The following is a 64,927-nucleotide window of genomic DNA, read 5'->3' on the forward strand; positions in this document are numbered from 1 at the left end:
AGAACTTAGGATGATGTTAGCACCAATCCAAATAGCTATAAAACTCCATATAGCTTTAGCAACAGGACAAAGAAAGAAAAGATGCCTGCATCTCTCATGTAGAGTACATAAATAACAAGTCTCATCACCCTTCCAATTCCTCTCGAGCATATTATCTTTTGTGAGAATAGAATTCTGCTCAAGCAGCCACATAAAAATCTTGATTTTTTCAAGAACTTTTTATTTCTATATATGATTGAAGAAAAGGTTGGGCAAATCTCTCAATAACCAGTTGTACATAGACTTGACAGTATATCTGCCTTTAGATGTCAAACTCAAGACAACCTCATCTTCTGTATCATTCATAAGGATTTGGGACAACCATAACCAAACATTCTTCCATTGGATCGAGAGGTCCCCAGACAACCACCTTCTAAAGGAGAAATTCCACTGGTTTTTACAAGCCTCAAAAAGTGAGATATTCTTATCAATGCAAATATTGTATAACATAGGGAAAAGGGTAGCTAAAGGTTTTTTTAATCCAAGAATCCTCCCAAAAGATGGTTTTCTTTTCATTCCCAACTAAGAACATTCTCCCTTGGAGATAAAGGTGTTTTACTTTTAACAAATCAGCTTAACAAGAGGAATAATCAAGTTTATATTTCACTAAGGAAACTAATGTATTAATAAGATATTTTCTCTTGACAATGGATTGCCATATACCCTCACTGGTTTTAAGTTTCCACCACCACTTACATAACAGATCTTTAATCCCAAGACCCCCTTCAATTTGGGTCTACAAATCTTATCCTAAGAAATAAGATGATATTTTTTTCTTAGATCCTCACCTTGTCAAAAGAATACTCTTCTAGCAAGGTCCATATGATCATGAACTGTCTTAGGTAATAAATATATTAACATATGATAAATGGACACATTAGATAAACTGGTATTGACCAAAATAGTTTTGCCTTCAATAGACATAAGCCCTCCTTTCTGGACATCAAGATTTTTCAGGAGTTTTTTCTCAATTGGAATTCAGTCAGCAACATAAAATCTGTTAGGACTCACAGGGATGTCCACATACCTAATGGTAAAATAACCAACTTGACAGTGAAAAAGATCAGTATGTTCAACTACTAATAATTTATCCCTAAACAGATGATTTCATTTTTCTGAAAATTGAACTTTAACCCAGAAACAACTTAAAATTGTTAGCCTTCACAATATCATACTGAATATGAGATATAGGGGCATAGGGCTCGTGCCGCAGCCAAAGTGCAACGCTGGCCAGTAACACTAGCACCCAGCCGGCACCCACCCAACCAAGGCTTCGCGGGAGCCCAGGATCGGCCGGGTTCGAGGGGCAGCGCCGAGTCGCGGAGCGAATCCACGCGCGTGGTCGCAAGACGCAACGAACGGCAGGAGCAGACGGGCAGGAATGCTCGGAAACGAACTCCCCCCGCTCGCGCGGATCCTGACGCGAGACCAGGAGCAGGAGGGTGGCCCGCGAGCTAACTGCCCCTGCCCAGTAACCACACACAGCCACAGCCACCACGCGATCCCCGTGCCCCACACGTAAAAACCACAGCAGAAGTGGCCAAAACGCTGGGCCGCAGGTGGCACCACTCGCGGAGCGCAGCGCTGACGTCCCACCGGCTCTTGGCTCAGTAGGGTGCACCCACCGAGTCCGAAACCGATGGAAGCCGCGGCCGTGGCGTGCCGCGGCGGGCTGCTTGCGCGGGCCCGGCCAGGCAGCAGGGCGCGCGTGAGGCCGTGGGAGCACGGCGTAGGCGTCGGCTCCACGCCGTCCGCCGCTCGAGGAAGGCTGCTCGTCGCGTCCGTCGGAGTCGGGGAGCCACTCCCGGCGGACTCGCTGGCTGAGAGGGCCGTGGCGCTGGAGGTAATTCGCTGTCCTTCCGCCCTCGTTCACTGGCCTATTGCCACAAGCTTCGTCGGGTGGTTGTGTTCATGTGTTGCGCCCCGTGATGCCCAGCCCTGATATGATCACACAACCACGAATTTCGTTGATTTTGGCGCAGGTGGATGAGGCTGAGGACGTTGCTTCTGCCGAAACCCTGCCACCCCCTGACGGTATGAGCTCCACTCCCACTCCGTATAAGAACAGAGTTGTAGCAGTGATGTGGTTATACCGAAACTTAAACAGACCTAACAAATGGTGATACGTTTTTGTGCACCATTTTCTTGTGAATCTGCTCTTGCCAGTTCCTGCCAAGACAGTGCGAGTCAAGTTCGTGCTGCAGAAGCAGTGCGCGTTTGGCCAGCAGTTCCTAGTCGTCGGCGACGACCCGTCGCTTGGCCTCTGGGACCCGACCAAGGCAACTGCCCTGGATTGGTCGGAAGGCCACGTCTGGACGGTGAAGACGGTGAGCTTCTGTCCTGTGTGTCCATTCATAGTCTTGTCGTGTGTGATTTGATCGTTTTTGGCATGACCAGGATTTACCAGCAAACAAGTTGTTCGAGTTCAAGTTCTTGCTGCGAAATGCCTCCGGACACGTCCGTTGGCAGCACGGCGCTAACAGAACCCTGCAAACAATTGAAACCCCGAATACGTTGGTTGTCCACGAAGATTGGGATCACGCCAAGAATCAGAAAGTATCAGAACAGGCAGAGTTGTCGAGTGGGCCGGAAGATGTGATCTTTTCAGATGATCTTGCAGGAAGCAACGGCGCAGTGCTGGCAGATACGGTCCAAACGGACGAGACTCTGAAGACCAATGAGTCAGCTGTAGTAGCAGATGCTTCGCTGCACCGGATGATGATGGGGGCGAATGAAGCGAACCAGCAGCAGGTAATAGGTAATCCGTCATAGCAAATCTTTATACAGACCGCAGCAGACGGCGATAATAAAACTGCCTTTTCTTTTGTTCTCAATCAGTTGATCTTGGGAAAAGACCAGAAGATTCTGGACGAGCTCCGCGGGGAAGCAAACATGGTACCACAAAATGGCAACCCGTCTGCTGGTGATAATGCTGGAAGGAACGACGACGATACTGCCTTGTGTCAGGAAGGTGATCTACAAGCGAATAAGGCGAACAGTATATTTGAGAATGACTTGGCCTGGGCCGGGAAAGCCCTGCAGCAGCTGCTCCGGATCCTTGGTTTCCAGATCGGCACAACAAGAACATGAAATTAGCATCAGGTATCGGTGTGCATGTGTTGCAGACTTGCAGCTCTGGAGGATCAGCTGTGGCCTGTCTTCACCAACTCCCATTTTTCTTGCTGCAAGGAGCGAGAGCATCGAGGATTGTAGTAGGGGGAAAAAAAATGCAATTGCAGCAGCAAGAGCAGCTCTTTTCGCTGTACTTCTCCGAGAAAAGTTGTTAGAACTGTTCGCGTAAAAAATGTTAGTACTGCAAGTATGTTCAGTTTAGAAACAGTTACTGATGAGATACCATCAGTTTCTTTTCTGCTTTTTTAGAGGCAGACTCCACCATGATAAAGTAGAATCTGTGCAGGCAACTCTAAGAGTCAAACTGAACGAGGAACAGAGGTTAGTTTATAGATTTGATACTCTTATTTTTCTTTAACAGATGGCTTAAGCTAATCCTATTCATTAAAGAAAGAAATAGAGCTTACAAATTACAACCGTCCGATTGAACTCATCGAGAGGAATAACACAAATAGCAGCACCTAAACACCATTACACCACCACCTTGTATTGAAGTGATGCTCAACAGAGATCTATCTCATCACTTGAATGTCTTCATGGTCAACACAAGTAAACTTAGAAAAAGGTTTAGCTCCACTTATAATCATATAAACAAGAACGATCAGTACAGGCATTCCATTTTTAATGATAACAGTCTACAGGTCATCGCATCCATTAAATGAGCAATTTAGACCCATGGCATCATCCTACGTTCCTACTTGTATACAGCCTACTATGACACAATCAGAACAAAGTCGAGCTTGTATGGGAACAAATGGTACACGAGAAGATTCTTTGATGAAGGTGGTCAAAAGAATACAGAAAGCAGCATGTTTCGCTCTCTACAATGTACCACCTTCAAAGCTGTCTTTCCAGTGTGACGCGCGCCTTGTTTGGCACACATCATGGGTTTGCGGTGAGAAGTCAGCCATACTCACAGAAACGGAGATGCGCTTTTCGCAAATCAATAGCATCCAACCATTTTGAAGATGGAATGATGACATGAAAAGCTGTCCTTACACTAACTTTCTTGAACTCATTTGGTTGAGGGACTGGAGGAAGAAAATCAGTCATTGCATCTGAAACAGACATGAAAAAAAGGATTCTGTAAGAGTGAAACCGTTAACGAACAATAATTATTCCATCCCCAAACTTATCCAATGATCAGGACTTCAGGAATGGGTACCACAGACTCACACAAATTTCGAAAAAACTAAAAAAAACTACCTGTTCTCTATGAATAACAAAATTAGGCATGAACAGTGAACACAATCACATTCAAAATACATAAAAAATGTAGCCATCAAATTCTTACCTTACAGGTCTCAAATACTTCTTAATTTGTGGGTCAGTAGTTGATTTTAAGGTCCTCAACGCCTCTTCCGCAGCCTGAAACCAGAAGCGGGGCGTATTTTATCTTGAATGAACCCACTATTCACGATGAAAAAATGACAGCTAACTACACTTGGAATAGTACAATTTTGAAGCACAATAATGAAAACTGAAAAGTAATGATTGACACACGTATGTTTCGAGCCATAGCTATTGTGTTAGTTAAAGAGTCCTAGTTATCTATTCGTAACAGATTTAGTTAGCAACTACTAGAGACATCAGAGTTGGAGAGTAGTATTAGAGTGTAGTCAGTTTGGTATTGCCATCTGTAAGCCTGGTTCTGTAAAGGCTACCCATCAGGTCCTGTCGAGGAGGAGCCAAGCAAGAATACAGAAAGGGCTTTGCCCAAATCAGTTAGATCAGAGCCTCTAGTCTACGAGAGAAGCCTGACAACTTGAGGGCGACCTGCCCTTGGTATCGATCAAAGCCTCTTGTTGCATGGGAGAAGCCTGGCGACTCGAGGGCAATCTGCCCTATCCTACCTCCACTGTTTCCCTTCTCTGTTCGCTATAATACGTAAGTCTTCGACAGAAATTAACTCTCGCAAGAAGCATCATCCACCGTATAACCGTGCTAATGACTATTAGTGTATTTGGGGTAGTCTCTCATTCCAATTAAATATGTCACAAGCCTAGTTAGATAGTTGTAGTAGATACATTAACAGACACTAAACCCATATAGCATGCACAATCTTCTCAAGCCTGCAGATGACCCATGAGGTCACACTTTCCATTATTGGCCAAGTACACATTTTTGACCGGTTACTGGCACAAATCGGGAATAAACCGCCCAAGTCAGGTGCCCGATTTTGATAAAACTCAGTTCAAATGGTTATTGTTCAAACACATGTCCAGCCGCCCGAGGAATATCAATTGCACTCCAAAGATACAAGCACCAATGAAAGTTATCTCCATTGCAGTTCCATCCGTTTTCTTTCTGTTCCAGAGAATGTGCAAATCTCTACAGGTATCATTAGTTTTCTTAGTAAGTTATATGCATAATTTGTTGCCACCACCCAATTGTTTTACACATCCAAAGTTTTGTTTGGGCACCAAAACAAAAAATTAAGGTCAGCATTTCAGGAGTGCCTGTTGTTTTAACATGTAAAGACGGGTAATCAATTTCCTTCAAAAGCGCATATGGAAACATGAAAGCAAATGTGGATTTTGCAATTACTCTGGATAAAAATGGGATCTCAATTCCTATAAATTGTAGCATGCTCTTCTCTTCACAAAAAGAAAAACTGTAGCATGTTCTTCTCCTTAAGAAGGTATTGTTGCATGCTCTTAGTTCGCTCTCTCATTTTTGTTTTTCTGTTTGGGCAATGAATTTTTTACATGGAAAGATAGTAATCAAAACCCTGCAGAAGTGCATATACAAATATGAAATAATTTGAAAATTTGTCCTCTAGATCAAAATGAGATCTCAATTCTCTTCTATGAAAAGGTATGTAGCATGTTCTTAGGTTGATCTCTTTATTTTTGTTCCTTTGTTTTGGCAATGCTTTATATATATGCCAAAAGAAGAATATTTTCAATTAAAGCTAAAATTTAATGTTTTTTAAAAGCACGGGTTGTTATTGGTTGGTTACCAACGGAATTCTGAACCCTAATCCCAACTGCATAAAAATTAGTGCATTTCCTGATGCAAAAATATTTTAATACGGCAATAGCATGCTGATACACTAGCTATGAACAAAAAGGGAAGAACACTAGAAAATATAGTACCAGAAGCTTTGCAACATCTCTGTCCAAACCAACGCCCCTCCCAAGAATCTGTCCTGCTAGTTCAACCTTCAAAAGAGTAACAAGAACTGTGACGTTGACTACATTAACAAGCAGGCATAAGGTGCATTTCAGGTTCAATTATAAAATATTTATTGGACTTGCCACCAACTAGCGATCATACAACTCAGATCAGTTTCGAATAAACTATCAAGCAAGTTCAAATTTGAATGCAAAACTTCAGACACCCTAAACCAGTCAAGAAACAGGCGGTAACCAGCCAGTTCCCAGTGCTGACCAGGTATAGTTTTCTTTTCGAGAGAAAAAAAACTACTCAATTCAAACATGGCAGTTCTTTTACTGGTTCTTACCACTTACAACCAGTAAAGAGACAAAGACAGCTAGCTGCTACAAGGGCGACTAGGCTTGTGTTATCAAAGAGTACAACTACAACACTCCAATGCATTGCAATATAAGATGGGCACAAGGCCCAGATGCAGCACTACAATGCATTGCAATATAAGATGGCCACAAGACCCAGAACTATCCTAGTAGAATTTATGGAAAAGTGACCATAAAAGTTAAGTAACCTGAAAGTGATATTCTTCAATTCTGGCTGAGCAAGAATTCCGAACTTGATCACGAAATACTACATTCTGGTCCTCCAAGCACTATAATAATATATGCAAATTAGTATTCAATGAAGGAAAGGAAATTTGAAAAATACTACATACCTAAAAAGTATATGAAAAAAGAAATGTCATGGGCAGCATCATCTCTCACATGTTCCCTGATGAGACTCATAACAGAAGACAACTTATCCAAATTATTTGAATGGTCCTGTTTCAATGTACTTCCAGAAGGTTCTTGCATAGATATATCAACCTCTGAACAAGTAACATCCTCCAGAAAGCCATTTCCGCTTGCAGGGGACTTCCTTGCGCCTTTATTAGGAACTCCGGCAGTAGGAGCAACGAATGCCAAGTAACTGCCTGCAAGTCAATCCATTAAAAAGTATTAAGGCACAGAAAATTCTAGCCACCGAGTTTTTTTTAACAAGAATAATTAGGAAAGAAGTGACCAAAAGTAAGTATACTTGTTACTGCGAATTTTTATACAAATCTAATGCAAAGCTGAAAACACCTCAATCAGTGCATACAACATACTGTTAAAGAATGCTTAATTGTCTCTAAGAGAAATCTAGCCACAAGCTTTGTGAAAAGATTAAATGATAAAAAAATCTCCAGAAGTAATTGACTGGAGCAGTATTTCCAAATCACTCAGCGAGAACATCTATGTAAATGATATTGAAATAGTGAAACCAGAATGGTCACTAGAATGATATTGATAGCTCAATAGTGAAGGATTACTTTAAAATATATTGCGCTATTTAGGTCTTCGTAGGTCAGCTGCTATCTTTTCTTCCGATAGTTTTGTGTCACGTAAAGAAAATGAACCTAAATACTAGTTGGGCATGAGTTAATAAGATCTTGTTATGTTCTTACAGATAGTCTGATGAACATTATCAGTTGACACATTACAACAATTAGATGGATAAGCCAAGATCCAAAAGCTGTTCAAGTGTTCATTGCATCAAACAGCATACGAAGCTATGATAGTACAACATTTACAAATCATACTCCAGCATGCATACCGGGGTAAATAATCTAACAACCCTTAAATGATGCTTTCCATAAAACCACATGAAAGCATTTTTGGGCTTCCAGGGTATTTACTTGCTCAGGTCTACTCTATTGCAATAATAAAAGTAGAACTTGTTTTAGAACATAGCAAGAGTAGAGTAAAATGAAGCAAAAGTTAGCAGAAATTACAATGATTCTTGCATTGTTATGGATGATGATACCTTGAATGAACGCAAACAAAATAAATGCAACCGACTGCTTTTGGCTCAAAAAATAAATTCAAGCCTGGAAAGAATATATACTCACTCTCCAAATTTTGGAGTGCCTTTTCAGCAGCTTGTACTTGGGCTTCATCTCTTGTTTTTCCAATGCCGATTCCAATTTTTTCATTACTAAACAGAACCTAGAACACCACATATAACTAAGGTGATGATGAAATAAATAAGCAGGAATGTTGCAGTATTGCTATATAAACCTAAATATGCATAACTAAGAAAGCAGATAAAGCTAATCCAGAGCAACTTTAAGTGAGGTGAAATCTAGAGTATCCATAGACAGTTAAGTTCTTTGATTATTGTCCAGCAAGAAAGATTTTATCAGTCACCACAAAACAAAACCAATGGAAGTGTTGCAGTTGACATGCATTCAGTAGGTTAAGGTAATAGAGCTCCTTCAATTCTAAATGGATGTTTGAGGTAATCTGAAGTTCATCCCAGGTTGTTAACAAGAGAATATGGTATAAACAATGTGATGAGTCATCAAAATACCAACCTCCACAGAAAATTGCATACTTTTCCCATTGCTTACAGTAGTTCTGAATTCCACCTGAATGAAAAGAGTTGGGGATTAGTGGATGACTTTAAGGTCGAACAGGAAAGCATTGATAATATGAAACAATAAGGTGTCAGAATACCTTGGAGTCACATAGTCGTGCAATTTCTTGTAACACCGTGACAAATACTGAGGGGGTTATTGCCAGTGAGCCCCCATTGGGCTGGATATTCCTACCTCCTCCAGTTCTTCGGATTGCCATTCCTTCATCATCTAGACCAAAGGTTCAAATTGGTTACTTGAAGAACCAGATGTTGGTTCTTATACAACATATGCAACAAGCCAGTCCAGCCGTCCAGACAATGTTATCAGGATAAGAATCCTAGGCAGGAATACATTCAGGTTGGCATTATCAAGAACATACGATATCCCTATCTCCTGCAGTGCCTCAGATTGTCATTTCCTCGTTATCTAGACCAAAGTTTGTTGCTGATTACTTAAAACATCAACTGTCAATACTTACCGAATATATGCAATGAATTAAGGCAAGTTTGTCAGAATCAGAATCGTAGGCAGGAACATATTCTAAGCATTGTTAGGGTCTGAACGACTAACTTATACGATACAACCTGATTAAGGTCTGACAGTCAGGACTAGAGGTCTGATAGCATAGTAGAATCATGAGATCCTAAAACACGGACCGAGATCTGGGCAACCTTGAATTTAGGTACTAATACTGCTTGGAAAGTGCATAACAAATCAGGGGTATCAATGAAAGAGCAGCACCGTTCCTTCATATATGCTTGAAACATGATGAAGTGAGAAGAGAGGTCACACCATTAATATTAGAGTAAATTTCACAACAATTATTTGTACCATTGTAACACAGAATTACAACTTTTGAAATCTATTTCACAAAACTACAACTACTTCGACCCTTGATAACAAGAAACTACAACTTTTTGGCACATGTGTGGTTGACGGGTGGGACCAAGCCATGTGGCACATGTGTGGCTGACAGGATGAACCAGGCCAAAAAGTTGTAGTTTCTTGTTACCAAAGGTCGAAGTAGTTGTAGTTTTGTGAAATATACTTCAAAAGTTGTAGTTATGTGTTACAATGGTACAAATAGTTGTAGTTTTGTGAAATTTACTCTTAATATTAAGTAAATGTGAACTAATTACAATATTCTATTGAGCACTGGACAAGAAAATTTCTTCTCACGTCAAATGATTTTGATTAAAGATAACCAAGGATAACTATTGATACGAGATTAGGTTCTGGAAGCATTATGTTGATGCTGCTGCGTTACAGGACAGCAATCTTTTTAACAGAAAAAATGGCAGAGAAAATCCCATGACAAGTTAACACAACAATCCTAACAATGAAAAATGGTGAACTGATAAATAAATACACAAGGTAACGAGAAATGCCAGAAAAGATAAGCCCAAAGTTAGCTCACCAAATGGATAAGATGTATATGATGAACGGGTTGAGGATGATACTTGTCGTCCTTCCCTTTGGTCTCCCAGATATGACTGAAATAAGGAACATTATTACATGCTCATCATCTTAAAGTTTATTTCAGACGAGAAGAGATTAATCACAATCCACTAGTCAAGTGACCAGGCTTGAGTGCTTGGAAATTTTGATAGAGGAGTAGATCCAATACCAAGCCAAAGTAGGACCAGTTTGGTACATTTTGAGAAATATTGTTGCGAAAAGGTAGATAGTTATAAATGACTAAAAGCAAGGTGCGTGAAAGCAACGATATGATGCCATATAATAGTGCTAGACTCCGCAGCAAATAGGGCATCATTAGTATGTATCCTCTAGTTAAAAAGGCTATAAAATGATTCCCTAAGAATCAACCCAAGCAGCAAGAGGAGATGAAAATCACCAGCCCATTCAATCTCTTCTCCACTTCAGCTCCTCCCATGCCCTCAGGTACAGGGGCAACATCTTTATTGCTCGGTATAAAATTAGTATCCTGTGAAAAATTGGCAGGTAACATAAAGTTTCACAAAATAAACTATAGGTATAACATTATGTTAACAAGAACATTACTACCTCACAGACTAAGTAGTCACCAACATCTGGAGCATATGGAAGATCCAATAACTCATTTTCATACACTAGTTCAAACACTTTCCTTAATAGATTTTCATCAAATTCTCTGAAAGAAATTATCAAAACGGGACAAAAATAGAAGCAGTAAGCAAGATATCATTAATCACAGAAATTTCAGCACAGTATCTTTATTACCAACCTGAAAAAGCCACCACGAACATTGCAAGCAACATTCCTTGCAACACAAAGCACCGGAACAGCATTTGCCATCTACATTAGTTGTAGCAAATACACATGACTCCAGAATGGCCAGATGCTCGACAAAAGATATATATAAAGAAGTAATAGAACAAATAAGTACCTCAGCTTGTGGGGCATAGTATGGAGAATATGCAGGGACAACATGAACTCTAGGCTGATCTTTATCATCCCAAACTTGAAGCCGATCATCAATGACCATGGCCATCTTTGGATGGCATCCTCGATCTCGAAAAACATTCAGCAGAGACTTTTTGAAACCTGTCATGCAATAGAGTGAAGGGATACAATAGATGGTTAAGATGGAAAAATTCTGGAGCAACATGGCTTGAGGTCAAACCCAAAGACCTAAGTGATGGGAAGTTTACAGTTTCACGGCTCCATCCAAACAATTTCAATATGCTATTTCTCATTTACTCCCTTATATTTCTCAAAAATATTCCAGTAGTTCCACTGGGAAAAGGGCATTTTAGGAATACAAACAATGCAGTTTAAATGAATGGAGCTAATTATCTTATTTATAAGGGTATGAATGAAATTCAGTACCAACTAAAGGAAAGCATTGTTGTATTACGAAAGCAATGGATGAGATAGAACGTTTGAAATAGATAGTTTACAATAGCGAGGTGTGGTCCGTAAAGTGTGAAGATAAATAAACAATTTTGAGACAGGAAAGCATTGCGCAATAGTTGAAAAAGAATTGATCCTTCGAAATCTTGTGAACATGACTTGCCTGACTTCACACATACTACACGTTCTGAAATCTGCTGCGAACTTATCAAGTTGCCTTCTGGATCAAGAAGTCTCCACATCTCAAGAGCATAGTCTCTCTCAGCCATAGTACATACGTAGACCTCAAACCTTTTGCGTCCCTTGGCAGTTAGGTAACTTCTCAAATCCTCCCAAGCAGGCCTTAGTTTTACAAAAACACTGGTATCGCGAATCTGAATAGAATATAACGTGAAAATGGGTAAAAGATATTAAAATAATCATCCCAACAAGGTAAACTAATCACAAAACAGTAAGATAAGTAAACGAATTAAATCTCTAGATACCGAATTCTGAAACATTCCAAATATAAGAGTAACAGCAAGAACTTATGTTGAGTTAATATACAGTCCAGAGAACTTAGTAGGTTCAATAAATCATGTCACACAAGCAGTGCAACTAGTATGTACTTGTGGCTAAATTGCACCCAAAAAACCAACAAGTCTATGAAATTCTAAACTCTAAAAAGAACAACAATCTAAAGGGGTATGTTTAAAGGAGAAGCAGAATTCATTCCACTAAGGCCGAGTGCATCATACCTCTGGATTGATGCGAGTCAAAATTGCATTCCTTTCAGGCAGCCTGATAACAGGACGGAGAACACGCTCCTGGCCAGCAGAGAGAGGTTGAACCTCCTCCTTCTGGGTTCCAACGATTCTGCCATTGTCTGTAACAGTATCCATGTCAATGAACTCCTTGAGCAGCTCCTTGTCCTCAATGTACCGCTTGATTTCTGCAGACATCCCTGCTACTCTGACAGGATCATCCTCAACATCCATCCTGCGGGAAAGCACCTCAATCCGGTCCTCAAAGGACTTCATTGTGTTCGCAACAATGAGGGTCTCATCAAGATCAAACACAATGGCAAGGCAGCGCAGGTTGAGCATCCCAACTGACGCTGCATAGAGCCCAGCGCGTGCAGAGCAGCACCAGAAGCATGGCACTTTCTCTGCCCTGGTCGGCATTGCCACAAGGTGCAGCTCCTCATCTCCAACCACTACTACTGCGCTCTACACAACCAAATGAGACAAAAAAAGAAATGTTTACTTGTGTCCTGACAAAAGTTCAATCAAGAGAAAACATCCCCTGAATCTAACAACACCAAACTCTCAACAAATGAAAGACCCACGATGAAATGTGCAAAATGCTCCAAATCCTGGCGATTGTTTCACAATTACAACTACCGCGGATAGAAACTCCTAAGTAGTCCCAGCAAGCTACTTGTTTCGCTTCTATTTTAAATGCGCGTGGTAGCTATATTCACATCAAGCCAAAAAGGCACCTATATGGTGTTGTTCAAAAATTGGGGGCAAACCTTGTACTCGTTGAAGCAAGTGAGGTACAGGCACTGGAGGCTTGGGTGCGGAGGTATCGCCTTGGCCTGAAGCTTGCATCGCACGGAGAAGGGCGCGATGGTCTGAAGGATGGCGAGCGGCGGGCACCTCTCGCTCGCCGGCGAGAGGTGACTGATGCGGATCTCGTTGCTCGGGAAAGGGAGGCCCCCCTCGGGCCCCTGCTTCATCGGGAACACCTCCGCCTCCCCGAGGAACACGTCGCCGTGGAACATCCGCATGGAGACCCCAGCGGGCGCTCCGACGGCGGGGGCGGCACCGCCACCGCCGCCCCCGCCTCCCAGGGCCGCCAGCGGCGGAGGGCGAGGCGCGGCCATCGCGGTGTGGCGAATCGGAGGAGTGAGAGGAGAGGGAAGGGAGGGGAGGGGGTGTTAATTCGCGCCGCGCGCGGGGGCGAGGGTGCCGTGCCCGCCTCCCGCTTCGGCGGACGCGGAGCCGTGGGTTTTGGTAAGGAAAGGGGGGAGGCAGGGAAGGGGGCTGCGCCAGGGGGGGCTTGGGTGCGCTTATATAGAATTTCTGGGGGCGGGGAGTGGTCAGGGAGGGGGCGGATGGCTCTGTTTGTTCGGTCCGGTCTCCAGTCTGGCTGCGGACGGGCGGACCAGGTCGCGTGCCGAACCGGGCCGGGGTCGTGCGTCAGCGACCGTGTCTCGGTGTGGCATCTGGCTAGGTGCGCCGCGTGGGGCACCGATACCATGCCGGTTTTCCTCTGATTTGGTACATGGGGGCCATGGCTCTGCCTGTATGGGATTATCTGAATCGCATGTGATTTATGAGTGGACTTAGAAAGTGGATAAAAAGATGAGACAAAGTTCGGTTAAAAAAAGTTTTATATACAACGGCAGATTGTGGCGGTTCAATTTCTTAGCACTCCTTATCCAGCCCTGCCCTGCCCTCTCCTACGGGCTACGGGGTGAAGTATTCTTGTTTCGTGCAATAAATTCGTGGCCATCGGATAGAAAACAACGATTAAGATTTACTAAAATTGTTAAGGGCCATAAGGTCGATAATCCTTAGCACAGTAGCAAAGCATAAAAGTCAATGGTGGAACCGTGTCCACGTGGACTCGATCCCTGTAACCTCGTGGGCTCATGGCTCATGTCCATCCGTCCACCGTCCATCAATAACACATACGCCTATTGGCTTCCAGACATATACAATCCATTAGATTGATTGATTAATAGTAGAGATCGATAATCCTTAGCAATCAGAAAAATATGTTTGATTATTCATATATATTGTTCTAACTTAACTAGATGGATATAAATGTACGCCTATAGTCTGATCTAAGAGGAAAACTCGATTCGAACAAATATAAACCCATATATCTTCTCATACAGACAAATTCACTTGTTAGTATTATAAAATTATTTTTATACAAGCAATCAATCATAATCTTAACTCTTACATCCACTCATACGATCTCACATTCGATCAACCAAACAAACGAAGATCTATACTATTCTCGAATAAATAAAAAGGTACAGGATCTAAAATGCAAAAGATCTGAGACCACATGAAGTTACCCTATATAACTCCGAAATTCTCATGTTCACGTCATGATATCTAGCCGTTACACTACCGTACAGTGAACAAATCACTGCAGCGAAGAACATGACTGTAATCAGCCAATCTCGTACTCCTTTTCACTGGATTTTCATGGATCAAATACAGAATCTTACTGCTGCTCCTCCTCCAACAGCTGTCTGATAGCATTAACTGTTCAATCTACCGTTTCTCTCCTACATGAAAAAAAGAATCGACTGCAGAGTGCAGACCTCCACTATATAATGGATATCTCCTTCGTTGGGGGAAAAAAAAGATATCTCCTATGCCTTTTCTCCCCTCCACAATGTAATCTTCTCTGCATCTTGATCGACATCCTGCAGAAAACCAAAGTTCCATTTGTAAGTCGTAACAAACACAACCGCGCCATGCAAATGCCATGAGTCCCAAACTCGTCATGCTCCACTGACCAATGCTTACCTGCTATTGACCGTTCAAGCACGCCTTCCTCATGGCAGGCCGCTACAATTTCCTTACACCGAACCGCCTGTCTCTGCTCTGGAAAGAGACCAGCGCCTCGAGGTAGTCGGCCTCCCCGAAATCAGGCCACAACGTGTCCGTGAAGAAGAGCTCCGAGTACGCCGATTGCCACAGCAGGAAGTTGCTCAGCCTCAGCTCGCCGCTGGTCCTGATGAGCAGGTCGGGGTACGGGAACTCGCCGGCGGGGCTCGTCTCGAGCTCGTCGGCGAACAGAGACTCGTCGATGTCCTCCGGCCTGAGCAGCTTGCCGTGCACCTTCTGCGCGAGATTGCGACATGCTTGAACTATGTCCCTTCGCCCGCTGTAGCTGATTGCCAGTGTCAGATCGAGCTGTGAGTTGTCCTTCGTGGCCTCCTCGGCTTCTCTTGAGATCTTCTGTAGGGAAACCGGTAATCTGGAGGAGTCGCCGATTACACGTAGCCGAATTCCTTCCCTGTAAAGAACAGAAATCATACACCCTCATTTGGCTATCAATATTATATCTAGGATAAGTGGTGGTGTACGTGGTATAATTCTAGTAAATTATTGGAGAGGTCAGTGCCAGTTCCATAAAGCCTAGTGTTTGAATGCATCTGCATGACTGCGTCAGTGCATCTTATCTTTGAAGTGCCAGTAGATAACTTGTGTGAGGCTACTAATTGGCAGTGCGTACCTCAAGAACTCAGCGACACTGTCGTGGATCACCTGCTCAAACAGCCCCATCAAGAAGTCCACCTCCACCTGCGGATTCCAAGAAGGAAAGAACCGTCAAGCTCATCGAAGTCGAAGGCAAAGGAGATAATGGAGTGCGCGCGGGTGTGGGCGGGGGTCGTGCCTTTGGCCGGCTCCAGTTCTCGTGGGAGAAGGCGAAGGCGGTGAGCGCGCGGACGCCCCAGGCGCGGGAGAGCCGCACCGTCTCCTCCAGCGCGCGCCGCCCGCCCTAGTGCCCGGCCGCCGACGGCAGCCCGCGCGCGCGCGCCCACCGCGCGTTCCCGTCCATCACCACCGCCACGTGCCGCGGCAGCGACTCTGCACGCAGCCCGCCCGGGAGGAGCGCAACCTCGGCCGCCGCCGCCGGGTTGGCGCCGGCGCGCGGGCATGGTACCAGGAGGCGCGTGCGACGGGAGGGAGCGAGTAGCTGACAGGTAGCAGCTGGGGAGTGGGATAACAGCATGGGAGCTCTCGTTTTGGGCCTCTTGGCGTTGGGTCTTCTCGGCTCAACTTCTCCAGCACCAAAGCCTCAAATCAACCGCTACTCATACTGCGCCAAACGACTTGTCTTTTTTTTAACTCAAGGCGGGAGCATTGCCGTTTCATGTAAGAAGTTGCTTCATATTAAGGAAAAATTACCTTTGTTATTTTCTTTACATGCAGTTAAAACACTTATCGTGCATTGGTGCATCATATGACAGAAGTAGGAAGGTGGAAGAGCTTCCTCGTGCCAATTTGCAAACTGCACATGGCAATCTATGAATGGTGTCATTTTCACTTTCTTTTATTCTGAAATTCTTAAATACTTTGACAAAACAGGAAAGGACATCAATCACGCATAACACGCCTGATAAATCATATGCAGTTAACTGGTTGACATCTAACACTAAAATAGGCTTTGCTCTAGAAATTTCTGCAACCGTGATTTTCCAATGGATCAACCCATACATTATACAAAACATCAGCCATGGCAGCTGGCGCTAGAGAATTGCAAGATATCACCCACGCCACAAGAAAACAGGCAGCCCAGCAGAATTTGTCAAAAAGAGAGATTAGATTAAATGGAGATACTTTTGTTTCATGTGAGTGTAATATGAGATTCGTGTCTTTTGTCACCACTCACCAGCAACTCACTAACCGGTGCAGTGGTCTTCCTGTGCATTCTCAATCCTCAAGCACAGAGGTATCCAACTGGGCCGCCCATCACGGCATGACCCAGACCCAGCTAGGCACGACCTGTTTAGGTCCGTTAGACAAGCAGGCCATACCATGCCAACCCGCATACCAAACTTTAGGCCTAGACACAATCCACTTATGATCGGGCCGTGCCATACCAGCCCATGACATGGTAGGCTCGATAAATTTTCTTGACCTGTTAGCCTATTACCACGTCAAAAATAGGTGACATTCATAATCGAATCCGCGACCTTGTGCTCGGGAGTAAAGTGCACTATCACTACATCACAATTTATATGTGATGTTACCTCTAAATAAATTATATATATTCTTAAAAAATAAAAAATTTAATCGGACCGTGTGGACCAGCACGCCGCACCTCCAACCCAGGCACAACCCACCCACCGTGCCATGCTGACCCGGCCCGTTCCCCACCATGTCGTGCTTGGGCTGGGCCAAAATGCCATGCCTCATGCCGACCCATTTGGACACCTTGACTCACGCAGACCCTGCAATAAATTGGCAGCTGTCAATGTATTAAATGGTGATGACCAGACTATCTCACTTTCAGGAAACATTTGGTTCCACGAGCATACCGCGGATACTACAAGAAGAGCTCAATCAACTATTCCATATGCCTGTTTGGAAGTCAATAGTGAACCTACAAACTAAATTCCATACACGGTTCACAACTCCATCCGACATAATGGAAAATGCATCTTTTGCAGCTCTTTGACGTGCTCCCAGATCTTTGGAATCACAAAGAAGTTTTGTTAGCGTCTGTCGAAGTTCGAATTCTCCGGTCACCTGGAAACATCATTGGCATCAATCCATTTTATAGAACGAAAGAAAGACTTGTAGGAACCAAAAAAGAAGAAGAAAAGAACCCATCCTCCCAGTAAGGACACATCACCCAGACTTCTGTTCAAAGAGCAGTCTGTGAGAGAATTTTAGGGGCCAATTCCCCCTGCTCCATGCCCAACTAATTTCAGTAAGTAATAGGAAAAGAGGCAAGTCCGAGACAAAAATCACTCACTAAATGACCGATCTCGCCTGATTACTTCTATGGAGGAGCAAGTGACCAAATATAGAATGCAAATGGCGTGCCATAGTCACAAAATGATATCTTGTTTAGCTAGAAATAAAGCATAAAAGAACTTGTTACCTGCTTGACAGCTAAAGGATTTATTTGGCACATTTCGACCAGCATATGGTTGAAGTGTCCAACATGAGGACCTGAAAGCCAGAGTGCAATTCATGAAAATTTATCTTGTTGAACAATGATGAAAGTTTAGATATATCGCGAATTTTGTCAAAGAAGTGGCAATAAATCAATGTAGGTAGATATGTCTGACTTACCAGTCATTACCGCACAACCAGCCGCAGCAGCCTCAGAAATATTATGGCCAGCTAAGCCAGGCAAAAATGAACCGCCAATAACTGCTAATGGGGTGACTCTGTAGAGCATTCTTAATTCCCCTGCTTTCCATGTAATTATCTGCCATTAACTAATAGTTCAAAAGGATATACATGATTTATGCAGCAAGAGCACGCAAGCTTTCAGAATGAGAGAATCACAAACCTAATGTATCAACCATGTATATCCTAGTGTTTGAAGACACCACTTCCCTTGTTGACCTTAGCACAAAATTGACCTTCCGTTTCTTCAGTGCCTTCAACAACATATAGAAAGATAAGGCTCAGATATTTCTACTAGCAAACAAATGGCATCTCAAACCAGAAAGATTTTCCCTGTTAACCTAAAATTGCGTGATATTGTCTTTGAGCCAACAAATCTGTCAAAATGTTAGGGTAGTAGGCAACAGTCGATTCCGTTATTCCTGTAAATTTTAGTTTTACACACTAAACTGCTAAAGTCAGTTACTCCATAATTTCTTTTGTGTACATAATTGATTTGCCTTTTGGGTATCCAACAAGATATGATATTAAAATACTGGAAAGAAATAAGTAGTCAAATTACTAATGTCTCAAAAACTAAACAGAGCAAATTAAAAAGGGTAAGAAAGGCACCATTAACATACTAAGGAAAAATTATTGCTATCTTGAGGATGTCTTGGCACAAGAATTAGGAGGAGGGTGGGATACAACTTGATTAACTCATCATGAACCCGGAGAATGACTGAAAAATAAAAGGAAAAAATGTCAATGTGGCTTGTGAAAATCTTTTTCTTTATGTCAAGAACACAAGCATAATAAGCTAGGAATGCAATTCCTCCTAGTGAAAAGGATGAATGGAAGTCGAGATACACTTTTGTAAAGCCAGGATTTGCAAGTCATGTCCTTTTCTTTCCTGATCAGCATACTACCAGAATAGTAGTCAAATGAACGATATGACACAGATCAATCAAAAGAAACTACAAGACAGAAATTAGGGCAAAGGCAACTCTTTAAAACAAAGACGATTTAGTAAGGTTTTTTTTTTTTGGGCAAACTGGAGGGTGTTAGAAGCATCCTTTGACTCTGCATTCCTCGGTATCATAAAGAAATACTCCATTAATATGATAACTTACAATGATAATTATTTTGTCTACCCTCTGTTCCAAAATGTAAGCATAAGTCAAACTTTCAACTCTGACCCTTAGATTGGCCGTATGAAATGACATGAGTAGATTTGCCACTGAAAAGTATTTTCTTGGCATTAGATTCTAACAGCATTTTTAGCAACAAATTGTTGTAGAAGGTAGTGGTCAAAGCTGTTCTTGGAGACTGTAGAGAGGTCAACAAAGACGTTAGGATAGCGGCAGTAACCATTACTATGAACATGTGGAATCTTATTACATTTCACACAATCACATATGTAGTTTTAATTCTTTATACAGCTCAATGGAAGGGCACTGATACAATATGGTGCATTTCATGGATTAGGTGCACATCATGGATGCTAACCTTCTTCTTCGCCTCTGTGAATAGAAGCTGCCATCCAGAGGAGCCTATTTCTGAACTGCTTCTGAAGATCTTTTATTGTATTTACCTCATTGTCCCCAGCATCAACATCACCAACAGCTATGTAAATCACATGAATCTCTCTATAAATCATTTGATTTGTAAACCTAGTTATCTTTCAAGCTCCCAAGACAACCTTTAGAACAACAGAACTCGTAGGTTCACTCCAAATGTATTCTAAGAAAAGACTAGAGAAAAGAAATGAGCGTACCATATTTTAAATCGCCGGCAAAGTGGATGATCCCTGGTGGTGTATGTAGCAACTGATAACGAATAGCCTGAGTAGTACTCTGCAACAAATAGAGATGAATGATAACAGCAGTAATAGCGGTACATCAAAATAAGGTCTGAACTATCATCGCTACTTACCAATGGGACAATAAGTGATAGTTTAGAGAGCATCAGAGAGACTAACGGCAACCCTAGAGGCAAGGACCAATGATTGAAAGACTTCAATGACATGCGTGCATTTAAAAGAACCACTGCAATCTGAAAATAAGCAGGTAATTCACAAGAGATAATTAGCTAGAGCGTGATGCAGCAGCAATAATATAAACAACAAAGGCAATAAGTCTGCTCATGCATGCTGGTAAATAAAGAAAAGGAAATTCAATCTCTAGACTAGAAAATGGGCACGATCATGAAGAGAGAACTAGTCATGCTCCGGAATTACGAGAAAGACACTCACCCCTCTCTCTGCTGCAGACAAAATAAGGTTTGGCCAGAGTTCACTTTCCATAAGAAGTATCAAACTTGGCTTCCAGTATCCAATAAAACTTTCTATAGCATCAGGACAGTCGAGAGGAGCAAACTACACACACAAAAAGAGGTGACATTGGAAGGGAGAAAAAGCATAATAAGCAAAATTGCACAGGAAGCTACATCCAATGTAGATTCCCGGAATCCTACTTTAAGAGTCAAGACAGTCTATCAAGCATCTAAAAACAAACTATATTTTACTCCAAATTGTCAAGTATTACAACCTAACAATCGGAGTTAAGTAAATAATCATGTAAAGTTTAAGTAATACAATTCTATCATTATCCTTTTTTGAAACAGACAACCAAAAAATTACTACTAACCATTATCAAGCAGAATTAATCAGCCATGGAGAAGCAGAAACAGATGAACAAAGCCAATCCAGTTCAAAATAGCAAATAGGAGTTAAAAAGGAAACATAATGCACACTAAACAAACTCCAGCATAGCCACAAGGCTCTGAAGCTAGGCGGGCAAAGTGCAAACGCACCTGATATATGACACCATCGGGGAGCAAGTTTTTGATGACTTCACTGCATCCAAGCCCAAACAACTTTATTCAGTGGACGATCACACAACATCGATTTTAAAAAATGTCATTCGCAATTGTGAACGGGCTCTTACAAGGAGGAGAGAGTGGTGGTGGTGAAGAGCACGGGGAGGCCGGGATGGAGGCGGGCGCAGTGGCGGACGACGGGGAGCGCGGACATTCCCTCCCCGAGGGACACGGCGTGGAACCACACGAGCGGAGAGCCTGGCCGGGGCCGCGCCGCCGACGGCCGGCCCAGCCGCTCCGGCCACCGCGACGGGTGCTCCAGGCCGCGCAGCCGCCGAAACAAAAGCACCGCTGGAGCCGCCGCTCGGCTCGCCGCCCTGTACAGCTCGTAGAGCGCCCGTCCCCCGCGCCCCGCTGGTGCCGGAGTACGGGCCGGCCGCATCGAGGCTGCTCGATCGAACGAAGCTTTTGGCGGCGGAGTGCGAGCGAGAGGCCTGGCCGGTGGGTTCGGGTCTTCGGGATCAGGTCGGAGTCTCGGACTGACACGGGAAGCATGCATTCGATGTGCGGTTGCGCTTTTTATGTCTTCCGTCAATCTTCTTGGGTTACGTATCCCGTGTTTCCGCCTTCAAACTAAACGATCGCCTACGGCCTACCGTTGTTCCTGTCGCCCATCTTGAATGAGCTCTCCCACATCATGTGAACACGAATGGCTTCGTCCTCTTCACATGGCAGCAGCATCGTTGCATTTGTAGTGATGCAGAAAAATGGAGTGGGCACTTGGGCTATCTATCGACATGGCATGATGTGGTAATGGTTCACTTGTCATGATCTTGCCGAGAGAAAACAGTACGTTTTGCAACTCTCTTCCTGTCTACAAACAATATAGTACCGATGAGCAGAGCAATTGTTGATTCCCATTCCTGTCCGCGGTTGCTTAACTTGCTCGCATTTTTTGGAACGAAACTAGGCAAAGACATCTCGGATACGGCAATCCATCGTAAACCTTATACAAAACGCCCGTGAATTACATCTGCTGGCTAACAGCTGCATCAGTGGCATGCAAGTTTGCTCTGCTGCAGCGGCGCGCTTCCCAGGTGCAAGCCTGCTCACACGTTCGCGAAAAGCTTGTACGTTCTGGCGTCCATCGCGATCTGCCGCACCGCCGCGACGGACGCGATCACCGCGAGCGCGGAGAACACGACGGCCATGGTCGTGTTCAGCCAGAACACGACCCCCTTCTTGGACGGCTTGAACGTGACGTTGTAGAACACCGCCGGCACGGCGAAGTCCAGCGGCAGGAACCCGAACGCGCCGATGAGCGCGTTCATGTCCCCGAAGAAGGGCACCATGGCCGCGATGGTAGTGGCGACCGCGACCGCGGCGGTGCGGGACACGACCCGAGGCACCACGTTCCGCGCCGCGTACTGCCCCTGTTTGGGGTCCGAGAAGAGGCCCTCCAGGACCTCGTTCGTCGGCTGCAGGTACACCACGGCCACCGCCGAGAGCTGCAGCAGCGTGAAGAGCTCGGTGATGAGCAGGAGCCACTCGGGGATCACGGCCTTGCCGTCCACCATGAAGTTGCTTAGCAGGGTGCCCTGTGACTGGTTGCCGAACGCCCAGTACCCCGAGATGGCCACGCTGAAGAATGTCGTCACCACCACGACGTAGCACAGGCACAGTCCCTTGAACATCTTCCCCATCACCGGCGCCGCCACCGTTGCCTGATACACAATGCAAAATTGTAACAGCGATATTGTGAGTTTAACCGTTATTTTCCATGTTTGGTTAGTGACTAGATTTGATTCAGAGCTTCTGATGATCTGTTTACCTGAATCTCAGGGATGATGCCGTTGCCATATGTGGTGGCGATGACGGCGATGGCGTTGAACACACCAAACACACGGTTCGTGGTGTCACCCGTGATCGAGTAGTCCTTCGGCGGCGCCCGATCGGAGGTTCCTGTCATGTTGCATTGTAGCACCCATTAATCATCAGTGGAAGTTTTTTTAGCTGACATGCTGGCCGTGGCATTGCATTGCCTACTGTTATGTAAGACAGGGACGACTCCGTCGACTCGGAAATGGGGTACCTAGGTAGATGCAGCCGGCGACGGCGCAGAAGCTGTAGGCGAGGCACAGCATCAGGGAGATGAGGCTGACATGCCGGAGCGAGTGGAACGACGGCAGCTGCGCTAGGATCATCATGAAGACGCCGAAGATGACCACGAACACGTACAGCTTGATCGTGCCGCCATGGTTGGCAATCAGGTAGATAGCCTGCAAATGGGAATCCACATGTAGATGATGCATGATTAGAACATGTATATGCATTGTTCATCAAGATTCCAGGGTTGACAATCAGGCAGTACCTTCATGCTTTGGCCGGCCAGAAGAGTGGAAGCAACAACTGCTCCGAAGCACACCAGGAATTGGATCGGGCCGATGTAGTATCGTCCCCATCCAGACCCTTCAGGTTCAGCACGATCAAAATTATGAGGGATCAGAGAAGGGATTAATGAATTTTAACATACTTATGTACAGAGATATCTGTGTTTGTTTAGCAGACATCTCGTTTGAATTTTAATATACTTATGTACAGAGATGTCTGTGTTTGTTTAGCAGACATCTCGTTTCTCGTAAGGATGTCGCACTTTTGAGTGCTTTGCTTGGTTCTTGTTCTTGCCTCAGTGTGAATGTGTGATCATCACAAGACTTTGCTCTAAGATGCACGGTGATTGGTGATTTTTTTCCCAACACGTTTTTTTTTTCAAAATGATTCCCAACACGTATGCGAAACTGCGTATCTGACTAGTCAATCGTCTTGTCTTTTTAGATAAAAAAAAAAGTATAACTTTTAGGCTCTACACTGACTAGAGATATACATAGCTATTAAACTCATAAAACATATAAATAAATACACATTAGGATTTGAATCCTACTAGTTAGAATCATGCACTCACGAATCTACCACCACACCAACAATGCTTTTGCATCATTGAGGCTTTCAGGTTTGAGAAATTAGCAAGTCAGTGCTAGTTTTTCCTTAAAACCACCGAATAACTATCTAATCTCTAATATATCATTCATTATAATCACATCCTATTAGGCCAGCTCGAGCAGAATCGTTATTCAATCGGCAAAACACTGTATCAAACAGGAATTGCTGATCTAAAGCGCATATCGCCGATTACAGTGATTCAGGAGAACAGAAAATTTGCCGATAAAAATAAAGATACGTATTACTGTTCGTAGTGTATGCCTGTTGATTCAGAGAGAGGACGAGAATAATAGAAGGTAGAAAATAAGGTATCTGCTGAAGATAGAAAAAATTTAAGGATACTATAATAGTATTATAGAAAATAAATTTTTAAGTATCGGTTGAAAATAATCTCAATACAATAATAACATATAAAAAACGTGAAAGTTATTTAGTGGCATTCTTCCTTGCAAGTTTCATGCGAGTTGGACGGGCATGCATTTGCAGATCTGGTCATATGGAGTCGTACGTTTCTGACGACCCCAGACAAATTTGTCAGACTTGGGCCTTGGCCTACAGTTTTCAGAGGTGCTGCACGCATAACGTGTCCTGTCCTCTTGACATCTTAAGCTTTTCTCTGTTTGCCACGTCCTGGCTACTACCTGTAGTAGTAGTGGTAGTACTTGTTGCGAATTGATCGGTTTCAACAACCACATATGACAGGGCAGGCAGTTACTGCTTCATGTCTTCCAAACGACACCCGTTGAATGTGTATATATTGCACACTTTACAATGCAATGAAGAAAATAATCAATACTTAAGTTCTACTCTCCAACATCTCTCAACTACTCTCTATTTTAACAGTACTAATCTACATGAGCACTAGCTAGCAGATGGACTCTTCTATTTGGCGCAACGAGGTTCAATTATTGGAAGCTGTTATGGCGACATCGCTTGTCTTTACTTTGACCGATCTGATGTCCTAGTCGTTGACCACGTGATTTTGAAGTCTGAAACCCCAGCAAAAACAACGGCCAACAACGTATGGCCAAACCAGCATCATGGGATGAGTTCAAACAATCTGCCTGCTTCGGACGCTAAATGGGAACTAATCGGTGCTTGTTTGATTGGCCGAAATCTGTTGACTTCAGAATAAAAGGTACTACGAATAGTACAAACGGTACGTATAATGTCTTCGTGATTCTCTTGTAAGCGCCAATTGGGTCGTTCGAATTGCCCAGTTGTGCAATTTGAAGTCCTTCATATGTGTGTCATTTTGTTATGTATGAATTTAGCATAGCTCAATTGATTAGGATTCTTATGATAAAAACTGTTTAATTACTTTCGAATCTTAGACTTGGCATGTGTATTTATATTTTTGATTTAATCCTGATATACCTTTAATTTAATTTAAACATATGATATGACATATCCACGTGAGTACGTGGACGTAAGTGACTTGTACTTAAAAACACGAATATCTACGCTAAGCACGTCCACCAACGACTAATGCTCTCTAATGATTCAACGATGGACATTGCGGACCCGTAGATTCAGGCTACCGATGGACGCGATGAGAGTGACACATATGCTATGGTTAGTCCAAGCTAATCGTCATCATACCAGTCGATGCGATTGTTCAAAGAAAGCCATGAGTAACCAGGAGCACCATCTAATTCGTAACCACCTTTATAACACATGAATGAATTTGTGATGTAACGAGGCACTGACCTAGTATGTCCGTGGCCATGTCCCTGAAGCGGAGCTGGCGGCGGCCCTGCTGCGCGTGGTGCTCCAGGACGCGCGAGATGAGGTTGTACGAGTAGAAGGTGACGGCCGCGCCGATGACGAGGCAGATGATCCCCGCCGACCACCCCAGCGCCGCGAACGCGAACGGCAGGCTCAGCAGCGGCGGCGCCACGATCGACGTCGTCAGGTGGTACCCGCAGTGCAGCCATGACCCTGCAGCGTAGCTCGATCATTCAAAGTTCGATCACTCTGTCAACACTCAAAGGTCATAGGGAATGCGTAGAGTGGTTTGAATGGTTCTTCCGTGGAATCTAGCTCGAGTACGTCTGCTGTGAACCACAACACCACCGCGCGTGCATGTAGCGAATGCCTAACTTCCAAATACGCACGTCATCACTTGTCACGTCTCGTCGAAATCGTAAAGCAAAAGATGTACCCAGGCCTCGGGGGTCAAAAGAAAGGACTTTTAAAAGAGAAATTTGCTTCGTCAAGTGTATACCTTATAGTCGATAAGCAACTCAACCTTTACCCGCACTTGTTTTTTTCTCTCTGAAGTGGATCAAATATGATTACCACATGTATTAAAAAATATGATTACCAGATACCGGCCAACCTCCCGGTCCATTTCTGCTACAATTATTGCTAATCCCAAGTGCGTGCATATGCGTTCATGATACTACGTCAACGGAGGTGATGACCTGTATCAGTATACGCATCAAGTTCCGAAATAAACCAATCCGATCCGTAAAAATAAAAACCACGCCCTCCATATTTTATCTGATTCACTAAATAAATGCTGGTTGCTCCTACTTCAACAGCATGACGAAACACAAATAGACTGGCGATTTTAAGGAGCATCAAGTTTGATTAGTTGTGATGATGCCAGGCTAATTTGGGAGACAAATAGTATGGCGCGCACATGTAGGACTGAGAATTCATCGGCAGGGATCCAGAAGCACTGCAAGTACACCTTGTTTTGTCTCTTCTTCCTCAGTTGCTAAAGGACCGGCTAAACACTCAACCATGCAAGGGGATGGGGAGAAAGGAAAAGTGAGGTACGAAGAAATAAAACAACCGGGTACGCATCCAACTCTAATAAAAAGTAAAACAGTGTTTTTTCTTTTTTGGAAAGGTAGATTTGCTAGAGCATTCAAACATGCATTCACTCCAAGAACTTTTGATCAGCAGGTGCTCGAGTAAGAGGTGGAACCGTCATCGCTTCACTAAAAGATCAATTCGAAGGGGTTATATTTGAAATACAAATTGATCTAAATATATTTAAACTACTAAGATAATACTAAATCTATCACATCAGAACACTTTGTGTCTAACAATCTAAAACAAAAACACTAATAGACCAGTATATTAGCGCCAGATATGCAAATCATTTGCGAAGCATGATGCGATCAAGCAAAATAAAAAGTACATATGTTAAATCGTCGTCTTCTCTGTCTCTCTTCTCTATTGCTAGCTGGTGTGTGAGCAACCGTATTCCTTTTGAGTTCGTCTTCATGTAGCTGGTACTGGCTGGTTAGCACTAATCATTCTCAGAAAAACACAAAAACGGTCGCTGGTTGGTATGCAGCATATGCTTGGCATGCAGCAGAGAAGGGAGAAAGCTGGTGAGAAGAAGAAGCAAAGCCGAGTTGTTTGTGGGCACCTTTGGACTGGAGGACGAAGAGGGCGCCGGCGTCGAGCTTCTGGCCGACGGTGTCCGCGCCGGCCTCCATCTTCTTCGCCAACTCATCCTCGCGGCTTGCAGCTCCCATGTCGCCTCCTGACGGGGAGGGTGCAGAACCGAACCAGCAAAGGGAGGGTGGCTAGCTAGTTTTCGCTCGCCAAGCTGCAACTTTGCTCTGCCTGAGACGACCCGGCCGTATATGTTGTATGGACAACCCGTGTTTGCATATGACATAGCGTGGGCTAGCTATTTAGATACGTCTTCTGGTTATACATATATATCTTATATTTACTAATTGGAGGTTCTTTTCGTGCTTAAACTGTATTGAGCGGACCAAAGAGATGGGTATCTGTGCGCGCGCACTTCAGCGTGGCGACTGCAGAATCCCCACGCCGCACTCGTTGGCGCGACTGATCAAACGGTAGCGAATGTGTGTTGCATAGACGCTCCCTAAACAAGAGTTGAGAAAGATCAAGGAGAATATGGGGTTTCAAACTTAGGCATGAAGCCATCAACTACGAGCTGTGTGGCAGATTGTGCTCCACGATTTAATCCTAGTTTCTGCCTTTTTTTTTTTCTTGAGTCCATTGACTATTATATTGCTCAGCGGCGATTCTAAACTTTTTATTTTTTCTGTGGAGAAGCTGAAACAGAAGTCGTGCACTCGTGCTTTGATCTACCTCTGGAGTAGATGGATGACCCATGATCAAGACATTTATATTATTACTAGCACTCGAGGTTTTATTGCCGTGGCCGCATCCTGTAATCGTCGACGGGCCGATCGATCGGGGCATACGGCGCATCTAGTGGCTGGGATTCGTGCTAGCTACGTAGTGCGCTGCACAAGTCCATGCACACGAACGCATGCCCGCTACAGAGACACGTACCGATGCTCAGTATTTTCGTCACTAGTGGTTTCTTTGAAAGATGCTGGATAGATATCGCGATGGGAGGGCAAGTAACTTCCGCTATCAATAGTGCATGGGCGCACAGTGCCTTATCATTCAGATGTAAGTTTTTTTTTCATTAGGTCAATTTAAAACTAAAAAGTAAATTAAAGATTCACTCTTCTATCTAAATAGTGATTCAAAACTACTTAGTAGCACGAGTATACAAATGCTAGCTGCAAACTTCAAAAGTATGGTCCGGATGCAATCGCAAAGTTTGAAAGCTACTGTATTGTGCATCCTGGCTGGGTAAAGCTATTCTTGTATGAGCTGTCGCGTGATTATTCTAGCTGCAGATGTTGATTTGAAGAGATCTGGTGCTAATTTTCAAAGCTTGGCTACCGAAGCCAGCTGCAAAAATAAAAATATTTCCTTACTGTTTCAGCCGACTGGATCCACGTGCTTTGTGTAGACACTATTTTTCTCTGGTGTCGATACAGGGGATCTGTCACTCTGTCAGTACCGAGTAAATTACAATTTGCATTACAGTTTACTTGTCACTAAAATAAGTAATATCTCTATTTCAGTTTACTTGTCACTGTTTTCACTGTAGTAAATTTGACTAAATATATTTTTTAAAAAGATTTATACATACTTAAAAAATATAAAATACTAATAAAGTATATTTCATGATAATTTAATAATATAAAATTTTAAGTATATATAAATTCTTTTTAAAATATACAATCAAATTTGCTACAGTAAAATAGAATGACAAGCAAACTGAAATGGATAGAGTACTTAGACCGGTGTACATCACTCAAGTCTCAATGAAAGTGAAACGACAAGAAAAAGGGTTAGAAGAGTTCTATATTAGTTGTGGAAGGTAAATACACACAATTTAAAAATGAGTAGCATCTCACCTCGTCGGCTATTTTCTGTGATAAAAAACCTCTCTTTACATACTACAATTGATACCATAGCCTTTTGCTCGATGGAGACGAAAGACCTTTTTATCCTACAAAAAAGTATTACAACACCATCTTTGACCAGTACTCCGCTTTGACTTCCACGAAACTAGGAAATTTCGATTTTAAGAAAAATGTAGGGAATTTAAGTAGGCGAAAGTATGCCAAGTTGTTCTTCTGGATGAATGGCAAAGCGCATATTTTTCTATATAAAAGATGGAACAGATAACGACATAGTCTAAAGTTGGTGATCCGAAAGCAAGAACTTCTGTGAAAGCTTAGATTTTGAGCGTAAAAGTGCATCCACTAATTACCATTAGTGGGTTCTGGTAAAACAGTGAAGCGCCAGGAGCAGCCAAGTCGCTGACTCAGCTGGCGAACATGTGAAAGAAGAACCTGGTCCCGTCTAGCAACAGTAGAAATGTTACACTTGGTGAACGGTGATAAGAGCCTGCCGATGCATCAATTTCTCTACCAACCGTCAGATAGAAAATCTGATGGCCTCGTTCATTCAGTGATCAGGTGATGTGCCAAAAGTATTGCAACATAACAACACTGTAATATTAAATCTGGGTCACTGAATGGACCGGATGTATATCCGGTTCGGTCCCCCTTTCATGTGGACTGTGCACCTTCAAGCCTTGGCCCAAATATAGTCTAATCAATTAAATCCAGTTAAAAGAATGTAGTCGGACCCAGAGGGCTTATAGTTTACTAGTAACTGTGCATCTGTGTCACGCACATATAACTCTATAACCATGTTGTTTGAAAATGATACCTAGATTTTAAAATGAAATGATACCTTGTTTAGGTGATAAACCGTCGTATAACTTTATAACATGAAACAATATCGAGGTTTTAAGATGAGGCAACCATTGTACAACCATCGCATTTGGAAATGATACCTAGATTTTAAAATGAAATGATACCACGTTTAGTTGATCGACCATTGTATAGCTTTCTAACATGCAAGGATATCCGGGTTTTAAAATGAAAGGGTAACAACTTCTCGAACTCATACATTTATCCAGAGCATTTGGACTAGAGTTCGATGATTTTCTCAGTTATGAGAATCATGCCAAGCTGAAAGTGTGGACGATCGTTTGTGTTTGTTTCTTAGTATGACTAGCACTAATGGATAGTTAAATTTTATAGATTTAGAAAAAAGTGGATTTAAATGTACAAAAGCAAGCTCAAATTGCTGACAATTAATTAATTCACAATGAAAAATTTGACAAGTCCTCTAGGGACTTTATATTTTTCTAGGCCAAAAATGCCAGCTGCCATCAAAACTATCGGTGTTGATAGGAAGTGTTGTTTTGTAGTGACATGGATGATTTTTTTTAAAAAAACAAAAATATGGACACATTTTGTGTGGTCTCAAAAAAACGTACTTTTGTGATAATTTAGACCATTTAAGTGTAGTGTCTAATATTTACCAAGAAAAGCTCCACAGAGAAGATTCTTAGGATTGTTCATGAAAGGACCTAGCCGCATCAATATCTCTATGAATTTCTCAAAGAAAATTTCTTTCACTCGAATTGCATAACTGAATTCACTTCAGAGATGCACTCTCCACACCAAAGTCCTCGCCGCTCGACTTAGGCCCTCATGCTGCCGACGAGCATGGACCGGGAACCATGGGTCGTTGCCATCACGAGAGTGATTAAGGCCGACAGCAGGATGACGGCCAAGAGTATGGGCACAGATCAATCTACCCCGAGGCCGGCTGCGGTAGATTGATCCGTGCCCATACTCTTGGCCATTGTCCTGCAGCCGTCCTTAATCGCTCTCGTGATGGCAAAGACCCATGGTTGTTGTTCCATGATCGTCGGTAGCGTGAGGGCCTGAGTCGAGCGGCGAGGGCTTTGGTGTGGAGAGTGCATCTTTGGAGTGAATTCAGTTATGCAGTTCAAGTGAAAGAATTTTTCTTTGAGAAATTTATGGAGATATTGATGTTGTTGGGTCCTTTCATGAACAATCCTAAGGATCTTCTCTATGGAGCTTTTCTTAGTAATATTGCCTCCTTATTTTCTACTATGCTATTAGTCATTTGTACCGTTCTTTCTTGCACTAATTTGTGGATATCTGAAAAGGCTAACAATTCTTGTTTCGGATAATGTTTCAGGGGCTGAAAGCGGTGATGGAAGGTTGTCAAATATTCCAAGGAGGTTCTATGAGGGTATGTGTTCTTTGTATCATGTTCATAATTTCATAAATTTAATTGATGAGAGAGTTGCATAAAGAGACCAGAGCAAAAATATGTATCAGTTCTGCACCAGTCATAAGATTTCATATGAGAGCTCTCTCCTTTTCGTAACTGTTGTGCACCTGATATGTTCCTACTAGCAAATTTTAGAACTTATACATTTGCACTATTTAGTGATTTCATCAACCTCCCACTAGAGTTTTGCTTAGTGACTGATGTAAGTTAAGTTGAGCACTGAAACAATTTGGCTTGCTTGAGTTTGTGAGACGTAATTGAGTAGTGAACGATGTCTTGCTTCAATCTGCTACAATTTTGTTCCTTTTAATGAAGTACAACCTTATCTCCTTGGTTCTTCATGCACATTACCTATTATGTCTGTTGAGCACCACTGCTACTGGTCTCCCCCCCCCCCCCCCCCGACACGCGACCTTAGTCATCGATCTTCGATATTAAAACTAGGTGCATGGTACTTCCTAAACATGATTCTTTTTACGATGTAAGTGTTATCAGAATCTAACAACTTACAATTGTATAACAACTTTACGAGGACTCCAATGGTAGTCTTGAGCAATAATACATAAAATAGGTGCAAGCATAGCTAAAAGAGAACATTTTGTTTCTATTTCTTTGAATCTAATACTATCTTTGTTTATCTTCTGCTTCAGCAGTGACTGCCAGGTTCTTGAACATTGTATGGGGACCTTTTAGATTTGAGAGATTTTTCAATTGAATCTGTGATGCATTATTATGAATGCAGTTCATCTGGCCAATGAATCTAGAAACTAAAAAAAAGGGTAAAGATGACTAGATTTCTTCATGTAAAGATGACTAAATTTCTACTTGGTTCTTCATTTCTCTTGAAACCGTTGACTTTATTTGTAGCTTTTTTGGCTGTTAATTATAGAAGGTAAAGCCTATTATTCGAAGGTATATTGATTGCTCCCATACTATTCACATCTGTCTATACATGATTGTTTGGCTTAGATGAGGTGAGAGCATATGACCTTTAGAATTAAAATGAATGAATAATCTACGTGGGCTTATGGTGCTGATCAAGTAGATATACAATAGATCAATTAGTGTTGTGATGGTCTAGCAACATCGCTCACTACATGCGCAATGCTTGATAGCAGTTAGTGATGGAGGGTCTTTTAAGTCTTCAATGCTTTATATACTTGAGTTGGTGGATACTCTCAACACGTCTTAGTATTAGAGTAGTAACTTATTGGATGTTTCTTAAGGAAAGAGCTGGAGAGCTACAATTGATAGTTTGAAAAGGTTCAGTAATACAACTATACAAGTTTACAATAGGAAGAACTAAAGAGAAATGCATAAGCACAGGGGAACAAGAGGTCCAAGGTACTATTTCTCTTTGATAATATGCCAAATATCCTACTTCGGCTAAATTTCAGGAGATAATATCTGTGCCCTCTTCAGCCAGTTCAGAAAGCAATCACAGTGGAGCAATCAACTTGTGTTGTTTGTCAATAACAGGTTCTGGAGAGTGCTAAACACTTTATTATTTCTAGCAGTTATATCAGTTTGGGATCTTAGTCAATAACAAGTAATGTAGAGTGTTAAATATTTACTATTTCTAGCAGTTTTAGTCAGTATTATGGATATTATCTAAATTTGTGGGTGCTCTGTCTTGGATAATATTTTTATTTGAAGCAACAACTTTCAATCAAAAGGTTTATGGCAGTTACTTTTCTAACTTGACGGTCCGTAGGATTGTTTGCGATAAAGAGATCTTTGAATGATTCTTGTCTCATGTTTGCGGAGTAAATGCTGCAGTTTCAAATGCTCAAAATATGATGTCATGTCATGTAGTCAAATGTACGCTAAACTGTAGGGCTACCAGGGTGTTAAACTCATGATTGTGGTTTGTTTGTCTCAAAAATACGCTGTGCTTCACAGAATGAGTCAACAAAATGTGAATGCTATGATGCAAAATTAGATACCAATGTGAATGCCTCAATACCAAAATGTTAATAGATCCTTAGATCTATTAATATAAGCAATATCTATACATATGTTTGATATCATCTTATGCAATTTTTGTTTCCGTTGCAACGCAATATGTGCTCAATGGCTGGTGTGACACTATTCACGAGGCAAGGATAATCTCTACTATTTAAAAAATATGTACTGATTCTTGAAGCCTTCACATGGTCTGCCCTCCCCTCTCACGCCCTCCCGTGTGGGCCCCACAGTTTGCCCTCCACTCCCGCGCCCACCCTTCGTCCGTCCAGCACGCATCGTTCGCCTGCCTGCCTGCACGCAGCGTCCGTCCAATCGTCCTCCTCCATGATGCCCTTTGCCTCAGCCTACACATCCTCTGTGCCACCCCCAGGCACTCCTTCACTCGAGCACCCCCTCTCGATGCCACCCCCTGCACTCCTCGCGGCATCGTCCCTCAGGAACTCCTCCTTGCGCCACCTCCCAACGCTGCCCCTGAGCACTCCTCCACGCGATCCCCTTTCCGCCGGTTGTCTGTATGTTCCTTTGTTCCATCCCCTCTGGCTCTCGCAATCACATGTATCTATGCCACTAGGGCAAACCCCTGGATCTCGTGCTCGATCTCCGATCGCCGAACCCCTCTCCCGCTCGATCTACTCGTCCTCCGTGCTGATCTGTTTTTTTTTTTTTGCCTTTTTTGGGGTTTTCTCAGGCGATCAGGTCGTGTGGAGCAGGGGAGCTCTGATCCGGATGGTGCAGCACCGCGGGATCACCCACGGCCATGATTGATTGCGAGCGAGCAGGTTAGACCCTTTTCCATGTAGATCTTGCATCTCTGATGCCGTTTCCAGTGTCAAAGTTTGTGTCTTGGAGTTTGTAGCGGCAAAATGTGATTTTCTAGGTTTTTTAGGGGATTTCGGGTGGTTAGTGTCGACCAAGGACAAAGCTCTTGCCTTTACAGGGTATCAGTAACCTGTTCGGGTAAGTCAGAATACATTAGGTGGAGTACCTGACTTCCTGATATGCTGCTCTATTGCTGCCATTATGCACAATTTTTTTTCAGAGCATCATATATGCTACTCTAAGAAAAGAGTAGGGACGGTTAGGTGTTTTAGGTTGTATCTTAGTCTGAGGGTAGTGTTAGGGTGATTGGTTACTGGTGGTGGTATTACCTATAAGTAAATTCACTGGATGTGGCGGTTCTTTGGTTATTTGTAAGTTTTGAGTGCAAATTTGTTAGAGATACTTTCAGAGTATGACATTGCTGGCCACTACTACTGGGGATATGTTGTGCTAAAGTTTATGGCGAAGCACATTTGTGCATATGACGCTTAACTATAGATTTCAAGCTACTACAGTCATTTGGTTTGACGAGAATGTACGGAGTCATGATGTACTGATGGTTAACTGAAAATCTTATGAGGGCAGGGCTTTGTTGTGACCTTTTTTAGTGCATATTTTCCTCCAATTAATTGATGTTGTATCATGTTTTAGTAAGTATATTATCTTTATGCGACTAAGCTATTGTTGATTTCTACAGAGTTTCCTTTATTAGTTTATACCGTGATGTGTAGCACTAAAATTTTTGCTTTCTGCATCATCGTAAAAAAAAACATGTACACTAATTGTGGGGATGATTTCTCATGCAATAAGATTTCTCCAGTTTCTGTATGCAACAAAAGCTGTGTAAATTTGGAGGAAATGTGCTCACTATGTAACATCCTTTCTCATAAATTTTGTGTCTTGATGATTGAAATTTTTTAGCCTGTGAGTATACTTGAATTAGAAAGTTCCAACAACTGAATTTAATTTATGAACCTATAGTATCAAACAAGACATTATGGTGTACCTTAATATATGAGCATTTGAAATATGGAGAATTAGTTTATTGATACATGACTTTGAGCCAATCTAATATTAGTTTTCAGATAGGGGGCCAAGAAGGCCATGGAGTTCTAAGAAATCAGATAGGAACATGAGGTTGTGACAAATGTAGAAGTCAATACTTGCATTTCTTATATGTCTAAATGTAGCTATCTAACACAATTCCTTGCTAGCGACCTCGCATTTTGGAACTGAACCCATGAGAAACATCCAACCAAACCTTCTCTTGTATGAACTTGACCAGTTTTAGTGTTAGCTTTTCCTGCCCTTTTTATGTACAAATTTTCCTGCCACTTGTACAAACATCGAGTCTCATCGGTCTTGATTCTGTTGGGCTTGTATAGTTTGCATTTGTAGCTTTATAGATAGGTGGCTTGACTTCAAATTTTAAGTAGCCAACAATAATTATCATGGTCATCGTACTTCATATCAATTATTGTGAAAATTTTTACTATTGGAACACATGTGGAGTTTGATTTTTGAATTTGAGTACCTAACTACGTGTACAATTGTAGGACAATAAGGATGTGGGAGCAGCTGCTTTGAACTGAGAAGAAATAAATTATGGCTAGCAAGTAGTAAGCATTTTTCATCTTGCAATATTGAATTGCAGAGCTACTAGCCGGTGGAGGAGCTACTGCCATGTTTGTATATATCAGTGGATATTTTAATCTTGCACACATGACCTTATAGTGCATGCTAATTTTTTCTATTAGCTCCAATGCTCCATGTCTCTGTCACATGATTTCTTTTGAAACTAAGTATCACATGATATTCTAACTTGCCTGCAAGGTCTTTCATAGAGTCAATAGTAATTCGTGGTTCAACTTGATGGGAATTTCTTGAGCTGTGAAAATGGAGCTTCTAGCTTTTTTGGTGTATGCTTGAAATGTTCTTGGGCTTCTAATAAAAGAAAATCAATATGATGTACTCCGTACTTCATAGTAGCATGGCATCCAAAGCATTTGTTTTGCATGTTGGTGCTATTTATATATGTTATCTAGAGATGTCGATGGTATGATTTATATGTATATGTTAGATAACTTTATTTTTCTTGTTTGTTTATGTACTTCTACGTGCTGGTGGCAGTTAGGCAACCATGACTATTTAGATACCTCACAATTATTTTAGAAGACAATTCAACTTGGTATGTGTTATAAATTATTTTCTATAGTTGCTTTGAAAGCAATGTCTCTCAACTAATTCATTGCACCCGTTTATCATTTGTCCCTTATTGTATGTGAAAAATAGTTCTCCTAATTTCTTACTGCTATTTGCTGCAGTTTCTTTCAAGGCACCATCCAAAAAGCTTGAATAGGCTGGATCACATTAGGCTTATTGTGCAATTGGGTGAGGAGGAATAAGGATCGATTTTCACATTCCACGTGGAGTACTGTCTGCTCGCTGCTCCCTAGTTTTTGGTAATTTCAAAGCATCAGTTTATCATTGCTTCTTGTTTAGGGTCAACTGGATGTCATAATCTCTCTTTTTGAACGGGTTCAGGTTTAAAACGTATATAGGTGAGGTGATTGAACCTTTACTATTTAGAACACATCACAATTATATTGCATGGGTATATGCAGGTCAACTAATACAACATAGGAGCTTGAGATAAGTTGGTCAGTTAGCAAGAGGTTGTTCATCTCATATGCTTAGTACTTAGTGTTATTATACTTGTTGTGTAGGGCTTATGATTTCTATATTATCCACACATGCGGACCACTTGCCTACTTGGTGCTTTGGACATGAGTAGTATCTATCGTTTTTGTTAGTGTGTTCTGGAGGTGTACTAGTGAAGTCTTTCTGCAGCAGCGAATAGATAGTGTAGAGGCAGTATAGACTCTGGTATATGCTGGTTGTATCTTTGATAGGTTCAGAAATTATGTGAACTAAATAATGGAAAATGATGAAAAATATATGTTCTTAACTATACTTGCACATTAATTAGTGTCATATTGTTTAGTGCTCTATTGGTGTGTGAATGTCTTGGAAAATCAAGATGACTAGACATGGAAGTCATCAGGAGTCAAGAGGCAGATGGTAGCGATAAAGGTCCTATTGCATGTATAGTGTAATAGCATTATGTATTATTTTCTTTTTGACATATCAAGTAGCAAGTGCACAACTTTACTTTCTGAATTTGCATATGTGACAATTGGGTGCCAGAAACTGAAATGTTTTGTGAAAGAATGGAGTGGCTCTTTGCCATATTTGTTCCGCTATATTGGTTGCTACATCTTGATATATCACTTTTACTGCACATACTCTCCAGAATTGCCTCATTTAGCAGGTGTGAATTTGCGATGCATAAAAAAAAATTCAAAGAACCTGTGTCAACTTCTTTCTTATTTTTATCATTGTAAAACATGATACACCATCAATTAATTGGAGCAAAATATGTCTTAAATCTCAGTATAACAAAAGCATTGAAAGTAAACTAATACTATGAACATGCAACTATTCCTTTTCCAGTCCATTGTACTTCGGTACTAAAAGGTCTCCTTTTGTGTCAGTGGTTGCCCTTGTTCTCTGGAGAGCCTTTCTGAACTCGACATTGGTGTGTCTACATGTTTACACCGTGACATATTTACTTTTGCTAGAACATCTATGATATATTTATTCTGAGTCAGCAACAATCCTACTTTCTTGTCCTCAGCTTCAACTCCAAGAAAATAAATCAGTTTCCCTAGGTCTTTGATAGCAAAGTATGTCTTGACATTCTGAATCAACTTATTTGTAACTTTAGCTGAGGAGCTTGCTATGATTATATCATCAACGTAAATCATGACATACATAACCACCTCACCTTTCCTCAAGATGAACATGGAAGTATCAATTTTTTAGGGAATGGATCCCTATTTTTGGAGTTTCATGCTAAGCCTTGACAACTTTACTTTCTGAATTTGCATATGTGACAATTGGGTGCCAGAAACTGAAATGTTTTGTGGAAGAATGGAGTGGCTCTTTGCCATATTTGTTCGACTATATTGGTTGTCATAACTTGATATATCACTTTCACTGCATATACTGGACAGGATTGCCTCATCTTAGCTGTTGTGAATCTGTGATGCATAACAAAATCAAAGAACCTGGATCAACTTCTTTCTTATTTTTATCATTTTATTGGCAGGAAGGTCAGCACCACGTCCTGCTCCGCGTGCTGCTCTAGTGAGAAACACTAAAAGGAAAACACTTTTTATTTGTCGTCTTTCTCGCAGATGGCATCTTCAAAATGAATTGGGAATCACACTCCATTCAACGACCTAACCAACACCACTAACGGTAATGCTTATATCAACTAATGCCTAAAAGTCTCTGATGACACTGAACAACTAAATAAATGTTGTATTTTTTTAGATGGTCTCAACATTACCACAATTGGTGGATCCATACAATCCGACGTGCAGCTACCAATCGTTGATCCCAGAGAACGTAAGAGGCTAAGGGAAAGGGAGCAATATGCTCAAAATAAAAATGAAATACTAAATAGGCGTCATGAAGCTCATCAATAGAAGAAATCATCAGCAACTCAGGCCATTGTCGAGCACCATCAAGCATATGAATTTCAGATATGCCAAATGGGATCAAGACAATCTGTGTTGACTGAAATACAGAACACACCGACTGTAAAAGGTGTCGCTTCCATGCAATCACCATATTATGCAATATAAACTTTATTGCTTCTAATTCAGTGTTTCTAATTTTTGGTTGATCAAAATGTCTATAGGCACCACCATTAGTTTTCTAGACCAGTCTTGCTCCCCTGCCTATTGGACGATAAAGTCTTTGCTTTTAGATGGAGTCTCTAGATGCAATAAGGAAAATAATTCCCCTGAAGAAAATGTTGTTTGGCTTCGTAGAAATGTCACTTTTGAGAGGGAACATGTTCCTATTCCGAATCAAGACCAAGAACATGTTATGAACGGTACTCAGCAAAATAATTCTCAGGTTCAATTGCCAAGTATCGTGTATGATTATTTATTTCTCCTACTACAATTTATTTGTCATCTATTCTTAGGGTTATAATTTTGCTTCAATCTCTTTTGTTAGCTGAGATTTCCTTGCCATTGAGTATATGAAAGCATATTATATCTATTTAAGTGAAATTATCAGTGCTTAGTGGATTCATGTCTGAATATTCTACGTCATTTGTTAATCTTTATAAACTATAACGTAGGGAAGAAATGTCTTGATAGACAAGAATTGGTAACTGAGCAAATTGAAGCAAGACGTGCAAGTGATAGGGCACGCTATGCACATATGACACCCGAGCAGAGACAAGCGATATGTGGTTATCAAAAGGTGCGTTCTACAAATATGACACCTGGACAGAGACAAAAAAGGTGTAATCAACAGAATGCTCATAGGCATGAGTTTACAACCAACCAAATTGAAGCAAGTCGTGCAAGTGATAGGGTGTGTTATGCAAATAAGACACCCGAGTAGAAGCAGTCAAAGATAGACCGCACAAACACGCTCCATGCGTTGTGACGCAAGACCTCGAGTAAATATTCCATCGCAATGGAGAACTCTTTGTACAATGTATTGGATGTGCCCCTTACGACTAGTACCTCCACCCCTGATGGTTGCGTAATCTCTGGATTGTCCCACACCTGGTGTTGAAGGTTCTCCTGTAGAGGTGGACATTTTACCTGGTGTTGAAGGTTCTCCTGTAGAGGTGGACATTTGAGATATGAATGACTATCAAAGGTCACATAGACAACGTGTAACACTAGGAGAAAGCCAAACATTGCTTGCTCGTCGTAATGCAGCTTTCGTAGCTAGACAAGACACGAGAGCCTCTGTCGGTGTATTTAGAACCAGGGGTCCCTAAGTCCCGAGGCCAGACCGGCCGTCCACCACATATCACCACCCTGCAAGATAGGTAGAAACAGAGTGCTCGGGAGAGAGTGCTCGGGGCTGCACGTGGCAGCCCCCGAGGACTCGGTGCCCCAAAGGTCCCGCTGAAGTGCTCGGGAGAGAGTGCTCGGGGCTGCACGTGGCAGCCCCCGAGGACTCGGTGCCCCGAAGGTCCCGCTGAAGTGCTCGGGAGAGAGTGCTCGGGGCTGCACGTGGCAGCCCCCGAGGACTCGGTGCCCCGAAGGTCCCGCTGAAGTGCTCGGGAGAGAGTGCTCGGGGCTGCACGTGGCAGCCCCCGAGGACTCGGTGCCCCGAAGGTCCCGCTGAAGTGCTCGGGAGAGAGTGCTCGGGGCTGCACGTGGCAGCCCCCGAAGACTCGGTGCCCCGAAGGTCCCGCTGAAGTGCTCGGGAGAGAGTGCTCGGGGCTGCACGTGGCAGCCCCCGAGGACTCGGTGCCCCGAAGGTCCCGCTGAAGTGCTCGGGAGAGAGTGCTCGGGGCTGCACGTGGCAGCCCCCGAGGACTCGGTCCCCCGAAGGTTCGCGCAAGCTCGTTCAAAGACTCGAAGGGCCCCGTCGTCAGGGTGTCATCCAGTCAAGGGCCCGATGCCGCATTTAATAGGCGCGCGTGGCCTGACATTCTGACATCCTGACATTCTCGGCTGCCCACGCCCCAGTGTCAGACCCTGCCATGCAATGGCAGGGGGGCGTGGGTCCATTAAATGCACGGGTCCCGTCCCGTTTTCGCCTGCGCGCCTCGGGATAACGTCGCCAGAATCGAAGCGCTCGGCCTGCCACCCTGCCCTGGCAGGAGAACAAGACAGGGTGGGCGCACCGGGCACCTCTGAGGCTGTCCGGTGGGCCCTTTTCAGAGCACCCCGAAGCTTCCGCAGCGGCTGGTGGTCGAATACACGCCGCCTTCCTCCACCGCCCCTGTCACTTCGCCAAAATGAAATGATTACGCCTTTCTCCGTGGCACCTGGGCATTCGCGTCCCCTCTTTCCCATTCAGGATATGTCGAGGTCGGCGCATCTATAAAAGGAAAGGATGGAGGACACCGAAAAAGAGGAGGAAAAAGAAGGAGAGGAGAGTCAGTCGAAGAACAAGAAAACAACAGCCCCCGATCGCAAGACGATCAAGAGACCAGCTAGCTAGAACATAAGAGCCTCCAGCTCTTTGTAAACAGCTCTCCTTGGAGAACCAGATATATCCTTGAAGGATCCCCTTCAAGGATAGATAGAACACTCATACAGGAGTAGGGTGTTACGCCCCCGCGCGGCCCGAACCTGTTCAAAAACCCGGTGTACCCGCAAGCCAGCGCATTTACTTCCGTTCCCGCTTTTTTCCCGTACAAGCTTTTCTAGGATCATCCCCCCGGCCGAATCTCTAAAGAGGGGTCTCTCGGGATCCCTGCGACAGGAGTTCACTCTCCGACAGCTGGCGCGCCAGGTAGGGGGGAATATCCCTAGATTGTTTGTTTCCCTTTTTTCTCCACAGGAAAAGATGGCCGGTGGGCACCGTCTCCAGCGTTCCGGCTCCACTTCCAGTAACGGAACGCCGCCCCACGACCAAGAGGTTTTTCCCGCCCAAGGGGATCAGGGCGCTGGGCCCATCAGCGCCGCCGCTGCCGGCGTGCTCTCCGACCCCCAGCAGATGGTCGGGGCCCCGGCCGCTAGGTCCGCCTCTGGATCACCTCGAGACCCTACCCCGGGCAGGTTCTTTCAGGTTGGCTACGGAGGAAGGGCAGCCACTCCCGAATCCGTGGAACATCGAGCATCTTCGACGCTTCTACCCATAGACGGTCAAGCTCGCGGTTCAGGTTGATAAGGCCGGGGGCTTCTCCCCGCCCGAGCGGTCTGAAGGCTTCGCCCCGTGTGGTAAATTGCTGTCACCCAACCTTGTAAATATCGTACATTCAGTATTTTAATAAGCAATCACTATGTCAAATTATTTCTCTGGATTCCCTATGTTTAATCTGTCTGGTGAGGTGCTCGGTTGTGCGAGAAAAAGTTCGCTCTCTCATTTTTTCCCGTTGACAAAAGAATCCCAATCGGTATACATGCGAGCAGTCGTCGCTGACTTACGTCCGGCATGGTAGGCTGTGGTGTTCGGTGTCGTGACGGGCTCCCGGGCACTAACCGAGTTTCGGGGCGCTCTGAGTAATCCCATCACTCGAGCTGCTCGAGTAGGCCGGAGCTCAGGCCCTCGGAGCGGGCTGTCGGTGTTCGGTCTGGCCTGTCATACCCGGGCGCCACCGAACCATAGGACCTCTAGGTTATGCCTCTGTCCGCCTTTGTCTGCCGGTTCGGGTATTCGAGAGGTCTCGGGTCGAAAAAAAAACGAGAGCAGTCTATGGCAAGTACCGCACTAACAGAGCGCACCAGACAAAGAAATTCTATATTCTCTCTCTTAAGTCACAGGTCGGCAATCACAAGCAGTTCGGCCGCAAGGGCTTCAATGCCCCGGTCTCTGGTCGGCCCCAAGGGTCTTCGGGTGGTCCTACCGCCTAGGCTTGGGTGGTCGAGATCACCCGACCCTAGGAGCCTCGTATGCCTCTGAGCGCTCGGGCGCTCCGTTGAAAGAATCAAGTCCCCGGGCCCCCGAGCTCGGAATCAACCCCTTCTGGATCGGCTGGCCGGAAGGCCGACAGCTGTCCGGTGAGTGGTTATGACCAGACAAGTCTGTTTTCAGTGAATTTATGTTCCCGAGTCCTTCTCGGGGGCTCTTGCGCTTTAATCTGCTCGGTGAGGTGGTCTCCTGGCACGCAAAAACCCTGCCACGTGTCGGCTTTTTTCCAGAACGACAGAGCGGTTCGTAGAAAGGAGTACCGTGCGTGCGGTAACGTCTGACCGAAGCCCTTCGTGGTGGTCGTGGTGTTCGGTCCGCTCTTAAGGACCCCGAGCACTACCGGGTCCTCAGGTGCCCTGGGTAATCCTATCACTCGAGCTGCTCGAGTAGTCCGGAGCTCAGGCCTTGGGGGCAGGCTGTCAGTGCTCGGTCCGGCCCTTTTTTGAGCCCGGGCACCACCGGACCGCGAGGACTCTTGGTCACATTCTCGCTCACACGCGTCTCCCTTCTACCGGCTGAGTGGTCGCAAAGTGAAAAGGTGTCCGCTGGGCACGGCGTGTTCCGGGCAGGGCCGTTCCATCTCCCGAGCAACGGAGTCTGTGTCTTTGTTTCTTAAACTAGGCAGTACGGACTCGCGAGAGCTTGAAGGCTGGCTGCGCCAACGCCAGCAACTAGAACAACTTCATTTCTCGGGGATGGGAAGGTCGGGAGCGGCCCGACTGAGTACTCCTCGGGACTTCCAGGCGGAGCGCCAGAGGAAACATCAAGCATACAGAGAAATTGGAGTTGCGAGCCCAAGGAAAAGCTGCCATTATATTCACAAGACATAGACAAAGCATTTTTCTAAGGGTTCACTCCTAATATTCACTCCTGCATCTAGAACAAAAGAAAAAAGGGCGCCGAAGGCCTAGTCAGCGGCAGAGGCGTCGGCTGAGTCCTCTGAGTCGTCCCCGGGGGCTGGCGGTGGCGGCACCTCTCGCCTGAAGCCGGCCGCCACCGCAGAGGCGGTACTCCTAACCGCTGCTCGGGCGACCTCCTCCTCAGCCTCGACCACTCCCTCCCGCGCCGGCTCCAATGGGAAGTCCGGGTCCCTGCTTCGGTAGCAGGCCAGGACATGCTCGGCCACGGCTTGGGCCAAGCCACGTCCCTCCCGGGCGGCAAGTTCCTGAACTGCCCAGGGCAGGGTCTCGAGGCGCTCGCAGACCTGCTGCAGCTCCAACACTTGTCGTGCGGGGCCGTCGCCCTTCGTGTCGCCGACAAGCCGCCCAAGACCACCTTTCTCCATGGCCCGTCGCATCCGCCGGAGTATATCCTCCAGCATCTGCACGAGGTTGACCCGCGAAACAAAGGCTGCCTCGAGCTTCTCCCTGGCAGCCCGCAGCTGTGCCTCGAGTCCCTGGTCCTCGGCCGGACCGGAGGAACCGCCAGCTGCGGCGGGGACGGCATCCTGCTTCGCCTTAGCCACCACCTCGGACAGGGCTTGTTCACGGGCGGTCAGTTCCGCCTCGTGTTTCGCATTCTCTTCCGCCCTGGTAGCCGCGGTGGCCGCCGCGGCAGCGGCTTCGCCCTCCCGGCGACTCAGCTCGCCCTCTCGGCGATTCAGTTCGCCTTCCCGGCGACTCAGCTCATTCTCCCGCCGGGCCAGCACCTCCTCCTGCTGGACCACCGAATCCTCCCGGGCTACGAGATCAGACGCTAATAGCTCGTTATCCACTTCCCGGATGGAGACGTCCTCTTCCCAGCGCTTGACTTCTCCTCTGATCTTCTGGAGGTCGTCTTCCCAGCGCTGGAGGTCGGCGCGCGTCGTCTCGACCGCGCCCTCTCGGCGGGCCAGCTCGGCCTGCCGCTCCTCTGCAAGCCGTTCCCGGGCCGTGACTGCCGCCTCCCTCACCTGCGCCTGCCCCATCCTGGCAAGGGCCTCGGCCGCCTGCTGCCTCGACGCCTCAGCCAGGCGGGCGGCGTCTTCTCGTTCCCGCGCGGCCTCTGCCCGCGCGGTCCTCAGGCCTTCTCGTTCCCGCGCGGCTTCCGCACGGATGTCCTCCAGGAGCTTCTGCTCCCGCGCGGCTGCCGCACGGGCCTCCTCTCGGGCGCCCGCCAGCTGCGCCTTCTCCAGTACCAGGCGGGCGTGCTCGGCCTCGAGCTCCCCCTCCTTGGCCTCCACCGCCGCGCCCAGCTGCCCGACTGCTGCTCGGACGCCTTCAATGGCGGCCAGGAGGGGATCGGCAGGCCGGCCAGGCACTGCGAGCGCCGGTGGGTCCCAGGCTTCTCCGCCGGATGCCTCCAGGGGGGCCGAGCTCTCCACAGGGCCCTGTGCCGCCATCCGCCCCGGGCTCTGCCTGCCCGGGGTAGGCTCCTCCGGAGCCAAGGCCTCGGACGGCAGCTGCGTTCCCGCATCAGCCGCCTTGCCCACCGGCCCCGGCGAGGCATCCGCCTCCACCGTTCTCCGCCCCGGGCTCTCCGCGCCCGGGGTAGGCTCCACCGGCGCCCTTCCGGTAGTCGCCGCCACCGCCTCTCTCCCTATGGCCGCCACGTCGATTGGCGCCTCCACGTCGATTGGCGCCTCCGCCGTTCCTACACTGGCCTCCGCTGGCGCAGCGGGCAGGTTCGGCTCGGGCCTTGGCGCCTGCTCCCTCTCCGTCGCCGCAACGCCTGCGGCCGGCCTACGGGAGACAAGTAAAAGTTGTCAAAACTTAGTTCGGGCCGAAAGGACCCATGGAAAAGCAAGAAAAATGACTCACCGATACCGCCATTTGGCCGCTGGGAGCCTAATGTCCGGGTCCGGTGCCGTCGGTCCGGACCCCTCCCGCCGCCTCTTCCGCTGAGGGCTCGGCTGGGCCACCGCGCGGGCCTCGGGTGCCGCCGCACGAGTCTCGGTCTCCGCCGCGCAGGTCGCAGGCGTCGGCGTGGGCCCCATCCGCACCAGGCGCGGCTCCAGCACCGGAAACGCCGCCGCCGCCGTCGGCGACGGCGGAGACTCCGGCAGCAGGATCAAGGCCCGGGGTCGTTTTCCCCGGTCTCCCGGCGTCAACTCTTCAGCAGCTTCAGGGGCGCCCTCTTCTCTGGCGCGGCGGCTACTGCTTGTGGCGGCCCCGTCGCCAGCCTGCGCCGAGCTGCCAACAACCTCCTCACCCAGGAGTTCTTCCAGCCCGGGGAGTTCAGAGGCCTCGGGACTCCGGCTTCTTGGCCGGTCCACGGGCCCTTGGGCGTCAAACTCCGGCAGCCGCCTCATGATAGCCACCCGGTCGGGATGGGCGCAGAGCGCCATCTCCGGCCACGGGAGCTCCGCCCGGCTCATGTCCTCCGACCCGGTGATCACTCGGGTCATCCCTCGCAGCTCCGCCTGCCCCAGATCCCAACTCGCGCCGATCTGGGTCCTAGTGATGTCCTCCGGCCCGGTATAGAACCAGCTTGGTCGGGCCCGCTCCCGCAAGGGCGCCAGTCGTCGACGCAGGAAGTCCACGACCACCATAACAGAGGTCAGCCCGGACTCGCGCAGCTCCAAGATGCGCTCCAGCACCGGCTTTAGCCTCGCATCTTCTGGCGGCGGCGCCTCCCACGTCGATCGCCGAGGTTCCGCCGCCTTCTCTGGCAACTCGAGCCGCTCGTGGGGGTCGATGTCGACGAAGAACCAGTCCCGTCGCCATTCCTCCCACTTGCTGCGCACCACCTGGGGAATATAATGGTCCCCCAGGCCTTCCCGGAGCCGAAGGTTGCAGCACCCCGCGACGTCCGCCGTGGAGTGCCCCCTCTTCTTCCCCACCGGCCGAAGGACGAAGAAGTGGCGAAGCAGCGTCGCCGACGGCATCACCCCCACGAACATTTCGCAGAGATGTGCGAAGACCGCCAACGCCACGACGGAATTGGGGCTTAAGTGCGCCATTTGGATGCCGTACGTCTCCAGCACTTGCAGGAAGAAGGCGGAGAACGGCGGCACTAGCCCCGCCGCCACGAAGGAGGTGAAGAGGACGATTCGTCCAGGAACGGTCGTCGTCGGCGTCAGAGTCGCCGGCCTCACCACCCCAGCACCCTCCTGACCTTCCGGCACCAGCAGCTTCTTGATTTTATCCGCCGCCTCCTCATTCCTCAGGCGTGATTCCGGCAAGATGCTGTCCGAAGTCCTATCCCGGCGTCCTCCTCCAACCCTCGTCATCTCAGCGGAGTGGAAGGCGTTTTTTGGTGGTGAAGAGAGAGAGAAGGAAGAACGATCCGGTCGCCTAGGAATTTCCTAGGGGCTTCGAAGCGCAAAGGAAGCAGGAGCACGGGTGCGAAAGAGCGTGAAAAAGGGGAACGGATCGATCCATTCCCCCTTTTATATCTCAAAATTCAAAAACTGCCGCCCCGGACGGTTCGCTCGGCGAAACGTCGCCTCGGTCGACGCAACTGTCAGGCGAATCTCCCGCCGATCGCGCGATGTCAGCGGTTGCCAGGCGTATTTTTCCTCGATCTGCGCGGCGACCGCGCGGGCCGCCCGTATGATTATCGTGCCCTTCGGAAGTTGAGTGGACACGCGTCCACTCATTTTCCCGTTGGGGCATACTTGATGTCTAAAATCCGCAGGGACCACCTCTCGAAAGCTTGCCACATGGCGTCCGGCCAGCCTTGGCCTCGGTCGCGACGAAGGGCCCATTCGCAGTCTCCGTCCCATCGACTGCCAGCGGGCCCGGGGGCTACTGTCGGTGTATTTAGAACCAGGGGTCCCTAAGTCCCGAGGCCAGACCGGCCGTCCACCACATATCACCACCCTGCAAGATAGGTAGAAACAGAGTGCTCGGGAGAGAGTGCTCGGGGCTGCACGTGGCAGCCCCCGAGGACTCGGTGCCCCGAAGGTCCCGCTGAAGTGCTCGGGAGAGAGTGCTCGGGGCTGCACGTGGCAGCCCCCGAGGACTCGGTGCCCCGAAGGTCCCGCTGAAGTGCTCGGGAGAGAGTGCTCGGGGCTGCACGTGGCAGCCCCCGAGGACTCGGTGCCCCGAAGGTCCCGCTGAAGTGCTCGGGAGAGAGTGCTCGGGGCTGCACGTGGCAGCCCCCGAGGACTCGGTGCCCCGAAGGTCCCGCTGAAGTGCTCGGGAGAGAGTGCTCGGGGCTGCACGTGGCAGCCCCCGAAGACTCGGTGCCCCGAAGGTCCCGCTGAAGTGCTCGGGAGAGAGTGCTCGGGGCTGCACGTGGCAGCCCCCGAGGACTCGGTGCCCCGAAGGTCCCGCTGAAGTGCTCGGGAGAGAGTGCTCGGGGCTGCACGTGGCAGCCCCCGAGGACTCGGTCCCCCGAAGGTTCGCGCAAGCTCGTTCAAAGACTCGAAGGGCCCCGTCGTCAGGGTGTCATCCAGTCAAGGGCCCGATGCCGCATTTAATAGGCGCGCGTGGCCTGACATTCTGACATCCTGACATTCTCGGCTGCCCACGCCCCAGTGTCAGACCCTGCCATGCAATGGCAGGGGGGCGTGGGTCCATTAAATGCACGGGTCCCGTCCCGTTTTCGCCTGCGCGCCTCGGGATAACGTCGCCAGAATCGAAGCGCTCGGCCTGCCACCCTGCCCTGGCAGGAGAACAAGATAGGGTGGGCGCACCGGGCACCTCTGAGGCTGTCCGGTGGGCCCTTTTCAGAGCACCCCGAAGCTTCCGCAGCGGCTGGTGGTCGAATACACGCCGCCTTCCTCCACCGCCCCTGTCACTTCGCCAAAATGAAATGATTACGCCTTTCTCCGTGGCACCTGGGCATTCGCGTCCCCTCTTTCCCATTCAGGATATGTCGAGGTCGGCGCATCTATAAAAGGAAAGGATGGAGGACACCGAAAAAGAGGAGGAAAAAGAAGGAGAGGAGAGTCAGTCGAAGAACAAGAAAACAACAGCCCCCGATCGCAAGACGATCAAGAGACCAGCTAGCTAGAACATAAGAGCCTCCAGCTCTTTGTAAACAGCTCTCCTTGGAGAACCAGATATATCCTTGAAGGATCCCCTTCAAGGATAGATAGAACACTCATACAGGAGTAGGGTGTTACGCCCCCGCGCGGCCCGAACCTGTTCAAAAACCCGGTGTACCCGCAAGCCAGCGCATTTACTTCCGTTCCCGCTTTTTTCCCGTACAAGCTTTTCTAGGATCATCCCCCCGGCCGAATCTCTAAAGAGGGGTCTCTCGGGATCCCTGCGACAGGAGTTCACTCTCCGACAGCCTCTGTTGCATCCAAAGAAAATCCTACAGTAGAAACACAGGACATCAGTTGTGTGGACCCTCCAACATAGTCAGGCGTTGCGAACAATGGTAATTCCCTTAGTTGTGTATATTTTTCCCTTGTATTTTCAATGCGAAACCTACCCTCAAGTACGTGAACTCATGTTAATTTGACAGAAGACCCCCCTTCAACCTCTCAACCTACCAACATCACAACATCTCCAACACGCCTATTTGTTAATGAAGATGGTAAAGTTCTTGGTTGTATTTGTTTACTTTTGAAATATAATACAAAAAGAACCACTATTTATCGTAATGTTCCACAGGTGATGATGAAGCCATATTCGAAGAGGACACGGACAAGGAGGACTAAATGTTCGCTGGTTAAGGTACTTTTTGCACTGGTCGCATCCCTTGTTAGTATCATACTAAACCTCCTCTAACCCCTTGCTCCTAAATCTCTTCAGATGGGGACAATGATGAGGATGTCGAATTTGATGAAGGTTGTGAGTTCACTGTCGCTGCCTCAAGCGGCCTCGATCCGTACGACCACATGTATAGCAACATACCCCAAAGCGCGCACGTGCTTAAGTCCCAACCGAACTGTGAATTCTGTGACGTGAAGAAGTTCGAGTGTGAGCTAAGGGGTTCTACTGCCATAACGGAAAGATCAGTCTGCCCAATCCAGATACGCCACCCAAACTTATGAGGCTATGGTCAAGCACAAATTCGTATGCCAAGCATTTTTGGGACAACATTAGGTTTTTTAATGGCCATTTCTCATTCACTTCTCTTTATTGTCGCCTTGATAACGAGACCACCAATATGGCAAGCAGTGGTATTTACACGTTTCAAGCTCACAACCAAATGTACCACAACACACATTCATTTGGAACTAATGGCTTAGATCCCCAGCATCTAGAGATGTACTTCTATGATGACGACCCAAGTCTAGAGCACTGGTATCGGCGATGCCACAAGAAGGAATACCGTCAAGACCAATAAGTCGTCGCGAGACTGGTTGGCCTACTTCGTGACAACCCATACTCTCAGCAGTTCAAGAGTTTGGGACAAGTCGAGGACCTTGAGGATTATCGTGTGACACTAAATCTTGATAATAGGCTTGACCAGAGGACGTATAACGTTCTGCTCACTTTAGAGGTGGCAGTCGTGTGGGTCGAGGGCAGCGAGCAATGGAAAAACTTTGATTGTAGCGTTATCCTACATGGGAACAACAGTGAGACGTATGACATCTGACCGTATCATGCGTGCTATGAACCCCTGTCATACCCACTCTTCTTCCCAAGAGGCGAAATTGGATGGCATCCTAATATCCCAGAGGTTGGCGTATCCATGGATGCGGTTAGGGCGGCTCGTGCGGCTCGTGGTAACAATAACGAGGATCCAGGTTGGTATTCTCGTACAATTAATGTTTTTTACCGCGGGTTTTGCTTTTGTATTTGTTTATATCTCGCACCAACATCTGTCATCCTACGCTCCATGCAGATTCAAATAGCAGGCTATGCACCTCTATGAGGGACTGCTACTGCTACAAATTCTAGATGAGGCCAGGGATATTCAATTTGATACTGTTCGGCAAGCGTCTTTTCTAGTAGTTCACGGTCGATACTTACATCAAGATCGAGAGTTCGCGGCTAGAGTACATATGAAATCATTAGAAAGAGATAATGGCGGATCTCTATCAAGGCTTGGTGGACATCATTAATGCTGGAGAGAGCAGAGCGAACGCGGTCGGTAAACGGATCGTGCTGGCTACATCATTTATCGGAGGACCTCGAGATAGGAGCCATCGGTGCATGGATGTTATGGCATTGGTGTGGAAGTACGGGAATCCATACGTCTTCCTCACGATGACCTGAAACCCTAACTGAGAAGAGATCACGCGTGAGCTCGAGCGTGGTTAGATACCGTAGGATTGCCTGGATCTCGTCGTGCATGTTTTCAGGGCTAAGCTCGAGGAACTAAAGAAATAGTTGTTTGAGAAGAACATGCTTGACAAGGTCAAGACATATAGCTACGTTATGGAGTTCCAGAAGAGGGGATTGCCACACACCCACTTTCTGCTAATCATGCAAGGCAAGCACAAGCTCGTGTGTCCGGAGCTAAAGACGTCCAAATGGGCCGTGCCTACTGGGCTGGCCCGAGGTACGGCACTGTAGACACGGCCCAGGCACGGCACGGCCCGAGTCGAGACGGGCCGGGTCGGCATGGCACGAGGCCACGGGCCGTGCCTGGGCCGAGCGCGCGGCACGACGGGCCAGCACGGCACGACCCGGTCGAGTCGGGCTAGCACGGGCACGGCCCAGCCCAGGACGGCATGGCCCGACACGTAAATACCCGATTATTTTCTATTATATATATATTTTTAATTTTGTAGCAATTTTTTATCTATTTTTATCTATTTTTTATATTTTATCTATTTTCTATCTATTTTTTCTATATATCTTTTTATTTTCTATATTTTTTTTTATCTATTTTCGAAATCGTGCCCGGCCCTGCCCAGCATGGCACGGTCACCGACGGGCCGTGCCGTGGGCCGAGGGAGAGGCACGTGGGCCGGCACGACACGGCCCGCTACAGTAGATGGGCCGTGCCGAGCCGTGCCGGCCCGAATGGCCCATTTGGCCATGTTTGTCCGAAGCAGTATGATTGTATCATCTCTGCCGAGCTCCGGACAAGCACAAGTACCCAAAGCTATATAAGATGGTCGTCAAACACATTATGCATGACCCTTGTGGTGTGCTGAACTCCCAGTGCCCGTGCACAAAGGATCGTGGGTCACGCAAGAACCATTATCTACATCCTTTCAATGTGGCTACCATGCATGGCAATGATTCCTACCTAGTGTACAGGAGACGCGTTGACGGTCGCCATGCAACGGTTCAAAAATGCCAGCTAGACAATAGGTGGGTCATCCCTTACAACCCTTACCCCTTGCGGCTGTTCAACTGCTGGAAGTGCATCTAGGCCCCCTAAGTGGGTTTTGGCTTATTGATGACAAAACGATTAAGGAACTAATATGTTTATCTAAGTTATGAACAGGTTTAAGTATTAGTTGAGAAGACATATGACGTTTGACGCCCGTCGAAACAAAAGGAAAATCAACGAAGAGTACTCAATAGGATTTAAATTCTTTTATTTTTTTGAAATTGAGTCTAGGATAGCCGCTCTATTAAGAGGGTTGCATTTGCTTGCTGTTGCTGGTGAACTCTAGACTCTTTGAGAACTTTAAGAGCATTCAAAGACCCTCCAACCACCTCTAGTGCAAAGTTTGCAAAATTTAGTGAGTTTGTGTTTGGAGAGGGTTTAAGCCACTTGAGCATTGAGTTCTTCCTCGAGCATTCGCTGCGATCATTTCTCTTGAAGCTTCGTACTTTTAGACGGCAAGGCGTCACCCGTAGAGCACCCAAACTTTGTGGAGTGCCACGGGAAGTTTGTAATCATCTTCGAATTGAGTAAGAAATTCTAGCTTGATCTTGGTGGTCGCTAGAAGAGGATAGTGTTGAAAAAGACCCGTCTCTTTGTGAGCTTCTCAACGGAGACGTAGGCACTTCTTTGTGAGGTGACCGAACTCCGGGATAATCTCTCGTGTTCTTATTCGTGCAATTTGCTTAATCGTGTGAATTTGTGATTCTTCATATAAATTGCTCTAGTGATCATCTAGCTAGTGTTACTTGTTATTTTAGCTCTGTGATATCCAGTAGATCTAGCTTCAACTATAGATTCTAGCTACTTGCTTTAATTCATAGTTGTTCTAGATTTCTTGTATAGACCGGAGACTCCGGACTAGACCGGATACTCCAGACCAGACCGGAGTATCCGACCTTCACCGGGGTATCCGGCAGATTTAATCCGCTGTTTTAGTTTTAATTTTCAGAAAAGCCTATTCACCCCCCTCCCTCTAGGCACTTTCAACTGCCACATCAATATTGAGGTCTGCTCGAGCATAAAGGCTATCAAGTACCTGTTCAAGTACATATACAAGGGTTATGACCGGACGTCCGTATCTGTGAAAGAGGCCGACAATAATGACATCGACAAGATCAAGCAGTACACAGAGGCGAGGTGGGTTACCTTCCTGGAAGTCTTGTGGAGGATATACAACTTTAACCTAAGCAAGAACTCTCCACCTCTGATGCAAATACAACTTCATCTCCTGAACATGCACATGGTTTCGTACCGAGGGGTGCATGACATACAAGAGGTGCTCGACCGTGATGATGTCGAGAAGTCAATGCTGATAGAGTACTTTAAGGCAAACAGAGTACACGAGCAAGCAAGAGGCATCCTCTACTGTGACTTCCTAGAGTGGTTTACTTGGCAAACAGGGAAAAATAGAAAGTTTTGACAACCGTAGAAATGTGGTGAATAAGTCGGTTGAATTGTGACGGCCCACCCAGCCTAGGGAGAAGACTACTACCTCCGGATTCTCCTGAACCACGTGACAGGCGCCACATTCTATGAGGACTTAAGGATAGTTGATGGTGAGATCCTACCGTCCTTTTGTGATGTCATAGAGAGAAGGGATCTAATTGAGGCAGGCAATATGCTGGATGAGTCCCTCACGGAGGCTGAGTTGTTCCAGATGCCATCGTCGCTCTGAATACTCTTTGCAACAATATTTGTATTTTTTTAGCCCAGCGATGTGCGTGGCCTCTGGAACAGATACCTTGAGGCAATATCAAATGACTACCATGCACACCGATCAATGTGCACACACGATCGAGCAGAAGGTTTTGATAGATGTTAGAAACATGCTGCAGTCGATGGGAAAAGATATAAGATCATTCCCTCTTCTTGATATCGATGAGGCACTTGACATGGCAAACGGTGTGCCGAAGGAGATATTTGAGGAGTCTATGATCAGTGTGGACCATGAGCACACAGGCTTTTCTGACTCTCTCAATGTCGAGTAGAGGGTCGCCTATGACGAGATTCTAGCCGCGGTTGACAGCGGCGAAGGAGTCAGGGGAAGATCATCATGGCGACGACCCGGAAGGCACGGGGAAGAATTTTCTTTACAAGGCACTGCTTGCTATGGTCCGTAGTCAGGGGAAGATCGTCATGGCGACTGCTACGTCTAGTGTTACTGCTTCTATGATGCCCAGAGGTATCAGGATGAATCGCACACTCACAATTCAAGATACCTCTGAGCATTGATGATGGTTTTTTTTTAGTTTCACAAAGTAGAGTGGGATGGCTAAGCTCTTGTAGGCAGCGTCATTGATTATGTGGGAGACCCTTGACAACAGCATACGCGACATAATGGGCCGGCCAGATGTCCCATTTGGCGGAGAGACGGTTGTGTTTGGTGGTGACTTTAGACAGATCCTCCCTGTTGTCCAAAAGGGGTCAAGGTCTCAGATAGTTGATTCGACATTGCGCAGGTCCTACCCATGAGAGCGCATGCGACAACTAAGGCTCACGCATAACATGTGAGGAACCGTCCAAATAGTATTCTAATTAATCATCAGGAGGATCATTATTCATAATCACAACCTCGACGATTAACCAGAATACCATTCCGGTAGTCCCGGCACGTGTTTTGTGCCCAGGATCGGAACACATGCCTTCCAACTCAAATATCACAACACAGTTTAATAGAGAGCAAATAATTAAACTGGATTACCATTATTAAACAAGCAACTGCTTCCACAATTTACAACAAAAGAGGAACAACAACAACTACTATGCAGCGGAAGAAAAACCTATACAACAAAAGAGTATGGAGCCGTATGCCCTTAGGCTCCATACCAAAAGCGCCGGAGTTCGGAGTAGAAGGTGCTACTCCTGCCCGCCACCCTGATCGGCAGGCACAAAGTAGCCGAACACTGCCTCTTCTTCGCCAACCTGCGAACCTGGAAGCAACTTAAGGGCAGCACCCTTAGTACGAAGGTACTAGCAAGTCTTACACAGTATGAGTATATATATTCTCGACTCCAAGGATCATGCATTTAAAGCTGTAGCAAGGATTAAGATATGTTTAAGTTCATTAAGCGGTAAGCAACCTAGACTCTAGGTGTAAGCAACTGACTTAACCAACCACCAACTCAAACCCTGCCAACCACCTGATCAAAACAGATATGTAACAACAAGTGTATAAAAGCAAACCATTCCCACCAAACCACCAACCACATACCGACCAAACCACCCCAATCCAACCATGCCACAACCCACATCGAAACTCTACGACCAAAATATGGTCGCTCGGTGGAGATAAGCGATAGCGATGCTCATGACCGAGAGCGCGGCAGCTCGAACTGATTATACACCCTGCAGGGGGATACTCCTGGACCCACACGACACAGGGACCATACGGCTTGTGCCACCCGCTAAGATGCGCACAAGGGGGTACCCGTGACAACCTTTCCCAACCAGGCCCAACCATGTGGATCAACCATAGCTCGGCGAGGCGGTATTAGAACTACTCCCCGAGCAAACTAATACCGCTAAAAGCCCGGACTCAAACCGGACTCACACCGTCTATGACGAGGCCCACATGACCACGTCTGCGAAGGTAATCGGCTCGCCTACCATTATATCAGCATGTGGTGAGTAAGGTATGTGCTAAAGCCGACTACACCGATGATCGGTGCTTAACCGGTGCAAGCGGTCTACGGTGTCCGGGTTCCCTCCCCGAACTGCCTGAGGACTCCTCGTGAGCAGATGACACCCCTAACACCGCCCACACCTCGTCTCAACTCACCACTCACCAAACCGACTCATCATCAACACAACCATAACTGCGAACAAGTAATAAGTCCTAGGCTCGCGACAACGGTGGACGCCGTCGTCGACTTCTACCGGAAATCCTAAGTACCACTAAGCATAGCGAACTAAAATTAGACCTCGATGACACCACTAGGCTCCTAGGAACAACACATGACACGTGACCGAAATAGGATAATGCATCGGCATAGGTTCTACCCAACTCAGTACCCGACACATGCAATGTATACATAAGCGTAGATAACATATTAAAATTTCAAGTAGACACGGTGCAATATGAACGATGCTTGCCTTGCTGCCCTGAATCAGAAAGGTGGGACGCCTCACGATCGCCCACGGCCTCCGGGATCGACGGATCGGCGTTCACTACAGAGAGCAACGCGTGCAATGTAATGAGCATGTATGAAATGCGATCATGTAAGAAAAATATGCTCCACAATACATGACAACATTATTCCAAGATCGTACTGTCCAAACCAGAATTTTTCAAGTGGTCTCAAAAAGTTTGGAGTTCCTACGAATTAACTACGAATTTTACAAGCTATCAGCTATCAGGAAAGCCTGATAAACCGTGCTCGGGGTGCCCGGGATGAACAGTACTCACGGGTACCCGGGGGTGCTCGGGGTGAACAGTACCGGGGGGTGCTCGGGTGAACAGTACCCGGGGGTCCTCGGGATCGACCGTGCTCGGGTGCTCGGGGTGAACAGTACAGGGGTGCTCGGGTGAACTGTACCCGGGGTCGTCGGGTGAACAGTACCCGGGGGTGCTCGGGTGACGGCGCTCGTGCTCGGGTGAACAGTACCGGGGGGTCGTCGGGTGAACAGTACCCGGAGTGCTCGGGAGTGCTCGGGGTGACTGCGCTCGTGCTCGGGTGAACAGTACCGGGGGTCGTCGGGTGAACAGTACCCGGGGTGCTCGGGGAGTGCTCGGGGTGACTGCGCTCGTGCTCGGGTGAACAGTACCGGGGTCGTCGGGTGAACAGTACCCGGGGTGCTCGGGGAGTGCTCGGGGTGACTGCGCTCGTGCTCGGGTGAACAGTACCCGGGGGTCGTCGGGTGAACAGTACCCGGGGTGCTCGGGAGTGCTCGGGGTGACTGCGCTCGTGCTCGGGTGAACAGTACCGGGGTGCTCGGGTGAACAGTACTCGGCGCTACAGTAAAAACAGCCTCGCGCAGCTCCAGAACAGCAGCCATTACGAAGGGAAAAACTAGGCTAAACTAACCTGAGAGTCTCTCTAAATCAAAAGTAAAAATGCCTAGAAAGGTGTACAGGGTCTAGACTTTGCTCAACCGCCTAGCAACATGATTCCTAACTCAAATCCACATAAATCCTCATTTGTTCCCAGACTGCAGAACTTTAAGAACTTTGCAACCCTAGTTCCAGATTCAAGATCTATCCAACCAAAAATGAGCATACATGCCATGGGAGTCTAGCAGACTCACCCAAGGTCCTTTGCTGAGGTTGGTGACCGCCAGTTGAAGGAGGAAACGACGGAAAATGGCTTGGAGAAGAGAGGAAAAACTGCTGCTTCCTTGCTGCTCCCAAAGAACACCAAACAAGTTCAGAACCAGCTCGAATTCCTTCGGGGAAACTGAAAATGAATTGGATGGACGAGTAGTCCTTGAGCTGGTGGTCACGTGAGTACCACATACGTACCTTGATCTTGCTCCCAGAGGTAGGGATCCAAAAGGGGAAAAAGGGAGCCTAAGAGAGAGAGTGAGAGACAACCAACTCCAACTTGCTTCCTCAAAAAGCCTTATCTGGTGGAGTGGGTGAGGAGTACGTATGGGCAAGTTTGAGGGGAGAGAGAGCTGTTGCCCACTTATAGAGAGATATTTTCCACCCAAGTGGGCTCCATTTACCTAGAGGAAAGTCCAGACTTGCTTCCAGCTCCTTTATTTCTCTTAGTTTTTCCTTCTCCCACCTCATTGACTCAAAGTGAAGTGCTCCAGTGATCCCAAACTGGAACATGAAGCTGAAATTGCATGTTTTAGGATTAAAACACACAATTATGGATTTCGGGACGTGACATAACATGAGGGTTCAGAGCGACCCATGGTTTGCAGAATACCTACTGCGCATCAGTAACGGCACCGAGGAGGCTGATGGTGATGGTAACATATGACTTCCTAATGATATATGCATACCACATACAAGAAATGACGCAGATCTCGATAAACTTATAGATAGCATGTTTCTGATGCTCGACGCTAACCTGACTGACCCAAACTACATCACATCTAGAGCCATCTTATCCACACAAAATGAGTGCGTGGATACGATTAACATGAAGGTGATTGGTCATTTCCGGGGGATGAGATGGTGTACCATAGCTTTGATCGGGCTGAAGATGACCCCTAAAACTACTACCCTCAGGAATTCCTTAATTATCTGACCCCAAACGGGCTACCTCCACATGTGCTGAAGCTTAAGGTTAACTGTCCTGTCATACTGCTCAGAAATATTGACCCCGCCAATGGACTTTACAACGGGACAATACTTGTGGTCTGGGGGTTCCAAAGAAATGCTATTGACGCAGAGATCATGCTCGGACATCATGCTACAAAGAGGTTTTTGTATCCCCTATGTCCCTTTGATGATGAGATGTTCCCTTTCTAGTTCAAGTAGAAGCAATTTCCTGTCAGGCTCAGCTTCGCCATGACAATCAACAAGGCACAGGGACATACCATCCTGAATGTCGATGTGTACCTTCCCCAGCCAGTGTTCTCTCATGGCCAGCTATACGTCGTGTTATCTAGAGCCACTATCAAAAGGAACATCAAGATTCTCGCCGCCCCGGTAGAAGGTAAGGAAAAGGAGAAGCACTCAAAGCAGAATGAGACGTGCGCTAAGAACATTGTCTACAGAGAGGTTCTCACACCATAGTCGAGGTATTTTATTGTTTATTTATCAATTTGTGGCTGCTGGCTATACTTTGTTTATCTTTGATGTGATACATCTAATATTTTTTTTCATTTATATAGGCTCAATGGTTATGATGTGCCATGAAACACAAAGACATCCGAGTTCTGATGGGAGGGGAAGAACGAAATGTAGGGCAAGACACTACTGATGAATGCTCCAAAGGGAGTTAGAAACCGAATGCCTCCTATTTGATGCATGCATGAGGCCTGATGTTTGTAGAAATGGTGCTTAAGTTTACATTGCTAGTAGATGTGTGTACTCTAGAGTTGAACTGAGTGGTTGAATTTTAAGCTTGAAGGATGTTGGCTATGCTTGTTCTTTTCAGATCTTGACATATTTCTTGTTGGTGAATGAATTAATCAACAAAAAAACTGCCGATGGACACGAGAGATTTTAAGCTGTAATTGTTGTGTGCGCTACTATTTGAACATGCTGGTATAATATGTTGTTTTGTCTTCTGATATTGGTCAAATCTAATCTTGATAATGACGTGGTTCTAGACAAATCTTAACTTTTGACTAAGTGGTATGAGAATTTATGTAGCTTTCGTCGTTTTGTTTTGGTATATATTAAAGTTGACTTATAACAATTAACTCATATATATATATATAGTCATTGGTCACGATTTCGTGGTTTCCTATCATGATAATTGAAACTGTTTCATTCCTATTCTCATAGTGCAATAGATGTGATTGAATTTCTACGAGGAAGAATACTGATCACAGAATCACTCCTTAGATACATTGATATAATCAATATCTATGTATATATTTAATATCATCTTATATAAATTTTATTTTTATTGTAACGTACGGTTACTCAACTAGTGTATCCCACCTGCTTATTAGACCAACGAGGTATTATCATGTTTTGTCCCTTTTTTCTAACTGTTACCTATGATATATAGTCAACAATTTTTTTAAAAACTATTTACTTCTATTGTAACGTACGGTTTCTCAGCTAGTGTATCCCTGATATCCAAAACGATCATACTGCACCAATGCTCTTTTTTCCCTCAAAATTTCCCATTTCCCCCTTTTTGTTAGGAAAATAACAGAAAATAACCTCCTTTTTAGCGACGTCAGTATCCTCATCCCTCTTTTTAACGACCACGTAAAGCGGAGGTGATGCGAAACCCAATCTAGCCGTGCTGGCGCCAACCAGGAGCAGACAACATCAGAGTGTACGACCTCGCAGTCACGCACCACTCGATCGGTCTGGCTCTGGCCTGAAAATCCTCGCCCGTCAGCCTATCTCGATTTCAAATATCTCGATTTCAAACGCGCGCCGCACAAACCCCGTAACGTCCTCTGACGCCGCGGGCCCCAGCCGCCCGCGTCTGCAGAATCTCCGCCTCCGCCTCCGCCTCCGCCCTCCGCAGTCCGCACGCACGGATTGGTACGCGTCCCCAGCTCCACTACCTTACCATTCACTCTTTTTTTGATCGGGTTACCATTCACTTTTAATTCACTACCTGCGTACATACATGTCTACGTGGTGAAAAACACGTATCGACGCCTCACGGGATCAAAAATTTGCTTCCCTCTCCGCCGCCCCACCGCACCACAACACTCTAAAACCCTCGCCACCCTTCCCCGCTCGCCCAAGCGCCGCCGCTCGCCGGAGGGTGTACACCGCCTCTCCTCCGCGATGTCCTCCTCATCCGGCGCTCTGCCGCAGCCCCGTCGCGGGCGTCCCGGACCCTGGCTCCCGGCGCCACGCCCGCAGCCGCAAGCGCAGCCCCTCTCCTGGGCCAAGCGCACGGGATTCCAGTCCCGTGCATCCGGCGAGTCCCTGCCCTCCGCTTCGGCTCCAAACTCTGGTCAGGCCCCCCTCCCCCGCCCCGCTGAGGCCCCTGCCGATCTGGAGTCCGGCCCGGCCCGGCCCAACTCCGCCCTTCCGCCCCCTCCTGCCACCGCCGCGGGCAATGCCGAGCGGCGGCAGCCCCCACCGCCGCCGCCTCAGGCAAGGACGCGGAGGAGGGACTCCGATGGCGGAAGGCCGAATGGACAGGCGGCCGCGGCATCGCTTCCGCAGCTACAGGAGGAGGAGGAGGCGCCGGAGCGGCCAGTCCATGTGAAGTACGAGCTCCGTGACACTCCTGGAATATGTAAGTACCCAACGAAGGAAGAGAAATGTGCACCTGTGATGTGGTGTGCTAAATGCTAATATGTAGGCGGTGTGATGTGCGGTGTGCTAATTAAAGCGTTTTTAAGCTGTGTTGCAGTTCCTCTAGTGATTTACGGATTCCAGCATTACATCTCCATGATTGGCTCGATCATCCTGATCCCTCTCGTAATGGTTCCTGCTATGGGCGGCTCTGCTGTGAGTATGGCATTCATTTCGTAGTATTTCTTGCAGTATGACTGATTTAGTGGGTTTGTTACTTAAGAGGTGCTGTTTGGATGTGTATCATTTAGGATGACATGGCAGCGGTGGTGTCCACAGTGTTGCTCGTCACAGGAATGACCACATTGCTGCACATGTCCATTGGAACAAGGCTGCCACTTGTGCAAGGGCCATCCTTTGTATACCTTGCTCCTGCGTTCGCGATCATCCACTCCCCTGAGTTCTTTGGGCTCAATGACAATGTATGCATATACTTTTATTTGTGTTATGATGGTGCAGTGCCTAACTCACGCAACATTTGCCCGGTCTTTGTTCTCTAGCAATCCTGATTGAGCTTAACAATTTGCATTTCATTGCAGAAATTTAAACACTTAATGAAGCACCTGCAGGGAGCTATAATAATAGGAGGCGTATTCCAAGTGATTTTGGGATATACAGGCCTCATGTCACTATTTCTAAGGTGTGCATCCCTTACTGTTAATAAAATACGAAGCCTTTTCCTTGTCCAGGTGTGCGCTGTTGCTCAACAGCATAATATGCTAATGATTATTTACTGTGAACACCTGATTGGCCTTAGTAGTGAATGAATAATAGTTAGTTTGGATAACACACACTCTTAGGAAATTAAAGTTGTTCTGAAGTTTCATTCTGAATGCCAAATACTTCATATATAGAGCACCTTTTGCATGGGCTCAGCAACAACTTTCATATGTCCAGCCATACAGTCTAAACAATGCACATGCCATATTCTTGAATGTTGAGTACAATATCTTCACGAATTAAAAACTTCAGGGGTTGTGCGTTGGTCACTATGTGTCTAAGTGTAAACTCTTTGTTTTCAGTCATAAACACCCTTTCACATTTATTGTAACCAATGAATTCATTCACTCATGCATCTCATCTTTTTGTTGCACATTTTACCATATGTTATAATGACAAGTATTAATGCTCAGGTGATGTCTATCTTATTTGTGTATTTTGTCTTTAACTGTTTATTTCAGGTTGATAAATCCAGTTGTCGTCTCACCAACGGTTGCAGCTGTTGGACTTTCATTTTTCAGTTACGGGTTCACTAAAATAGGGACATGTATAGAGATGGGGATTTTGCAATTGTTGATGGTGGTTATTTTTGCGCTTGTGAGTATGCAGAAAAGCAACTTTTTTATACAATATAATATAATGTTAGTTACAAAATTATGTCCTTTTCTAATCATTTTTCTATTTCCCTCGTGGCAGTACCTCCGGAAAATAAAGTTATTTGGCTACAGAGTGTTTCTAATTTATGCGGTGAGATTTTGACTTATAATATTGATTGAATGTGTTAATTTGTGCTGCATGCTGCTTAGCATGAGAAGCTAACTTCTAAACTACTCATGCTGCCTCCTTAGGTTCCTCTTGGATTAGGAATCACATGGGCCGTTGCTTTCGTTCTCACAGCAACGGGTGTTTATAGCTACAAAGGTTGTGATGCAAATATTCCTGCCTCAAACAATGTATCAGCCTTTTGTCGGAAGCATGTATTGAAGATGAAATCTTGCCGTGTGGACACTTCACATGCCTTAAAATCTTCACCCTGGTTCAGATTTCCATATCCATTGCAATGGGGCACTCCAGTTTTTAGTTGGAAAATGGGCCTTGTGATGTGTGTCGTATCAGTTATTGCATCTGTTGATTCTGTAAGTTGATAATTGCTCTGAAGTTTGATTCTATCTGTGTTGCTTTCCTTTAGTATCTTTACTTTTCATAAATAAGCTCACAGTGCATTACACTGATAAAATATACTCATTAGCAAATTACCTACAATTGTAAACTCCTTGCTAATGATCAACTTGACACGGGCTTTCTTCTCGGACACATGTTTTGCTCTGTTGACGGTGGCTGGAAATTTGTTCATTCAGTAAACATAATTATCTTATTATTGTAAAACCAGAAGCAACCATTTGACTTCAATGCAAGGTTCAAGTTTGTCTATCTCCTAACTATTTGTTTGTGCCTTTCGAGTTAAGGTTGGTTCCTACCATGCATCATCTTTGTTTGTGGCCACAAGACCACCAACATCTGGAGTCGTTAGCAGGGGTATTGGTGTTGAAGGTGTCTCTACAGTCTTGGCTGGCCTTTGGGGAACAGGAGTTGGGTCAGCAACGATAACAGAGAACGTGCACACAATTGCTGTGACTAAAATGGGTAGCCGAAGGGCAGTTGGATTTGGTGCTATTTTACTTGTACTGCTCTCTATTGTTGGTAAGAGACTATTTTTCATTTCCGTCAGTAAGTTTCTAACATGCTGTCAGAAGAGCGAAGATCATCAAATGAATTATAACAGACATACTTCTTGCTTATCACTATTATTATGACTCCTTTGTAGGAAAAGTTGGTGCCTTCATTGCTTCTATTCCTGATGTTATAGTTGCTGCTCTCCTTTGCTTTATGTGGGCCATGCTTTGTGCTCTTGGCTTGTCCAATCTTCGTTACAGTGCCACAGGAAGCTCCAGAAACAGTATTATAGTTGGGCTTGCTTTGTTCTTGTCCCTATCAGTTCCTTCATACTTCCAGCAGTATGGTGTACATCCTAGTGCAAACTCATCAGTTCCGACTTACTTTCAGCCATACAATGTTGCATCTCATGGACCTGTCCACACTGGATTTGGTGGGGTATGTACTCAACTTCCAATCTTTTTCACCAGAATACTTCGTTATCCTATTCTCCTTTTTATTGTGCACTACTACCTCCGTTCTGTTTTACTTGTTTAGGACATCAACATGGTCTCCAATAGACATGTTTTAACATTCTTTTTAGAATTATTTCTTAGTGAAATTTGGGCCATAAATCATATGGAAATATTTTTCATGGCAAATCCATTCCTATCATTTGCATGCGTTGAATCCTAGCAATTTTGTGTGTATTAATGATAAAAGTTTTTGAAGTTTGACTGCATGCATTCGAAAACGACGTCTATTTGAGAATAGATGTAGTATAATATAAGAAAAGTGGGTATTATTGCCATATTGGTCGTCTATGTGTCACCGATACAGCGATAAGGATACAGCGATATGGTGATATGTGATTTTCAAAGACAGGCCTGTGGTAATACAGAGGAAGTATCGAAGTATTGGATACGGGTACGGCTGTGTTAGTGAAGTATCGGTGTTACATAGTTTGTCGTAGTCTTGTAGACTCATAGGCTGTTCATAAAAAAAATCATGTATCCATATTTTGTACACTTGCTGTGTACAGATGTGGACAATTTATTTGTCAACTTGAATTCTTCCTGGTGGCTGCATAGGCAGGCATATATTTGGTTTCTTTTAGGAATAGTGTGGACTGTGGAGGATCTTATGAAGTATTTGAAACTGATCAGAGACTGTAATATTTAAGGCAAGATTGCACTATAAGCCATCAAACTATATCAGTTTCTGCAATCTGAGTCCCAAAGTCCAATTTTGTTATCTGAGTCCATCCGCTATTCAGCTATGTGCAATCAATCCCCTTAAGTTCAGTTTATTTGAGCCATTGTACTGTTTCATTTTGTCTAATTGGGTCCTATGATTGGAGAATTGGTGAACCAGCATTTACTTGAACTTTATATAAGACATAATGATAAACGTCTACTAAAACTTTATAACATGATTCAGAAATAGTTTTTTGTACCAAGATAATTCCTTCTTTTTGTGGTGTACTAAAATGATACATGATAGGTCTTTTATGCACAAACTTTTCGCCAATTTACTGTTTTTCCAGGACAT

The 64,927-nt window shown here is 45.8% G+C and overlaps 5 protein-coding genes and 1 pseudogene across 13 annotated transcripts in view; 2 read left to right on the forward strand and 4 right to left on the reverse strand.

Annotated features, from left to right (window-relative positions):
• Positions 1-1,431: 1,431 nt before the first annotated feature.
• Positions 1,432-3,461, forward strand: LOC133909197 (uncharacterized). Of its 2 annotated transcripts, none has more exons than XM_062351519.1 (5): positions 1,432-1,882; positions 2,022-2,073; positions 2,206-2,366; positions 2,437-2,797; positions 2,878-3,107. In XM_062351519.1, the coding sequence occupies exons 1-5, from the start codon at positions 1,679-1,681 to the stop codon at positions 2,964-2,966; spliced, it is 867 nt and encodes a 288-aa protein (XP_062207503.1). In that variant the 5' UTR covers positions 1,432-1,678; the 3' UTR covers positions 2,967-3,107. The 2 variants fall into 2 exon arrangements, with proteins under 2 accessions (XP_062207503.1, XP_062207502.1); XM_062351518.1 differs by having other exon boundaries at positions 1,532-1,882; positions 2,437-2,790; positions 2,878-3,461.
• A 265-nt stretch (positions 3,462-3,726) lies between these two features.
• LOC133909196 (RNA polymerase II C-terminal domain phosphatase-like 2) lies at positions 3,727-13,605 on the reverse strand. Of its 5 annotated transcripts, XM_062351515.1 has the most exons (16): positions 13,092-13,605; positions 12,316-12,786; positions 11,742-11,952; positions 11,112-11,269; positions 10,950-11,020; positions 10,751-10,856; positions 10,581-10,670; positions 10,143-10,218; positions 8,823-8,953; positions 8,681-8,734; positions 8,216-8,312; positions 7,050-7,258; positions 6,857-6,937; positions 6,270-6,335; positions 4,466-4,539; positions 3,727-4,229 (listed from the first exon to the last, which is right to left on the reverse strand). In XM_062351515.1, the coding sequence occupies exons 1-16, from the start codon at positions 13,443-13,445 to the stop codon at positions 4,217-4,219; spliced, it is 2,262 nt and encodes a 753-aa protein (XP_062207499.1). In that variant the 5' UTR covers positions 13,446-13,605; the 3' UTR covers positions 3,727-4,216. The 5 variants fall into 5 exon arrangements, 3 of the variants coding, with proteins under 3 accessions (XP_062207499.1, XP_062207498.1, XP_062207500.1); XR_009908330.1 differs by lacking the exon at positions 3,727-4,229 and having other exon boundaries at positions 7,001-7,258; XM_062351514.1 differs by lacking the exons at positions 3,727-4,229; positions 4,466-4,539 and adding an exon at positions 4,552-5,502.
• A 1,121-nt stretch (positions 13,606-14,726) lies between these two features.
• LOC133909200 (cis-prenyltransferase 4, chloroplastic-like) lies at positions 14,727-16,324 on the reverse strand (annotated as a pseudogene).
• Positions 16,325-17,068: 744 nt separating this feature from the next.
• LOC133909198 (probable 3-deoxy-D-manno-octulosonic acid transferase, mitochondrial) lies at positions 17,069-21,871 on the reverse strand. Of its 3 annotated transcripts, XM_062351521.1 has the most exons (12): positions 21,384-21,865; positions 21,250-21,292; positions 20,690-20,812; positions 20,371-20,490; positions 20,213-20,291; positions 19,945-20,061; positions 19,080-19,177; positions 18,620-18,710; positions 18,397-18,516; positions 18,203-18,273; positions 17,634-17,844; positions 17,069-17,546 (listed from the first exon to the last, which is right to left on the reverse strand). In XM_062351521.1, exons 1-11 carry the CDS (start codon positions 21,812-21,814, stop codon positions 17,659-17,661), a joined length of 1,479 nt encoding a protein of 492 aa, XP_062207505.1. In that variant the 5' UTR covers positions 21,815-21,865; the 3' UTR covers positions 17,069-17,546; positions 17,634-17,658. The 3 variants fall into 3 exon arrangements, 2 of the variants coding, with proteins under 2 accessions (XP_062207505.1, XP_062207504.1); XM_062351520.1 differs by lacking the exon at positions 17,069-17,546 and having other exon boundaries at positions 17,573-17,844; positions 21,384-21,863; XR_009908332.1 differs by lacking the exon at positions 17,069-17,546 and having other exon boundaries at positions 17,771-17,844; positions 18,397-18,535; positions 21,384-21,871.
• Positions 21,872-22,063: 192 nt separating this feature from the next.
• On the reverse strand, positions 22,064-27,923 carry LOC133909199 (GABA transporter 1-like). Of its 2 annotated transcripts, XM_062351522.1 has the most exons (6): positions 27,644-27,920; positions 25,966-26,196; positions 23,627-23,724; positions 23,348-23,534; positions 23,087-23,217; positions 22,064-22,979 (listed from the first exon to the last, which is right to left on the reverse strand). In XM_062351522.1, the coding sequence occupies exons 1-6, from the start codon at positions 27,750-27,752 to the stop codon at positions 22,365-22,367; spliced, it is 1,371 nt and encodes a 456-aa protein (XP_062207506.1). In that variant the 5' UTR covers positions 27,753-27,920; the 3' UTR covers positions 22,064-22,364. The 2 variants fall into 2 exon arrangements, with proteins under 2 accessions (XP_062207506.1, XP_062207507.1); XM_062351523.1 differs by lacking the exon at positions 25,966-26,196 and having other exon boundaries at positions 27,644-27,923.
• A 32,303-nt stretch (positions 27,924-60,226) lies between these two features.
• LOC133909202 (nucleobase-ascorbate transporter 12-like) overlaps positions 60,227-64,927 on the forward strand; it is a 6,394-nt gene continuing 1,693 nt past the window's right edge. Inside the window, exons 1-9 of the mRNA XM_062351524.1 lie at positions 60,227-60,944; positions 61,062-61,159; positions 61,255-61,425; positions 61,543-61,643; positions 62,185-62,320; positions 62,420-62,470; positions 62,572-62,859; positions 63,190-63,424; positions 63,549-63,835. Of these exons, the coding sequence (XP_062207508.1) occupies positions 60,485-60,944; positions 61,062-61,159; positions 61,255-61,425; positions 61,543-61,643; positions 62,185-62,320; positions 62,420-62,470; positions 62,572-62,859; positions 63,190-63,424; positions 63,549-63,835 (1,827 nt within the window). The 5' untranslated portion in view covers positions 60,227-60,484. The remainder of the gene's footprint in view (positions 60,945-61,061; positions 61,160-61,254; positions 61,426-61,542; positions 61,644-62,184; positions 62,321-62,419; positions 62,471-62,571; positions 62,860-63,189; positions 63,425-63,548; positions 63,836-64,927) is intronic.

This window comes from Phragmites australis, chromosome 2, assembly GCF_958298935.1.
Source record: "Phragmites australis chromosome 2, lpPhrAust1.1, whole genome shotgun sequence".
Classification (NCBI taxonomy): domain Eukaryota; kingdom Viridiplantae; phylum Streptophyta; class Magnoliopsida; order Poales; family Poaceae; genus Phragmites; species Phragmites australis.

Excerpts from the sequence above, each read along its gene's own strand:
- LOC133909197 (XM_062351518.1), top strand. The coding sequence starts at position 1,679 with ATGGAAGCCGCGGCCGTGGCGTGCCGCGGCGGGCTGCTTGCGCGGGCC. Across the intron at positions 1,883-2,021 it reads AGAGGGCCGTGGCGCTGGAG|GTGGATGAGGCTGAGGACGT; the intron begins GTAATTCGCTGT and ends ATTTTGGCGCAG. Across the intron at positions 2,367-2,436 it reads ACGTCTGGACGGTGAAGACG|GATTTACCAGCAAACAAGTT; the intron begins GTGAGCTTCTGT and ends TGGCATGACCAG.
- LOC133909196 (XM_062351514.1), bottom strand. The coding sequence starts at position 13,445 with ATGGCCGCGCCTCGCCCTCCGCCGCTGGCGGCCCTGGGAGGCGGGGGC. Across the intron at positions 8,954-10,142 it reads ATATACATCTTATCCATTTG|ATGATGAAGGAATGGCAATC; the intron begins GTGAGCTAACTT and ends CCTTTGGTCTAG. Across the intron at positions 5,503-6,269 it reads GAGATGTTGCAAAGCTTCTG|AGATTTGCACATTCTCTGGA; the intron begins GTACTATATTTT and ends TGATACCTGTAG.
- LOC133909198 (XM_062351521.1), bottom strand. The coding sequence starts at position 21,814 with ATGCATGCTTCCCGTGTCAGTCCGAGACTCCGACCTGATCCCGAAGAC. Across the intron at positions 20,062-20,212 it reads TGCCGGCGATTTAAAATATG|CTGTTGGTGATGTTGATGCT; the intron begins GTACGCTCATTT and ends TGATTTACATAG. Across the intron at positions 17,845-18,202 it reads ATCCTTTAGCTGTCAAGCAG|GTGACCGGAGAATTCGAACT; the intron begins GTAACAAGTTCT and ends TGATGTTTCCAG.
- LOC133909199 (XM_062351522.1), bottom strand. The coding sequence starts at position 27,752 with ATGGGAGCTGCAAGCCGCGAGGATGAGTTGGCGAAGAAGATGGAGGCC. Across the intron at positions 26,197-27,643 it reads CTTCGTCCTCCAGTCCAAAG|GGTCATGGCTGCACTGCGGG; the intron begins GTGCCCACAAAC and ends GCTACGCTGCAG. Across the intron at positions 23,725-25,965 it reads CATGGCCACGGACATACTAG|GGTCTGGATGGGGACGATAC; the intron begins GTCAGTGCCTCG and ends CTGAACCTGAAG.